The sequence below is a fragment of the Salmo salar genome, chromosome 01 (assembly GCF_965601325.2).
Source record: "Salmo salar chromosome 01, fSalSal1, whole genome shotgun sequence".
Taxonomy (NCBI): domain Eukaryota; kingdom Metazoa; phylum Chordata; class Actinopteri; order Salmoniformes; family Salmonidae; genus Salmo; species Salmo salar.
This window is the reverse complement of record NC_138291.1, coordinates 55,717,170-55,789,258: the sequence shown is the minus strand read 5'-3', so window position 1 is coordinate 55,789,258 and position 72,089 is coordinate 55,717,170. Positions and strand designations below refer to the sequence as shown.

The following is a 72,089-nucleotide window of genomic DNA, read 5'->3' as shown; positions in this document are numbered from 1 at the left end:
TTCTTAATAGGTGCATGCTCATCAATGTCTTGAAGAAACAATATCATAAATGCATCAAGATGCTCCTCATTACACACATCAGACCAACAAATGTTTTTTTACATCTTCAACATAGGAATCATAACAAAACTTTTGAATGATCTCTTATACAGTATTTTAGTCCTTTGGAACGTTGGCTTTTTAGGATATACAGTACGGTAGGTATGGATACAGCTTTAGAACAAAGTTCTGCAGCACTGGTAAAAATGTGATCAATACACGTGGATGATGTAGTTCCTGGACTATTTGTAAACCCTCTGGTATGTTGATTGATAACCTGAGCCAGATTACAGGCACTGGTTACAATAAGAAGCTTCCGCTTGAGCGGACAGCTTGATGAAAATCAGTCTATATTCGGGTCACTGAGAAAATAGACCTCTATGTTGGCATCACACACACTATCAAGGATTGCAAATATGTGACCCAGCACCTCTCTGCAAGCGTATGTAGCAACATTTGAAATTGTGTTTTTTACATTGGATAAAAGTACAGACTCAGAGGTATAAAATGGTATATCATACACTACAGTTGAGGAACAATGGGAAAGTAATTTTGCTTTGAAGGTTGATAAACTTGTAACTCCACTTTAGAGAAAATGGCCCTTGAATGTTTTGGATACACCTACTGGAGAGCTCTATTTTGTCTACCTTTTCACATTTTCACATTACCGTCTCTGGTAAACACACTATATCAAATAAAATCCTAAGTTTATGTGTCACATGCACATGTGTAAGTAAACAGAACAGTGAAATGGTTACTTGTATATTTGCATAGTAGGAGCATAAAAATAGAAAGTGTCCAGATAGAAATATTGTATGAATATTTTATAGTTATTAGATGATGCTTACTCAGACAAACTTGTCTAAATTGATGGGTCATGTGAAAGAAATGCTATAACCCCCAGCCGCATCTAGCTAAGTGGATGGGTCACTATTGTCTAGACATGTACACATGTTGATGAAATACAATAGATGGCCGTAATCACCCCCAGATACACCTGGCTAACTTGATGGGTCATGTGAAAGAGATGCTATCTACCCCACAGTCACGTCTAGCTAAGTGGATGGGTCTCTAAGGAAGGTGGAAACGGTACAGTGAAATGGTTACTTGCATATTTGTATAGTAGCAATATAAAAAATAGAAAGTGTCAGTATAAAAAAAAAGAAGAACAAAAAGTGTCAATGAAAGAACAAAGTAATATACAGTATGTACCAAGAACAATATCAAAAATGATATCAGCGATACAGGTGATAGATGAGGTAGTTATATGCATACAATCAGGGGTAAAGTGGCTGAGCAGCAGGAAACATTTTTTTTATAGTAGCAGCAACATATGGTGAGTGTGTGTATGTGTGTGTTAGGATAGAGTCATGTGAATGTGCATAGAGGCACTGCAGATAGTCCGGATGACTGGGAACTCGCCCCCAGTGATGAACTGGTACGTCCGCAGCACGCATGAACATGGGAATCTATATTCGGAAAGCCTGTTTATGTCCTGCCCTTGACTTTGGTGCAGGGCATGTGATGTCCGTGCCCTCTTCATCGCAAAACTCCCTGATTTTCTCATATAAATAGAAGTTTCTCCAGGTGGTGCATGTACAGGCAGGCCATCTAAGCACGTCAGCATTCTGTAGCAGGTGAAACCTGGTCCCAACTGAGTCCAAACACTCCTTGGCAAGAACAACACCAGGTTCCAGAGCATCGAAGCTGTAAAACAGGAAAATAGACAAAAACAATTTGAAGATTACAACCTGGTATAACGTCAATTCATAATTCATAATAACCTCATACAATGCAATGAAAATGATATTCACCTGAAGTGCTGGTACTGCTTGCTCTGTGGCAGTGGCCTGAAGTACGGAGTCAGGTGTTGTTATCAGTCATTTCTTTCCACCAGCACCGTACCATCCTCCAGTCCAGCCAGCTGTGGGATGTTGACCCCTGTCACAGTGCTGTCCTTCCCCACACCAGCCATCTCTGACAAAGCATCATTTGGGAGCAAACTTGGTGTGGCCTGTGATCAGGTCCAGACTGTGGGGGAGCTTGTGCATGGTATAGTACTAGCAATACACACATCAATATCAATACAAAATGCAAGCACAAAGACCAACACGGTCATAAAAACAAACATTCATCAGTAAGGTCCTCAATCAGTATAAAGGAGGAAATGTTGCTTACCTGTTGAGCAAAATCAAAGCTGTAATGTATCCTGATGTCTTTGCTTGCTGGTTCAGTAGGGGCCCCCAGAGACATCTGCAGGTCTTGACAGGTGGTCTTGCAGTCAGCAACCAACTTCTGGTACACAGAACGCTCACTCTGAACAAGCAGGAGACGCTGCTCTTGCTTCTTCAGCTTGGCTGACTTAACAGCTTCTGGCAGATTTGCAGATCTTTAGAGCTGATAGTTGTTCCTCTGGCACTGCCAGCACAGGTCTGTCCTGGGTTTAGTGCTCGAGATGTGGGGCAGCAATTTTATCTACAGATTCCTGAAGGAAGACAGCCCGACTGCATGTTCCTTGGGAAAATACACAAATAATGTAAGATCAATAAACGTAGTGCCAATCAAAACATGGGTTGTTTATGCTTTACATACCAATTGTTGCCATCGATTCCTTGTGGAGACACCACACCGCTGCTTTTGTCACATTGGATGGCAGCAGCTTTCCACCAAAGTGTTTGTGTCCTGGGTGGCATTTGCATTATCCTCTGCGTAGTTGTTGAGGAAGTTCACCACTCGCTGCAAGTCCTCATGCTTTTCCTTATTTGATACCACGTTTATAACTTTTTTTGCATAAAGTTATTGCCAGTAATAATTGTAGGGGATTTAGTTGATGAAAAGAGAAGTGCTGGAAGAGAGGGGTTGTGTATATCTTGTTCAATAGTGAACCATGGAGGGGTGGAGGGATCTACCACGCCAGGATATGCATCCTACCAATAAACCAATGCTGAACATTTGGTAGGCTCACGCCCCCTAATTTTTTGGGCTTGATTATCTTTTTCTGTTGTTGATATGGTGTACTTTGTATCCCCACACAAAAGGCAAGATGATAGAATCCAAGAATCTGAAAAAAGCTTTAGTTAAAAAATATAGGCAGATTCTGAAAGAGATAAAGGAATCTGGGGAGGGTAACCATTTTAATAGCGTTAACACAGCCTATCATAGATAGAGGCAACACTCTACAGATCTCAATGTTGCGCATCAACTTCTCCATGCCGAGAGTTCAATTTATAAAATAAATTGAGGGTCCTTGGGGATGACAACACCTACATATTACATTTTGTCTCTTGTGATTTTGAAAGGTATATTTTTAAGAAAGTCTGGGTTTAAGTCGCATTTAAGAGGCAAGAATTCACTTTTATCCCAGTTTATGGTGTACCCAGAAAGTTCTCCAAATGATTCGATGAGCTCCCCCAAAATTACGTAATCCGCATGGAGTGAGATGCGGAGATCAACCTTGCCCATGTTTAGCGGAGTAATGTCAGGATGACTCCTGATACTAATAGCTAGGGGTTCCATAGCAATGGCGAATAGCAACGGATTCAAGGGCCACCCATGGCGACAGGAACGTTCAAGTGAAAACGAAGGTGATTTCTTTTAAATAGTGAGAACTGAAGCCGTCAGTCAGCATATAGCATTTCAACCCAAGAGACAAAACTCTCGCCCAAACAAAACAAACGTATTACTGTCAGAATGTAGTTCCATTCCACTTGGTCAAAAGCTTTTAGAGCGTCAAGTGCAAGAATGGCAACTTTAGAACCTTTCTCATATTTGGAATACATGATATTCATCAATCGCCTAACATGAGAATCTGTCTGGGATAAAACCTGTTTGGTCATGATGAATTATAGTCGACATGCATTTATTTAGTCTGTTTGCAAGGATTTTAGTAAACACCTTAAGGTCACATCCGAGGAGGGCAATAGGACGATATGAAGATGGATCTGTTTCATCTTTATCTTTCTTTAATATTAGGGAGATATTGGCAGAGTATAAAGACTCCGGGAGTCTGCGAGTTTCAATACAATGTTTAAACATCCTCAACATAAGAGAAGTAACATTTTCTGAACATGCTTTGTAAAAGTATACCAAATCCATCAGGGCCAGTCGCTTTTCCGTTAGGGAAGGAACGTACTGCAGAGACAAATATCTTCTAAAGTTACACTATATATACACTTGGTGGTTCCAAACGTCTTCTGTTAAATAATTAAGGAGGCCACTGTGTTCTTGGGGACCTTCAATGCTGCAGAAATGTTTTGGTACCCTTCCCCAGATCTGTGCCTCAACATAATCCTGTCTTGGAGCTCTATGGACAATTCCTTCAACCTCATGGCTTGGTTTTTTTATTTGACATGCACTGTCAACTTTCGGTAATTAAAAAGACAGGTGTGTGCCTTTCCAATCATGTCCAATCAATTGAATTTACCAAGTTGTAGAAACATGTCAAGGATGATCAATAGAAACAGGATGCATTTGAGCTCAATTTCGAGTCTCATACCAAATACTATGTAAATAAGGTATATCGTTTTTATTTTTTATACATTTGCAAAAATGTCTAAAAGCCTGTTTTCGCTTTTGTCATTATGGGGTATTGTGTGTAGATTGATGAGGATTTTTTATTTATTTAATCCATTTTAGAATAAGGCTGTAACATAACAACATTTCGAAAAAGGGAAGGGCTCTGAATACTTTCCGAATGGTTAACTGTAAGTGTTGTTATTGTGAAGTGGAAACGTCTAGGAGCACCAACAGCTCAGCCGCGAGGTAGTAGGCCACACAAGCTCACAGAACGGGACCGCCGAGTGTTGAAGCGCGTAGCACGTTAAAATCGTCCAACTCCATGTTAATGCCCATGATTTTGGAATGAGATTTTCGAACAGCAGGTGTCCACATACTTTTGTATATACAGTATGTACATATAACTAGGAATGCAGTGACAAGGCAGCGGGATAGATAATTAACAGCAGCAGCAGCGTAGTGATGAGTCAAAAAAATGTTGTGCAAAAAGGGTCAATGCAGATAGTCCGGGTTGCTATTTGGTTAACTATTGAACTAACTATTTAGTAGTCTTATAGTTTGTGGGTAGAAGCTGTGGTAACAGAGAGAACAGTCTATGACTTGCGGTCGGATGCCAAGCAGTTGCTATACCAAGCGGTGATGCATCCAGTCAAGATGCTCTCAATGGTGCAGCTGTAGAACTGTTGGATCTTTTGAGGATCTGAGAATGTCATGGCCGCTAGCATTTCTTAATGACCAAGCTTCAAAACGAGGCCATATCAGGAAGTTCAGTCCCCCTTTAAAGTCTCCAGGCTAACAGCTGGGGCTGCCCTGATTTTCTGGAATCTGTCTCCCCTTTCCCCCTCCTATTCCCTCTGTGACATCGCTTGTGTTGAATCTCAAGTTGTGTTTTCTACATAGTTTGTCAACTGAATGCATTTTAGAATAACTTTCAGTTTCTGAAGTTGAATGGTACACAACGCAGCATCAATATGTATCAGAAGTTAAAAGATGTCATAAAGTAGAAGCTTATGATGCGTTTGCTGCTATTCAAAGTCAGAGGGAAAGTACAATAATACAAATTTCTGTGGATTGTGTCCTCAGTAGCACAAACAGGTCACACACACACACACACACACACACACACACACACACACACACACACACACACACACACACACACACACACACACACACACACACACACACACACACACACACACACACACACACACACACACACCCTCTTTCAGGGAAATGGTTGTGGGCTGTATATGCATCCGAGGACATACGGCTGTGTTTCCAGCAGCGATGAAGGTCCCCACAGACAGCCATCTGCTCCTCAGCCTCACCCAAGGCCATTCTCATTTACCAACAATTAGAGCTGACCCAGACGGCTCCCAACCAAAAATAAGGCCATAATGAAACGACAGACAGAACTTCAAACTCTATACTGACACTTCTGCATCCTCAATGGGATTGTGATGGGTCACCTAGACCCAGGCACGTGCACAGACAGACCCCGGATGCTGGAGCACCTGCCCTTTTGCCATCCAATGAAAAAAGTGCCCTTTTGATTGTTGGTGTTTTTTTTTAAACAAATTACTTTTTCTTAAATGTTTTGTCTCTTTTCTCTCTTGTAACTTTAAATGCAACTAATTGCCAATCAAAGTAGAACATTTCTCATAAACTTATGAATCTTGAAAAAAGTCCCCTTTCCCGCTTTTCGCATGCACGAGCAACCCACCGGCGCCAGGCCGGGAGGAGAGTTTGAAATGAATATCGCCAGTGGGTTACTTTGGAGTTGCTAGCACCTGTTGTCTCACAGTCAGGGACAGGGAATGAGGCAACTGCAGTTCAACTGTCAGTAACAGAATAAATTCAAATCAAGTAAAGACTAGTTAGCTTGTTTTGACAGAATGGCCTCGCTAACTAGCTGATTCATTTAGCCTATATTAGCAATGACAATAGCCCAATAGCCCACCCTAGTAGTGGTTTTAGTAAAGATACCTAACTCCCATTCAACTCCCCTTCAGGCCTATGTTTAAAAAAAGTAGGGATAATATGGCTACAGGAACAGTAGAAAAGTATGAATGGAATTATGGTCTTTTTTTCTTCTCATTTTGAACACCTGTCCTACCAAAGGGCTGTACATGGCCCATGGCTCTGACTAGATCCGGGATCTAGGTCACCTAGATTACAAGATCATTTTCTCCAGAATATTTACCTGTCAATCGGAGCTCTTTCTTTACCCTTATTTTACCAGGTAAGTGAGTGAGAACATACTCTCTTTTTGAGCAACTCTCACAAACTCCAAAAAGTTAAACTAACCAGTGGTGGAAAAAGTACTAAATTATCATACTTGAGTAAAAGTAAAGATACCTTAATAGAAAATGACTCAAGTAAAAGTGAAAGTCACCCAGTAAAATACTACTTGAGTAAAAGTCCAGAAGTATCTGGTTGTAAGTGAACTTAAGTGAAGTGGTGCAAAAATAACATTTTTATTATAAAAACTTTAAAGTAAATGCTATACATCTACTTCCTTATATTAAGCAAACCAGAAGGCAAAATCTTTTTATTATTTTTTACAGACAACCAGGGGCATCATTTACAAAATGCAGTTTATGTGTTTAGTGAGTTCGCCAGATAAGAGTCAGTAGGGATGACAATGCGTTATATGGATAGGTGCGTGAATTGGATTATATTGCTGTCTTGCCTGAGCATTCAAAATGTAATGAGTACTTTTGGGTGTCAGGGATAATGTATGAGAGTAAAAAGTACAAATTTTATTTAGGAATGTAGTGGAGTAAAAGTAAAAGGTGCAAGATGAAATAGTAAAGTACAGATACCAATAAACTACTTAAGTAGTACTTCAAAGTATTTCTACAAGTTACTTTACACTACTGCAACTAACACCGACAAAAAGTTCAGTAAAGGCGCAAGATTAAACCAAGTCTGCAACAATGTATGATATAAAACTCATTTCCGAAATGCAATGAAATAGATGGTAGAGATGAATAAGTTACTTTCTTCCTCAAAAGGAACCGGGGCGACATTTGCTGCGGTGCAAGCAGCACAGAGCTCTTTGGAAAGGTTAAGCCACTGCGGATGTCAGAGCTGCATTCCCATGAGAAAGGCTGTGGGATTGACATTTTATACCAAATGAACAGTTTAACACCGAAGGATCCATTCCAGCATGATCATTAAAGGTTACAATAAATGAACAGTTTAACACCAATGCTCCAGTCCAGTGTGCTCATAAAGGTTACTACAGCTTCTATGGGATGTTTGCATGTTATCAGTATGTCAAGGCATGTAGAGTTTTATGTGATTACAAAGAAGTAATTAGCATACATATAGGCCATGTACAATGCCTTCAAAAAGTATTCACACCCCTTGACCTTTTCCACACTTTGTTGTGTTACAGCCTGAATTCAAAATAGTTTAAATGAGTTTTGTTTGTCATTGGACTACACACAATATCACATAATGTCAAAGTGGAATAATGTTTTTAGACATTTTTACTAATTAATTAAAAGTTCAAAGTTGAAATGTCTTGAGTCAATAAGTACTCAACCCCTTTGTTATGGCAAGCCTAAATAAGTTCAGGAGTAAATATGTGCTTAACAAGTCACATAATAAGTTGCACTCTGTGCGCAATAATAGTGTTTTATTTTTTTTATGACTACAGCCTCTCTGTACCCCACACATACAGATAATTGTAAGGTCCCTCAGTCGAGCAGTGCATTTCAAACACAGATTCAACCACAAAGGCCAGGGAAGTTTTCCATGTTATGGGTAGCTAAGAGCTAAGCATAGGTAAAATCCTAAGAAAAACCTGGTTCAGTCTTCTTTACACCAAACAATGGGAGATAAATTCACCTTTCAGCAGGACAATAACCTAAAACACAAGGCCAAATCTACGCTGGAGTGGCCGAGTTACAGTTTTGACTTGAAAAAACCTGAAAATGGTTGTGTAGCAATGATCAACAACCAATTTTGAAAATAATAAATGGGAAAATACTGCACAATCCAGGTGTGGAAAGCTCTTAGAGACTTACCCAAAAAGACTCACAGCTGTAATCGCTGCCAAAGGGTATTGTAACATGTTTTGACTTAGGGCTGTGAATACTTATGTAAATTAGACATTTCTGTATTTCTCATTTAAAATACATTTGCACAAATTTGTAAAATCATGTTTTCACTTTGTCATAATAAGGTGTGTGTAGATGAGTGAGGAAAAAGCATCAATCTAATCAATTTTGAATTCAGGCTGTAACAACAAAATGAGGAATAAGTAAAGGGGTATGAATACTTTCTGAAGGCACTGTATAGGATGGAATACAATTCAGATGAGTTCCATTGAAACACAATCTTTACTAGATAGTGTGAAGACAGACCTATGCTTATTTCTGGCCAGGGTGACTCATGGGGTGTGTCACAATTATCTCTTATTTTTCCTGAAGTGTGCACTTGTTCACTTCCATTCATTGATTTAAAAGAAAATGACTAGTACTGTATATTGAAACTTCCTTTAGCACATGCCAACACAAATTCAAATGTTTTAAAATTTGAGGAGAGAAGTGAACGAGTGCACACTTCAGAAGAAATGAGAGATTATTGGGACGCAGCCAAGAAAGCATCTAATTATCATCCATTTTGTCCATGATCTCTCATTTGAAAAAAAATCGCAAATGTTAGGGAGCATTATAAGATACATGGATAAATAGGAAGTAATGGCAGGGAATGTTTTTTTCCTACTTTCCTGCTTTTGTGACTTTTCCAATCATATTCGTGAAATAGTTTACAATGTAAAAATGAAAGGATAATGGTGCACTCTTGTAGTCTCCAGTAATGGTACCATCAGAGGGTTTTGTTACTATTCTATTACCACCCAGGCCCTGATTCTGCTTCCTTCTCTGGCACTACCATTAAACAAATGCCAGTCCATTTCCCTTCCTGTGCTTCCTTGAAAGATGTTGCTGATGATTATCTCTATCTCACGATGGGGGGAGGTGGGGGGGTAGTCTGGGCAGACAACTAATGTGGCAGATAACAAAAATGCAAATAAGCTGAACAAGCATCTGCTGCCCAGAGAAAGGGAGATGTTTAATGCCAACCAGAGCTAGGCATAAAAAGGTTCTGGGATGAGTATCAACCAAACAACTTACACAAACGTTATCCCCCAATGCCACACACACACGGGCACACGTGCACACACACACACCAGTGGCGGCAGGTGAGAGGAGCTATAGGAGGACGGGTTCATTGTAAAGGCTGGAATGGAATAAATAGAACGGTATCAAACACATCATACATATGGTAACCACATGTTTGACTCGGTTCCATTGAATCCATTCCAGGCATTACAATGAGCGTGTCCTCTTATAGCGCCTCCCACCAGCCTCCAGTGACACAAACACACACACACGAGGGAACGCACATGCACACACACACCCACACCCTCCCCCAGGCGGTATGATTTTCAAAGGTCCACAGAGCAGGAGAAAATTTGCTAGGGTTGGAGGTGGAGGGAGGACGTTGATGTTCTGTCATAGGTCATCTCTCTGTTACACACCTGAAGGATGGAAGTCAACAGGCATTTATTCAAAAGAGGACAGTTAGACTGCTTTGCCTCAGCACAAACTCAATTCCAAATCCAATTTTACTAATGCACCAAGCATAAACAGAGAGAAACCATTTCAGTTTGTTAAACAACATGTAAGAAGAAAGTCTAAATTGACGTCAACTCTATCTGGGTTAAAGGCCCATTGAGATGACTGCAGTCGGTATGATGAGAAACAAAGAGATGCACACAAAGGAGCCCCCCCCCACACACACACACACACACACACACACACACACACACACACACACACACACACACACACACACACACACACACACGCGCGCGCGCACGCACCTACGCAGGCAGACATGCACGCCAGACTCACACACGCTTTTCATGTTCAAAAATTCCTACGGCTACATTTATTATCGTGTCAGCAACCCCTGAGCCCCAGATATGAAATTAAGATGCGGTCAGGATGTACAACTCTATTTAATTTATTGGGCCAAGACAAACTCGTGTGGCTCAGTTGGTAGAGTACGGCGCTTACAATGCCAGGGTTGTGGTGGGTTTCGATTACCATGGGGACCAGTACGAAAATATATGCACTCACTACTGTAAGTTGCTCTTGATAAGAGCATCTGCTAAATGACAAAAAACCGAAACAAATGAATAGCAATGTGAGAATTCCAGGATACTCCGTTCTACGCTTTATCAGTTTTCTTCATGTTCTGTGCACGTTTTGTCCATTATTCTTTTCCAGTGCTGTATCCATGTTATCGGTGACTTGCCATCTATTTAATGTAAATGATGTTGTAGTTTCCTCTTACCACAGATGGGTGCTGAATAGGCCATACATCACCACCATTGGTGTCAGCAGCATAACACCCTGCATCCCATTGCTGGCTTGCCTCTGAAGCAGAGCACAGTTGGTCCTGGTTGGTCCTTGAATGTGATTGCTCTGTGTAGGGTGCTGTCTTTCAGATGGGACGTTAAATGGGTGTCCTGACTCTCTGTGGTCGCTAAAGATCCCATGGCACTCATAGGGGTGGGGGTGTTAACCCCGTTGTCCTGGCTAAATTCCCAATCTGGCCCTGATACCATCATGGCCACCTAGTCATCCCCAGCTTCCAATTGGCTCATTAATGCCCCCTCCTCTCCCCTGTAATTATTCCCCAAGTCGTTGCTGTAAATGAGAATGTATTCTCAGTCAACTTACCTGGTGAAATAAGGATGAAATAAAATGTGTCTGTCTGTACAGTAGACTCCACTTTTTTTGTCATGGGACGAGGCCAGTTTTCGGCTGGCTTTTTTGGCCTATGACCTTTTAATCAGTGCTCTTGTCTTCTTGCCATGAACCTACAGAATTTTATTGCTTCAATAATACCAACAGGCAACAGATATCTGTTTAAAGTACAGACGCTCAACAAAACATTTGTGAATTACTACTGACAAATTGTTTTGTTGGAGAAAAATAGACCCGAAGGCATCAGACCCAAGTATCTATCTAACCATGACACTTTCCTTTTCTAGCAGCGTAGATATTTCTGAATGAGTAAATTAATTTGCAGTTTCATGTACATAAAATGGCCATGCTGTCTAGCACAATTTTATTCACAAAAATCTTTTAAGATTAAGAATTTGCTAGTTATGTTCTCACTCCATGATAGCGACGATGCTGCAGCCTCATAAGACAGGTTCAAGTAACAGCTGCTGATGGACCAATGGATCCTCACGTACTGAACATGAATGAATCGGTAAAAACGAATCTCAAAATCTATTATGACAGTACTCTGTAATAAAAATTATTTCTGACTGACCTCTTTTCCATCACTTGGGTGTTTACTGAATCATAATGTTGTTTTTGCAAATGTCCTTTGAGTTAGATATGCTTCCCAAGGATCTTTTCTAATAATAGCACAATCCTGGGGAAATTATGGAACCCTGCCCCTCTTTCCAAAAAAAACGAAGAAATCACCTTTTGGACTCAATCACTATGCTGTGTAAAGAAAACAGATATTGCTGGAAGACTCTGTTGAAGGGCGTAGACCAGATTCAAACCCACGCCAGTACTGGCATACATGTGTGCTCAGAAGGCAGCGGCAGTAACCACTGTAACCTCGATGCCAAACACCCGTTTCTTTTCAGAAACATATACGGTACTAAGTCGTGAGGAACCTGAAATGGAGTCAGGATGGGTAGGAATATCATAGTGTTTGGATTCAAATACAAACTCCAACAGTGTCTCCAAGGAGGTTTAAGGTTAAGCTTACCTTGCAAAAATACACACTGATAGTCTTTAAATTGTTGCCCATAACACCATCACCACCTCTTGACATTTACGTCATTTAGCAGACGCTCTTATCCAGAGTGACTTACAGTAGTGAATGCATACATTTCATACAATTTCATACATTTTTTTTAATTTTTTTTTTCTGTGCTGGCCCCCCGTGGGAATCGAACCCACAACCCTGGTGTTGCAAACACCATGCTCTACCAACTGAGCTACAGGGAAGGCTATCTTGACCATCTTTTCCTTTTCTGAAGAGGTCTCAAAATCACAAGCCAGTGTAATTGCATGGTTGTCATGCCAGTAAAAGAATCTCAATGTAATATTAACAGCGAGAGAGGAAATCAGTGAGTATGTAAGGGAGTGCGGAACTGGCGGCAGGGAAGTCAGGCGCAGGAGAGCAAAACTTGGTAATCAACGGAGCAGTTTTATTCATAAAACCACTGGTAACCAGAACCACAAGCAAATGGGTACAAAACTCGTCGCGCACCAGAGAAAACGTGCACATGCACTTACAATAAACAATTCCGCACAAAGACATGGGGGGAACAGAGGGTTAAATACACAACATGTAATGAGGGAAATTGAGACCAGGTGTGTGAGAAGACAAGACAAAACAAATAGAAAATGAACAGTGGATTGATGATGGCTAGAAGACCGGCGACGCCGACCGCCGAGCGCCACCCGAACAAGGAGAGGAACCGACTTCGGCGGAAGTCGTGACAGTAAGTGTGCGTGTGTGAGGATTTGTGTGCGTCTGTCTCCGTGTGTGTCTGCTCCTGCGTGTGTGTGGTGTCGGAAGATAAGGTTTGACTTGTTTTGATGACACTCCTCCAAGGACCTTTTTTATGCCCGCCTCTGGCATAAAAAAAACATCTCCCTCTCCCTGGGCAGAAGATGCTTGATCAACTCTTGCATTTATCTTATCTGACACATAGTGATAGTGGTCACAAATATAACTAGGAGACCAAACCTATCAAATACCTCAGAGGCAGTTGTACTTCAGTGTGTTATCATATACACTATATCTACAAAAGCATGTGGACACCCCTTCAAATTAGTGGATTCGGCTATTTCAGCCACAGCCGTTGCTGACAGGTGTATAGAATTGAGCACACAGCCATGCAATCTCCATAGACAAACATTGGCAAGAGCTCAGTGACTGTCAATGTGGCACCATCATAGGATGCCACCTTTCCAACAACTCAGTTCTTCAAATTTCTGCCCCGGTCAACTGTAAATGCTGTTATTGTGAAGTGGAAACATCTAGGAGCAACCACGGCTCAGCCGCGAAATGGTAGGCCACACAAGCTCACAGAACGGGACCGTTGACTGCTGAAGTGCGTAGTGTGTAAAAATTGTCTGGTGTAAAGTTCGCCCCCATTGGACTCAGGAGCAGTGGAAACACGTTCTCTGGAGTGATGAATCACGCTTCACCATCTAGCAGTTTGACGGACGAATCTGGGTTTGGCGGGTGCAAGGAGAACACTAGCTGCCCCAATGCATAGTGTCAACTGTTTGGTGGAGGAGGAATAATTGTCTGGGGCTGTTCTTCATGGTTAGGGCTAAGCCCTTTAGTTCCAATGAAGGGAAATCTTAACACTACAGCATACAAGAACATTCTTGACAATTCTGTGCTTCCAACTTTGTGGCAACAGTTTGGGGAAGGCCCTTTCCTGTTTCAGCATGACAATGCCCCGTGCACAAAGCGAGGTCCATACAGAAAAGGTTTGTCAAGATCGGTGTGGAAGAACTTGACTGTTGTGCACAGAGCCCTGACCTCAAACCCATTGAACACCTTTGGGATGAAATGGAACACCCACTGCGTGCCAGGCCTAATCGCCCAACATCAGTGCCCGACCTCACTGATGCTCGTGGCTGTATGGAAGCTAGTCCAACATCTAGTGGAAAGCCTTTCCAGAAGAGTGGAGGCTGTTATAGCAGCAAAGGGGGGACCAACTCCATATTAATGCCCATGATTTTGGAATGAGATGTTCGACGAGAAGGTGTCCACATACTTTTGGTCATGTAGTGTATATCTACAGTTAGAATTTTAATTAATGTCTAACAATGCATGGCATATGAAGATGGAGCTGCAGTGGATAGCAGCCGTTTTACGGGTTACTGACCAATTATTATTATTTTTTTTTATGTGGATCGTAACTTTTATTTTACATATGTCTCTGCCATCATTTCCCATGAACGAAAAATGACCGAAAACAGCTTCTGAACATTAGAACAGCGATCACTAACCTCAATTTGGACGAAAATGTGTACTTAATTTAGTCGGCAGCTCTGGACGTTCCGGTTACTCCGGACCAGGCCATAATCCCCGGGACTTGAAAGAGGAAACAGCGGCAAAATAGTGGCAGGCGAGATGGAAACCTGACGAGACTGTGTCGGCGAGCAAATAGACCGCCATTGCCCTCTGTTCTATTGTCGAACATGCAATCAATGGAGAACAAACTGAATGAGCATCGTCAAGACTGGACGGCAGACTTGGGTAAGACGAAGGGAGGAGAGATGTTTCTCTTTGTTAATAAGAGCTGGTGTGCAATCTCTAATGCTAAGGAAGTCTTACGTTTCTGCTCGCCTAAGTTATGATAAGCTGCAGACCAGAGTATTTACCAAGAGCGTTTTCATCTATATTTTTCATATCTGTCTATTTAAAGTGCATTCAGAAAATATTCAGACCCGTTGAATTTGTAACATTAAAGCCTTATTCTAAAATTGATAAACTAATAATAATGACAAAGTGAAAACATAAATACCTTATTTACAGAAGCATTCAGACCCTTTGCTATGAGACTCGAAACTGAGCTCAGGTGCATCCTGTTTCCATTGATCATCCTTGAGATGTTTCTACAACTTGATTGGAGTCCACCTGTCGTAAATTAAATTGATTGGACATGATTTGGAAAGGCACACACCTGTCTATATAAGGTCCCACAGTTGACAGTGCATGTCAGAGCAAAAACCAAGCTATGTGGTCAAAGGAATTGTCCATAGATTTCCGAGACAGGATTGTGTTGAGGCACAGATCTGGGGAAGGGTACCAAAACATTTCTGCAACATTGAAGGTCCCCAAGAACATGGTGGCCTCCATCATTCTTAAATGGAAGGAGTTTGGAACCGCCAAGACTCTTCCTAGAGATGGCCGCCAGGGCAAACTGAGCAATCAGGGAAGAAGGGCCTTGGTCAGGGAGGTGACCAAGAACCCGATGGTCACTCTGACAGAGCTCCAGAGTTTCTCTGTGGAGATGGGAGAACCTTCCAGAAGTACAACCATCTCTGCAGCACTCCACCAATCAGGCCTCTATGGTAGAGTGGCCAGATGGAAGCCACTCCTCAATAAAAAGCACATGGCAGCCCGCTTGGAGTTTGCCGAAAGGCACCTAAAGACTCTCAGACCATGATAAACAAGATTCTCTTGTCGGATGAAACCAAGATTGAGATCTTTGTCCTGAATGCCAAGCGTCACGTCTGGAGGAAACCTGGCACCATCACTGCGGTGAACCATGGTGGTGGCAGCATCATGCTGTGGGGATGTTTTTCAGTTGCAGGGACTGGGAGACTAGTCAGGATCGAGGCAAAGATGAACGAAGCAAAGTACAGTGAGAGCCTTGATGAAAACCATGTAGGGGAATCAGCTGGGCAGGACCTTGATGCAGCTGCAGTTAAGGACTGTTTTCACCACTTTTGGCCCGTTTGGGGATGCAAACAGCAGGTTGATGCCCACAGCGGGTTGATGCCCGCAGCATCTTTGAGGGCTTCGCATGGAAGGCCCTGGTGCCAGCAAATTTCCCTTGCCCTGCCACGAAGCCATGTAGAGGGGTAGGCCGGGTAGCCACGGTTCCCGGGTCTATGGGGCAGGCAGAAGTTAAAGGCTTCGTCCTTCTTCTTTCAAAGTTTGCACTTTTTCCGCATGGCGGCGACAGCCGGCCCAAACAGTTCCTTTCGGCTCAACTGGAGAGTCAAGGAAATCTGCTTTCTCAGAGCCACAAGGCTCTCTCCTCCACCACTGTAAGGCTCATGGCACAGCCACAGCCTTGAATGGCGCCTATGGAGGCTCGGAGGTTGAGGTTTGTGACGACAGACATCAGAGATGCCGATAGCTTGGAGATTATGCATCTCCAGCATCAAATCGGCCTGGTAGGCCAGCAGTATGGATGTACCGTTCAAGGCCCGTACAGAATGTACGGCGGACACGTAGACCTTTTGGTAGACACGGAAATGCAGTGCGTCTTACCAGGGAGGGAAGTGCCTTTCAGCAATGAGGCACTGGCATTGAGGTGGTTGGTAGCTTGCTGAGGCCCAGCTCCTCCATGTCCTTGACATTCATGTTGGCAAAATTCCGGTATTGACTTTGCTGATCAGGGGTTTGTTCCAGTTACGTTTTGCTTCTGCCATGCAAGCTGGGACGGCTGAGAGGAGTTGCTTGCCTGGGAAGGTGCGAGAGGAGAGCATCCTCCCATCATACCAGTCCCTCTCTGAGCTGCCACCCCCTCCAATTCTGGTCACTCAATGCTGAGTCTGGCCAATGCCTGTTTGCAGACATATCTGTCATCTGTCATCGATGCCCCGCTAAGAGCGGAAGAGGGCCTAGATGTTAGAGTTTGCAACTCCTCATCCTCCTCCGCTCCCTGAAGGAGGTTGATCATGCCCTTGCCATCGGCGATGACAAGGTCCCCCTCCTCCTGGGCCAAGCTCTGAAAGAGTGAGTGAAGGTCCTCAGGGTAGCCATCCAAGACGTCGGCCAGTGAGGGTTGGGTCTGTGACAAGTCTACCTACTCGAAGGCAGTGCCGGAAACAAACCACGCTGGACTTGCTCTGCGCACTCCCTACAATGGGTGCATAACTGTCCTTGCCTGATATGGTTGTCCAGCATGGACACGGATCCAGTGCTGGGGAAGGGGCCAGGGCCTTGCTTCGTGCCACTTGGGCCAAACTAGCAGGCTCCACGGCTCCAAAAAAACAGTTAATCGGAGAACAAAATGAAACCTCATGCCCAAATCTCTATTTGAATACCAAGGAATATTTCACTTTCTCTGGTCATAGGAACAAAATGAATTTGGGCATGAGGCAGATGCTGTGCGACTCGAGTTTCGCCATCAGGTGGAAGAAGGTGTCCACTCTTTCTGGCCAGGCTCACCGGAGGAAAGAAAGGAGAGAGCAGGGACCGTGAGACGTGGACCCTCTACCACTATTTCCCTCCCGCCGCTGAGGCTAATGCCTTGTTCAAAACAACTGGAAACTCTGAAATTTCGGACTACTGACTTCAGTGAGTTCAAGACAACTGGGAACTTGGGAAAAAATGAGATCCGACTGGGAAAAATCTTTTGAACGGTCATCCAACTAGGGCATCTTTCCAGCGCTACAATTTTCCGACCTGAAGATCACTGACGTTATGAATTAACATTTTTTTTTCAGAGTTCCCAGTTGTCTTAAAAGCACCATGACCATCATATGCAGGTTTCATCAGTCCAGTAAAATAAAAAAGCAAATTATTAGCAAATGATTTAAATGCATGCTCAGCTGTGCTGCCTGGCAAGTGCTACACCAAATGATCTATTTTGTTATCAAAGCTTTTTTAAGTCATTTTTAAAAGATTCTGAGCGGTAGATCTCGGCTTGCTTTTTGACTACGAAAGTGATCTTGACTCAGAAAAGGTTGGTGACCACTGGCATAATGGGTCAATTTGAGGCTCAACTTCTGCTGCTTTGGTGCCCTGGCTACCATGCTGTGAACAGCGAACCCGTGCACATGTGCAGATACTGTTTGTGACTGTGTGAGAGTCTTGCATCTTGCTCATCTCAATGCACATATTCAAGAGGATCAAAACTGTAATGTATCATAGGTAAATGTATCTACAAATAATAAGGAATTGTTATTTATGATGAAAGGTTCTTTGTAGATCAGTCAGTTGGCAGTCGCTTGCACCATAGGCTGCAATGTTGAACAAGCCCAATAACTGCGGTGCTGCCCGTGGCAATGTCATTTTGCTGAGTCTACCTTTAAGCATTCAACAATTGTCAAAGGTTTGAACTCCTCATTAAATAGGCCTACTAATATAAAACGTTATATAGCTTATCCTAATAATGTTAGCCTAGAGTTTTAAAAGTCCGATATGAAACGCTACATAGGCTAACTGCATATTGTTAAATAATCAATACATGTAGCCTTCACTGAGAGGTTTTGATTAATGTTATATCATCATATATTTATATATACACTGAACAAAAATATAAACGCAACAATTTCAAAGATTTTACTGAATTACAGTTCATATAAGGAAATCAGTCATTACAGTTGAAGTTGGAAGTTTACATACACTTAGGTTGGAGTCATTAAAACTCGCTTTTCAACCACTCCACAAATTTCTTGTTAACAAACTATAGTTTTGGCAAGTCGGTTAGGACATCTACTTTGTGCATGACACAAGTAATTTTTCCAACAATTGTTTACAGACAGATTATTTCACTTATAATTCACTGTATCACAATTCCAGTGGGTCAGAAGTTTACATACACTAAGTTGACTGTGCCTTTAAACAGCTTGGAAAATTCCAGAAAATTATGTCATGGCTTTAGAAGCTTCTGATAGGCTAATTGACATACTTTGAGTCAATTGGAGGTGTACCTGTGGATGTATTTCAAGGCCTACCTTCAAACTCAGTGCCTCTTTGCTTGACATCATGTGAAAATCAAAAGAAATCAGCCAAGACCTCAGAAAACAATTGTAGACCTCCACAAGTCTGGTTCATCATTGGGAGCAATTTCCAAATGCCTCAAGGTACCACGTTCATCTGTACAAACAATAGTATGCAAGTATAAACACCATGGGACCATGCAGCCGTCATACCGCTCAGGAAGGAGACGCATTCTGTCTCCTAGAGATGAATGTACTTTGGTGTGAAAAGTGCAAATCAATCCCAGAACAACAGCAAAGGACCTTGTGAAGTTGCTGGAGGAAACCGGTACAAAAATATTTATATCCACAGTAAAACGAGTCCTATATCAAAGTAAATTGAAAGGCCGCTCAGCAAGGAAGAAGCCACTGCTCCAAAACCACGATAAAAAAGCCAGACTACGGTTTGCAACTGCACATGGGGACAAATATCGTACTTTTTAGAGAAATGTCCTAGAAAGAACTGTTTGGCCATAATGACCAATAATGACAATCCCACATGCACCAGCTGTTCCAGAAGACTGTGATCACGCTCTCTGCAGCCGATGTGAGTAAGACCTTAAAACAGGTCAACATTCACAAGGCGGCAGGGCCAGACGGATTACCAGGATGTGTACTGCGAGCATGCGCTGACCAACTGGCAAGTGTCTTCACTGACATTTTCAACCTCTCCATGTCCGAGTCTGTAAGACCACCATAGTGCCTGTGCCCAAGAACGCTAAGGTAACCTGCCAAAATGACTACTGACCCATAGCATTCACGTCTGTAGCCATGAAGTGCTTTGAAAGGCTGGTCATGGCTCACATCAACACCATTATCCAGAAACCCTAGACCCACTTCAATTTCAATACCGCCCCAACAGATCCACAGATGATGCAATCTCTATTGCACTCCACACTGCCCTTTTCCACCTGGACAAAATGAACACCTATGTGAGAATGCTATTCATCGACTACAGCTCAGCGTTCAACACCATAGTGCCCTCAAAGCTCATCAATAAGCTAAGGACCCTGGGACTAAACACCTCTCTCTGCAACTGGATCCTGGACTTTCTGACGGGCCGCCCCCATCTGCCACGCTGATCCTCATCTCAGGGGCCCATCAGGGATGCGTGCTCAGTCCCCTCCTGTACTCCCTCTTCACTCATGACTGCACGGCCAGGCACAACTCCAACACCATCAAGTTTGCCGATGACACAACAGTGGTAGGCCTGATCACCGACAACAACGAGACAGCCTATAGGGAGGAGGTCAGAGACCTGGCTGTGTGGTGTCAGGACAACAACCTCTCCCTCAACATGATCAAGACAATGGAGATAATTGTGGACTACAGGAAAAAGAGGACCGAGCATGCACCCATTCTCATCGACGGGGCTGCAGTGGAGCAGGTTGAGAGCTTCAAGTTCCTTCGTGTCCACATCACCAACAAACTAACATGGTCCAAGCACACCTAGACAGCTGTGAAGAGGGCACGACAAAACCCATTCCCCCTCAGGAGACTGAAAAGATTTGGCATGGGTCCTCAGATCCTCAAACGGTTCTACAACTGCACAATCGAGAGCATCCTGACTGGTTGCATCACTGCCTGGTATGGTAACTGCTCGGCCTCCGACCGCAAGGCACTACAGAGGGTAGTACGAACGGCCCAGTACATCACTGAGGCCAAGCTTCCTGACATTCAAGACCTCTATACCAGGCGGTGTCAGAGGAAGGCCATAAAAATGGTCAAAGACTCCAGCAGCTCTAGTCATAGACTGTTCTCTGTGATACCAAGAGGCTTTTAAACAGCTTCTACCCCCAAGCCATATGATTCCTGAATACTTAATCAAATGGCTACCCAGACAATTTGCATTGCCCCCCCCCCCCTTTACACTGCTGATACTCTTGGAATTTTTTTAAAAGTGAAAGTGAAAAACATTATGAAATATAGCTAGCTTCTCCTTCATTTTTTAATAAATGTTTATGTTCCAAACTGTTCAACTATTGTCTTTCTTTTTGAGCCACCTACTCACCACATTATATGCACTGCAGTGCTAGCTAGCTGTAGCTTATGATTTCAGTACTATTTTATTTTAATTTGCTTAGCATTTAGCCACTCTAGCATGGTGGTGGATAGTGGTGTTTCAAAAACAAAGTAGGCATATTTTCATCGTTTTTTTTCACCTTCTCTCCATTAAATAGAGTTGAGGAAATCAAAACCTATGCAGTCTGAATGGAGAATGTTGTAGGTACGAACCGGTCCACGAGGGATACGAGTGTATTGCCGGCTGCATACAATGCATTTGGATGGTAAGATGACACGACTCAATATCGCCATCTACCGGCCTTTGGGGCTACATTTCCTCCAGGTCATGAGTGACGCTCGAATTGTTGCGAGCGAGTCGACTACAGGCAACATAAGTCACCTACTAATTCAGTTGCTGGTAAGCCTTCTCAAGGCTCAGATTCGGTCCGCACATATTCATTAAGAAAGAGTTTGTTTATTTGCAGCAGTGCTTTTGCGGTTTTGTGTACCGTTGCTGTTTTTCCAGACACAGACTCACTCTTTAACACAGCCTTGAATTCTGAATAACTGTGGATTCGTCGCTTTGGTCCAAAATATGTGCTTTCATGTAAAATGCGGATATCAAGAAAAGTATGCAAAAGAATACAAGGAATGGCTGTTGATTCAGTAATTCTTTCAAACGAATGCTCTTTACGCGCGACTCTGGGCATGCTGCAGCTTCGAGGAGGAGAGTCCAAATTAAGTTGTGAAAATGAGTAATGGACCACAATTTCTCTGACCCTTTACACAACCCACGAGTGCAATAGGAATTTTACTCTATAGTCAAGTGCAATTATTTTGACATGGACAATGGATAATATAAGAATTGCAGTAAATGGTGTTTCTTATAACGAGGCAGCCGAGATCTACAAACCACACGCTGATCCGTTCACTGGTCCAATAACACATCTTGCACCTTGGAATTTCGCAGTTTTGGCTACGTTGATGTTTGTTGTAACATCTCTGTCTCTCTTTGAAAATTTTACTGTTATGTTGGCCACTTACAAGTTCAAACAGCTGAGACAGCCCTTAAATTATATCATAGTTAATTTATCTGTCGCTGATTTCCTTGTGTCACTCACCGGTGGAACAATAAGTTTTCTAACAAATGCCAAAGGGTATTTTTTTCTTGGAAATTGGGCTTGCGTATTGGAAGGTTTTGCTGTCACCTATTTCGGTAAGTTCAGCATGGATCATGGTAATGTTTTTGGAATAAGTAACCTGGGATGATGGTGTAACCGCACAGTTTCTGCAGGTGTCAGTGTTGGAGCTGTTTAGATTTCCGCAATGTAGCAAAATAATAGCGTTTGAAAGTCAGACTGATTGATTGTTTGATTCATTTGGTATCTTAGACAGTTTTTTTTTAAAGACAGATAATACATACAGAAAGGAATCCATCCATCTTTTGTAGTGCATTTGGCAGTTCTTTGAAAGCATTTTGTGGTGCTGAAAAATGGACATAAAACTGATGACAAAATTACACTGACAAATAGATATGATCGTCATTTTTTAAAATTCTAATAACTGATCTAATTTAGGAAACCCAAATGTTTTTTTTGCACACGAGGGTGTCGACATTTTTACAAATTAATTGAAAATGAAAAGCTGAAATGCCCTTTATGGCCTAAATAAGTTCAGGAATAAAAAATGTGCTTAACAAGTCACAAGTTGCAAGGACTCACTGTGTGCAATAATGACTATCTCACTTCTGTACCCCACACATACAGTTATCTGTAAGGTCCCTCAGTCGAGCACTGAATTTCAAACACAGATTAAACCGCAAAAACCATGAAGGTTTTCCAACGCCTCGCAAAGAAGGGCACCTATTGGTAGACGGTTAAATTAAAAAGCAGACATTGATTATCCCTTTGAGCATGGTGAGGTTATTAATTACATTTTGGATGGTGTATTAATACACCTTGTCACTACAAAGATACTGGCTTCCTTCCTAACTGAGTTGCGGTAGATTTCACCATGAGGTCAATGGTGACTTTAAAACAGTTACAGAATTTAATGGCTGTGATAGGAGAAAACTGAGGATGGATCAACATTGTAGTTACTCCACAATACTAACCTAATTGACAGAGTGAAAAGAAGGAAGCCTGTACAGAATAAATATATTCCAAAACATGCATCCTGTTTGCAACAAGGCAATAAAATAATTCCGCCAAAAAATGTGGCAAAGCAATTTAACTTGTTGTTCTGAAAACAAAATGCAATACAACACATTACTGAGCACCACTCCATATTTTCAAGCATAGTGGTGGCTGCATCATGTTATGAGTATCTTGTAATTGTTTAAGGAATATGGAGTTCTTTAGGATAAAATATAAACTGAATGGAGCTAAGCACAGCCAAAATCCTAAAAGAAAACCTGGTTCAGTCTGCTTTCCTCCAGACACAGAGATTAATTCACCTTTCAGCAGGACAATATCCTGAAACAAAAATCTACACTGGAGTTGCCTACCAAAAAGACAGTGAATGTTCCTGAGTGGCCGAGTTACAGTTTTGACTTAAACCGACTTAAAAATCTCTGGCAAGACCTGAAATGGTTGTCTAGCAATGATCAACAACCAATTTGACAGAGCTTGAAGAATCTTGAAAAGAAGAATGGGCACATGTTGCACAATCCAGGTGGGGAAAGCTCTTGGAGACTTACCCAAAGACTTACAGGTGTAATCGCTGCCAAAGGTTGAATACTTACTTTTTTTTTTTTACAAATGTCAGAATTTTTCTCCCTCTTTGACAGAGTATTTTTGGTTTGTTTTACAATTTAATCAATTTTAATCCCACTAACACTACAAAATGTGGAAAAAGTCAAGTGGTGTGAATACTTTCTGAAGGCACTGTACATACTCTTAGAAAAAAAGGTCTACCAAGAACAAAGTGTTGTTCCGCTGTCCTTGTAGTAAAACCAAACCCTTTTTGGTTCCAGGTAGAACCTTTTCACCAACGGGTGCTTTGAGTGTTCTACCTGGAACCTGACAGGGACAGCCAAATATAATTTTATGGTTGTAAAATCGAAGGACCATTAAAATAGAACTCAGGTGCTAATTTCCAGGCCGGTAGTAGCCACTACAGCAATGTCCATCCAGAACAACGAGACAGGATTTCTAGTTAAGGGGGTTTTAATGGACAGAAAGGATCCACACACACGCCACTCTTGAAACTGACAGATTCTGGTTCTGTAAGGGAGATAATATAAATGTAGGCATATTTTCCTTCTGCAGGGCTAGTTTCTATCTGCCCACTAAACAGGCTAGTGGACCAGTACATCAACAACAGGAATGTCTACATAATATAAACACCAGAGCATGAGCGATTTACATATTACAAAGGAAATAGCCTATCACCTCAAATGACAAATGCTAACAAACGGATAAAGCTACTAGGCATGCTAACATACACTACTAATGCATTCTTTGTGTAAATGCTAGCCAACAAGCTCAACATACATGGAAAAATACAACAACAGACAATACTTAGCAACAAAACCAACGGTACATAAAGATCTTAAAACACTTATGTTTTAGATGCACGCACAGTAAAATGTCAGACACCAAGGTAGCAGGAGGGGAAAAAGTAGAGCTCGTCAGGATGAAAAGCAATGTTATCTGATTTCTGCCCTGCCAGGGTAGGGGTCCTACATGAATGAACCTGAAGTCTCGGGAATATAGGCTGCTGATTGGCTAATATAAGAACGTCTGGCATAACCTTGGCCAACACTAAATGTGGTTTATGGTCTGAAGAATAGGAGACTAAAACACCGTTTCCACTGGGATTTAAAATTAGGGGCAAATTTGAGCTAGTCCACCAAGGCCAGTCCATTTTAGGTTGACTTCAAAGTGCCATTGGAAACGGGGCTTCAGCTGCCTGACTAAACTAACCAGAAGGGAGTGCTAGAAAGCTGGCAGTTTTTACAATGGTTCTAGGTAGCCATTTTAGGTAGAGTGAAGTGTAGAATGGTAGTGTTTAGCACATTTTATGAAACGGGTTGTTTTGATCATAGATGCTGATTGGACGAGCAACATTCCAAGCCGTGCTGTATTCACCAACAGGCACACCTATGCCTGCTAACAGGTCCATCTGAATTATTTCTCACCCTCCATAAGAATATAATCATATTCAGGTTGCTGTCCGAATCATCATATTTATCTGAATTTATACACTATTTCCCTTTGCTTCTAGCCTTGTATTTAGTTTGGTAAAGCGGGGTTAATATAAGCGTAACTGAGTTAGTTGAAGTTGTCTAGCTAGCTAGCGACAACAACTTTAGTCAGCCTGCATAGCAACCATTTTTGTTAACGGACTACCAGTCCCTTTACCTAGCAACTATGCAAACATAATTTACGTCTGGAGCGTGTCTGTAGAAACATGACCAAAATAACTAACACACAGATTTTTGTCCGGACTATATCTTCTGGTGGAAGAATGAAATTGTATTTATTTACATATCAAGATAATGTTTTTAATGAAAATATGTAATTCATTGTTATTTTAATGAATATAGTCAGCCAAATGGATAGATATGTTTCTTCTGGGCCCTACAGACTGTCTGTGCCTCCTCTTAGGGATTGTGGCTCTGTGGTCCCTGGCAGTCTTGTCCTTCGAGCGTTTCTTTGTGATCTGCCGGCCTCTGGGGAATGTTCGTCTTAGGGGGAAGCATGCGGCGCTGGGCCTGCTGTTTGTCTGGACCTTCTCCTTCATCTGGACTATCCCTCCTGTGTTCGGCTGGTGCAGCTACACTGTCAGCAAGATCGGCACCACCTGCGAGCCAAACTGGTGAGAGGCAACTGAGAGAGCAGAGAGCACACGTAAACATAGATGTACAGCAACCTCGACCTCCTGTTTGTATCATAAACGCACGCAGGCACAAACGGGTCATTTTTGAATTGCAGTGGCATTTGGGCATGGCATTTTGTATTTATGTCAATGTATTTGGGTAAGTCTGCCCATTCTTAATCAACTAATATGGCAGCTTAATGACTTTAAATAATTTTCGCTACTATGATAACATTGTAACTTACCAACAGTAGCGGTAGGAACACCAATGATACATTTTAGGTAATTTTGGATTGTCTTAAATAGAGGTCATCAACCCATAAAAAATAATTGACAAACGTAATATCATAATCATTTTGCTCATAATGTAATTTCCCTTCATTTAAATCAAGTAACACCAATACAATTTTTTTAAATGTATACACACAAAATTATCAATGGAATCCTCAAATTCATGGCATACTAAAAGGGTGTGATTAGCAAATTATTTTCTTTAATGTAGAGCCCTCCCGATAAGAGTTTCACTGGAGGAAATGCTCAAGGTTCGTGTATTTCTTTGTAAGAAGTGATTTAAGGCGGAGCCACCAATGACATCAAGTGAAGGAATACACATGATTGTTTTGTATGGTGTTTATTCTATACAAGAGCAAGGTAATGTTGATTAGAAAGTCTTTACTTCAGCATCACTCTGTAGCCTGCATACAGCGCCATTCAATGCATAGGAAGTAATGCCAAACTTGGCTCAATAGTACTATATAGTATAACACTCAGATACACATAACAGCAGCGCCATCTATTTGGCTTGGTGACATCTCGTAACAATTACGTTTGTTAGATTTTTATTTTATTTGAATATCCTTCTTTGTTTTTATTGCTCTATCCAGTGGTTCCAAAACTTTTTATTGTCCCGTACCCCTTCAAACATTCAACCTCCAGCTGCGTACCCCCTCTAGCACCAGGGTCAGCGCACTCTCAAATGTTGTTTTTTGCCATCATTGAAAGCCTGCCACACACACACTATACGATACATTTATTAAACATAAGAATGAGTGTGAGTTTTTGTCACAACCCGACTCCTGGGAAGTGACAAAGAGCTCTTATAGGACCAGTGCACAAATAATAAATAATTTTGCTCTTTATTTATCCATCTTACATATAAAACCTTTATTTGTTAATCGAAAATTGTGAATAACTCACCACAGGTTAATGAGAAGGGTGTGCTTGAAAGGATGCACATAACTCTGCAATGTTCGGTTGTATTGGAGAGAGTCTCAGTCTTAAATCATTTTCCACACACAGTCTGTGCCTGTATTTAGTTTTCATGCTAGTGAGGGCCAAGAATTCACTCTCACATAGGTACGTGGTTGCAAAGGGCATCAGTGTCTTAACAGCGCGATTTGCCAAGGCAGGATACTCAGAGTGCAGCCCAAGCCAGAAATCTGGCAGTGGCTTTTGATTAAATTACATTTTCACAGAACCGCTTGTTGCAATTTCGATGAGGCTCTCTTGTTCAGATATCGGTAAGTGGACCGGAAGCAGGGCATGAAAAGGATAACGAATCCAGTTGTTTGTGTCATCCGTTTTGGGAAAGTACCTGCGTAATTGCACACCCAACTCACTCAGGTGCTTCGCTATATCACATATGACATTGTCTGTAAGCTTGAGTTCATTTGCACACAAGAAATCATACAATGATGGAAAGATCTGTGTGTTGTCCTTGTTAATGTAGAAAGAAAAGAGCTCCAACTTCTTAATACATTGAATATAGTTGCGGAGAGTCCCTGTAATCCTAGATTAAGATCATTCAGGGGAGAAAAAACATCACCCAGATAGGCCAGTCGTGTGAGAAACTCGTCATCATGCAAGCGGTCAGACAAGTGAAAATTATGGTCAGTAAAGAAAACTTTAAGCTCATCTCTCAATTAAAAAAATGTGTCAATACTTTGCCTCTTGATAAGCAGTGCACTTCTGTATGTTATAAAAGCGCTACATGGTGTCATAGGTGTCGTAAGGATTGGACCAAGGCGCAGCGAGTATAGTGCTCATCTTCTTCATTTATTTAAAGATAACACTTAAACAAAACAGTTCCATAAGGCACACAGGCTATACAGAAAATAACCACCCACAAAACACAAGTGAAACAAACACAACTAAATATGGCCTCCAATTAGAGACAACGACAACCAGCTGCCTCTAATTGGAGGTCATTGCCAAAAACCCAACATAGAAATAGAAAACTAGATATAAACATAGAGAACATAGAACCTAAACCCAAAAACACCGAAACACACAAAACAAACACCCCCTGCCACGCCCTGACCAAACTACAATGACAAATAACCCCTTTTACTGGTCAGGATGTGACACATGGTCGCTGCCCATATCATTCCCTAGTGCAGAAATTTAACGAGAGTTCAGGGGCCTTGCTTTAACAAAGTTAACAATTTCACTGTAGTGTCCAAAACGTCTTTCAAGCTGTCATGCATTCCCTTGGCAGCAAGAGCCTCTCGGTGGATGCTGCAGTGTACTCAAGTGGCGTCGGGAGCACCTGCTTGCACGCGCGTTACCACTACACTATGTCTCCCTGTCATGGCTTTTACGCCACCAGTACAGATACCAACATGAGCAGCAGCTACGTTTGGCTACATACGGACCATTAGTGGAATTCCCGCGAGAGAGTAACAGTTAATGTGATTGGATGTTCATTATTCGACTAGGCTACCTGAATTTGACATGTTATTTCGCTGAACACTAGATGGTTTAGTTTTATTTTTGGCAGTGAAACGAGGCCACTCAGGCGAGGAAAAAAACCTCACCCAAATGTATAGCCCCGTTGCAAAATATAAATCGACTGTTTGAAAATGTGAAGAGAAAAAAAAAGTTTAATAATATATATATATATTTTTAAATGGGAATCACATTTTCATTTGGCGTACCCCTGACGGCATTGCGGATGTACCCTAGTTTGGGAATACCTGCTCTATTCAATATATTACATACTTACATTGGAGTACTTTAAACAATGCCTTAAGGTAAAGTTTTGCAGTATGAAGGAGTTGCAATACTGTGTAAAATAAAACATGAATGATGTGTAACTATTTGTCATTTTAAAGTGTTTTTCATGGTTGCAAAGCCAAGGGATGCAAATGCCACCACAATTCAAAAATGACTATAATCCTCGCAAGGTGAGCTATTGAAAGGTATTGAAAACAGGGGTGTCAATAATTTTGATCCCTACCTTTTTTGAGAATTAAATCTATTTTTCAGTGCAACTGTATTAGTATAAAATAACATACTTTTCAAATGTTTTGGAGCACACAATAAAGCTCAATATTTAAAATAATTTATTTAATTTATTCATTTTCTCTCATATTTTTCAAGGTTGTCAATAATTTTGGACCCCACTGTATAGCGTTTTGCAAATGAAAAGATTGTCTCTCTGAAATGAAACCATCAAGTGCTATATTTTAAACAAACACGGATGTCATCGACAACCCCATGCCCTGATTAGACAGTGAAAAAAACAGACCAATCGCTTTCATAATTTCTTTAAATAATAAAAGATCATTTACCAACATTTCTGAAAGTGGATATATAGCATTTTGGAATTAAACTCTTCATATAACTACTAGCTAGAGGTTAAGACTAAGCCTTGTGTATGTAACTTAGTTCATGGCACCTTGCGAAATTATCTCACCTTTACAATGGAAAAACACTTTCAAGTCAAGGAGCCAAGCTAATTTGTCCCTACAGGGTACCCTCCTAGAGATCATGGTAATGGTGTTAAGCATTGCTAATCAAAGGGAGGCGGGTAAGGGGGCTGATGAGCACTGCCTCTGGTCCGTTGAAAGAGCCATCGCTAAGGCAGTGAAATACAGTCAACAATGCAATTATAAGCCACATTCAAGGATATACATAATATATCCGTGTCCTAACTTGTCCCTCTGCGAATACACAGCTTGTGTTCTGTCAAAAATCATTTAGGTCATGTTGACTTCCCAGCAGGGACTGAGGAAACACAGATGTAGGGGTCCACATGCATCCACATAATGCATTTTCAATGCCTCATTTATGTATTCAACCCAAGTAGCATTAGAATGCACACTATTCACATGATTCAGAATATTAAAAAGAGGTAAACTTTTCAATTCTAGGCATTGTGAAAGTTATGAATTTTATGAAAAATTATGCTGATTAGAGTGTACAGTATGTTATGCTGACCCGTGATAGAATTGCTGTCAGTGTTCCACCTTACAACGCAGTATTGCACTGACTTCCATTCAAATCCCCTCAAATCCTTAAATCCTATGAGCTGTGACAGGCCGATAAGGCATGCGTTATGCTGGGAATCTAAATCAGTAGGGCGCCTGGGGGACTGTGGGTGGGGACATTTTAGTTCGGTGCACCTCCCTAAACTCAACTTCTGATTTAGAGTCTGTCTCTGGTTCTGTGTGAATGAATCCCCAGCTTGCCGCCTTTGATAGCGGTAAGAGGTATTTATAATGGAAATAACACAATTAGTCTTCCATCAACTGGCCCCTGGGACTCCAATTTTGTCCCATAGATTGGCTTCAGCTGTAGAATTCCCACTTTAATTTAATCTCAAATGAGGTACAAAACAGAATGAGGTACAAAACAGAATAAGCCTATCTGAACGGCCCAATACGACCCTCCGCCTCTGTCAACATTATGTCACACACCTTTATGGTGTCCTTAAAGGCCGAATCTAAGGTTGAAACAATAATAAAGGGACACCCCGCCTATGTTTTGGTAAAAGGCTGAGGCATTGGTCTGGATAAATGTAGCCACTCTCAGATTAATACGCAGAGCTATGGATGCAAGGACTGACCATCCATGATATCAAAATGATTGTTTTAACCATGTTTCGAGGCTATACAGTGGTGGTTTACATTTACAATTTTTACAAACATTGGAGAAAAATAAGCTTATGTTTTGGGTTCTCATGGGGTGACAGTTGAGCTAAGCTCGTGAGGCATTTATAACTTAATAATGGGTATACACTGAGTGTACAAAACATTAAGAACTCTTTCTATGACATAGACTGGCCAGGTGCATCCAGGTGAAAGCTATGATCCCTTATTGATGTCAGGAAGGTGTCCTTAATGTTTTGTACACTCAGTTCAAAAATGGATGCAACAACTACAGATTGCCCCTTTTTTAAAATAGCAGTTAACTTGAAAAAAAAAAAGATTTTGTTTGTTTTTGACATTCCTGGGGTGTTTTTACAAACCATGTTCTACTTTCCTCAGGTACTCCAACAACATTTCAAATCACACCTACATAATCACCTTCTTTGTGACCTGCTTCATAATGCCCCTGGGGGTGATCATCTACTGCTATGGGAAGCTCCTACAGAAGCTGAGAAAGGTCAGTTCCCATTTATAAAATACTGGAACTATTGGGAGTGGATGCAACTGAACCAAAGTAGTAATTGGCCAATCCTTGGCTTGTAATGTCTAGTCTTTACGTCCTGGTGTATTCAAGCCTTTTAGTTAAGTTCTTAAAGTCTTTTAATAAACTCACACGGCAGACTTTCTAGCTCAATAACCGAAGGTGTCTGTTTTCACGTAACCCTCAGGTGTCCCATGGCAGGCTGGGTAACGCCAAGAAACCGGAGCGTCAGGTGACACGCATGGTGGTGGTGATGATTGTGGCTTTCATGGTGGGCTGGACGCCCTACGCAGCCTTCTCCATCATTGTCACAGCCTGCCCCACCATCTACCTGGACCCCAGACTGGCTGCTGCACCCGCTTTCTTCTCCAAGACTGCTGCAGTCTACAACCCAGTCATCTACGTCTTCATGAACAAACAGGTATCTCCCTCTTTTCCTCCTGAACGCATTGCTATCTGATGATATTCTCTGGTTTATTAATTTCACTGGAAGCTCAAAGATTGTGGATAGGCTATATTGCTGTTATTATTGTTGTCCAATGGTTTAAACAGCCATTCCCAGGTGTCCTGGGAATAAGGCCAGGATACAATCAGACCAGTAGTAACACGTGTTAGCCGACAAACACATCGTTTGTCATTTATTTTGTTTTGCCAGTGTCGGAGGTGTAACTGTGTTAGAGCTGTCAAATCCACAAGCGGTTCCTAGCGTTGCCTGCCGTTGGATGCACTTAATTGCAGCCACGTTACAATGGAGCCACGTTACAAGTTCGAATACTGGATTGTGTGATGTAATCTACACCTTGATTAGGCTGATATAAATCCCTATTATTTTGTTTATTGAAATTACATTTGAGTTTCATTATTTCTATATAGCCTACACGTTCTTGTTTGGAACTTCTAACACGGGTCAGATTTAAGGACGGGTGTGGTTTCATTACGATTTTATCACAAGAACAGCCGCTTACCGATTGGACAGCTCTAACGCAATTACATGGCTGACACCGCCCAAACAAAAGCAATGATAAGCTGTGCGTTTGTCGGCGAAGACGAAATACAATTTGGCAGTGTTCAACAAGAAAAATGCCCACCAGTTCTCTGACAAGTTGTGGGGAGTCTCACTCAACTGACACATAGCTGAGAGGCATCACATTTACATTTACATTTACGTCATTTAGCAGACGCTCTTATCCAGAGCGACTTACAAATTGGTGCATTCACCTTATGATATCCAGTGGAACAACCACTTTACAATAGTACATCTATATCTTTTTTGTTGTTGTTGGGGGGGGGGTTAGAAGGATTACTATATCCTATCCCAGGTATTCCTTAAAGAGGTGGGTTTTCAGGTGTCTACGGAAGGTGGTGATTGACTCCGCTGTCCTGGCGTCGTGAGGGAGCTTGTTCCACCATTGGGGTGCCAGAGCAGCGAACAGTTTTGACTGGGCTGAGTGGGAACTGTGCTTCCGCAGAGGTAGAGGGGCCAGCAGGCCAGAGGTGGATGAACGCAGTGCCCTTGTTTGGGTGTAGGGCCTGATCAGAGCCTGAAGGTACGGAGGTGCCGTTCCCCTCACAGCTCCGTAGGCAAGCACCATGGTCTTGTAGCAGATGCGAGCTTCAACTGGAAGCCAGTGGAGTGTGCGGAGGAGCGGGGTGACGTGAGAGAACTTGGGAAGATTGAACACCAGATGGGCTGTGGCGTTCTGGATGAGTTGTAGGGGTTTAATGGCACAGGCAGGGAGCCCCGCCAACAGGGAGTTGCAGTAATCCAGAGAGGAGATAACAAGTGCCTGGATTAGGACCTGCGCCGCTTCCTGTGTAAGGCAGGGTCGTACTCTGCGAATGTTGTATAGCATGAACCTACAGGATCGGGTCACCGCCTTGATGATAGCGGAGAACGACAGGGTGTTGTCCAGGGTCACGCCGAGGCTCTTAGCACTCTGGGAGGAGGACACAATGGAGTTGTCCACCGTGATGGCGAGATCATGGAAAGGGCAGTCCTTCCCCGGGAGGAAGAGCAGCTCCGTCTTGCCGAGGTTCAGCTTGAGGTGGTGATCCGCCATCCACACTGATATGTCTGCCAGACATGCAGAGATGCGATTCGCCACCTGGTTATCAGAAGGGGGAAAGGAGAAGATTAATTGTGTGTCGTCTGCGTAGCAATGATAGGAGAGACCATGTGAGGATATGACAGAGCCAAGTGACTTGGTGTATAGCGAGAATAGGAGAGGGCCTAGAACTGAGCCCTGGGGGACACCAGTGGTGAGAGCACGTGGTGCGGAGACGGATTCTCGCCACGCCACCTGGTAGGACGCAATCCAAGAGTGAGCCGCGCCGGAGATACCCAACTCGGAGAGGGTGGAGAGGAGGATCTGATGGTTCACAGTATCAAAGGCAGCAGATAGGTCTAGAAGGATGAGAGCAGAGGAGAGAGAGTTAGCTTTAGCAGTGCGGAGAGCCTCCGTGACACAGAGAAGAGCAGTCTCAGTTGAATGATCACGAAATCACATTGTATTTGTCACATCCGCCGAATACAACAGGTGTAGACTTTAACATCAAATGCTTGCTTATGAGCCCTTCCCAATGATGCAGAGTTAAAAAAAGGGGTACTGGATATTTGAGGTAGAAATGTACATAAAGGCAGGGTAAAGTGATTAGGCATTAGGATAGATAATAATAAGAGTAAAATAAAAAACAGAGTAGCAGCAGCATATGATGAGTGTGAAAGTGTGTGTGTAGCATCGGTACGCATGCAAGTGTTGTGTGTGTATGTAGTAGTTTTGAGGCTACATGTGAATGTGTGTGGGTTTGTGTGAGAGTATAAATGTAGTGTGTATGTGTGTGTGTGAGTGAATGTATATATATTGTAAATATAGTCTTGTAAGGGTGCATAGAGTCAGTGCAAGATAGTGTCAATGCAGATAGCTAATTAAATGGTTACCCAGACTATTTAGCAGTCTTATGGCTTGGGGGGAGAAGTTGTTCCGGAGCCTGTTGGTCCGAGAGCCGATGCTTTGGTACCATTTGCCGGACGGTAGCAGAGTGAATAGTCTATGGCTTCGGTGGCTGAAGTCTTTGGTAATTTTTCAGGCCTTCTTCATCTGACACCGCCTGATATAGAGGCCCTCGATGGCTGGGAGCTCAGCTTCAGTGATGTACTTGGCCATCCACACCAAACTCTGTAGCGTTTTGTGGTCAAGGGAGTGGTGCAATTACCATACCAAGCGGGGATGCAGCCAGTCAAGATGCGCTAGATGGTGCAGCGGTATAACTTTCTGAGGATCCGAGGACCCATGCCAAATCTTATCAGCCTCCTGAGGGGGATGAGGCACTGTCATTCTCTCTTCACGACTGTGCGGGTGGGTGGACCATGTTAATTCCTTAGTGATGTGAACACCAAGGAACTTTTAGCTCTCGACCCGCTCCACTACAGCCCCGTCAATTTGGATGGGGGCGTGCTCTCCTCCCTTTTTCCCGTAGTCCACAATCAGTTCCTTGGTCCTTGGCACCACACTGCCAGGTCTCTGACCTCCTCCCTGCAGTCTGTCTCACTGTCTGTGATCAGGCCTACTACCGTTGTGTCTTCAGCACACTTGATGATGGTTTTGGAGTTGTGTGTGGCCACGCAGTCGTGGGTGAACAGGGAGTACAGGAGGATGACTAAGCACACAGCCCCGTGTTGAGGGTCAGCGTGGCGGAGGTGTTGTTGCCTACCCTCACCACCTGGGGCCAGCCCGTCAGGAAGACCAGGATCCAGTTGCAGAGGGATGTGTTCAGTCCCAGGGACCTGAGCTTGTTGATGAGCTTGGAGGGGACTATGCCTATCCTTATATATTGTATGGTGTATGAATAAATGGCTGCTTTAAAAATGCATTAGCTCCTCGATACGCAGGCAAGTACCAGTTTGTTTTGCAATTATAAAAAGCTATCCTGCGCATTGATTGTGGGAAATGAGCTCTACAAATTAATGAATTACTATCACAGCGGTTCTTGATTTCTCTGGCACATCTGCTCATTGGAAGGGAGATATAAATGTAGTTTTACACCGGGGATTATTGGCAAGTCAAGTCAAGTCAGTAAAACAGACGTGAGTGAAGAAAACTGTGATTATGTGTGTAGCTTAGAAGAGTTCAATCAAATACTTTACTCATCAATTCTAATTGACTCCAAACGAAAATCTCAGGGCTTTAATCAATCAAAACCACTTCCAGTTTGAGTGATATGTTTAAAACAACGTTAACATGCTGTTTAATTTGGTTTCACACTGTAAGCGTTGGTTTGTCAACCATGAACATTGGTATTTTCTTTTAGCAAAATAATCATGATTGAGTTATTCTGCAAATGTGAATATGGCCCTCAGTTAAAGATAGGACTGGCAAAAACCTCTTGATATCTGTTAACTCACTGAATGACAGTGAGAATATAATACGTACCATTTCTGCCAAACTACAGGGTGTAATCAAGGTCAATTTACCCAGCTACAGTCAGTCACGGAAGATCAGAGCCTACTTTTGAAGTTTGAAAATTATATAGAAAAATATACTAGAGATGAATAATCACCTTAAAAGTCAGTGAGCCAGCCTTGAAGGAACACTGAAAGCAGAGGTAAACATGCACCAGATAAAATTATTATTACAGTTTGTCACTAAACTGTGTGATGAGGAAAATAACAAATTCACTTTCGGTGCATGCTAAAGTCATTTTTTTTGCTGGCACCCAAAGTTGCCAAGAGTAGCTAAGAATGGGAAACCAGATGCTTTTAGTGAAATTATCATTTCAAATAAGACTCACAGATAAAAAAAAAAACACTCACAGAAAGAAATGAGCAATTAAAAAAAACACAATTTCCAAGGTCTATGCATTTTCTTACTTGGTTTTTGCAAACAATGCTATCAGTCGAACTAACCCTGGTATGCATTTCTGTAGGCATATTGATTCAATTGGGTTTCTCCTTGAAAGCACCAACCTGTGTATGAAGGCAGTTACAAAGCCACCATTAATACATTTACACTGGTCATATTCAGCGGGTGTTGCGCGTTCCTATTATTATGCGCTCTGGCACGCTCAAACGAGAGTACTCTGAAATCGGAGTAGATAGCCAGAGTGAATTTACAAATGCAAGAGTTATGCTAAGTGGATAAGTTGTTCAAGTTCAGCATATCTAACTAGCTAGCTAGCAAAGCGATTAGATTTTTCTTTACACCTGCATCTAGCTGTAGCCACCAAAAAAACGATATGAGGGGAAAAAGTCAGTCACTCACCCATTCTTCTAATCACATGACATCTTCCCAGCAGCTAGCTAGCTAACATTAGGCTCCGGGTTTTTAGGTTGCTAAATAAAGAGCTACATAAAAAGATACGCTAGCCTATTAGCCACGTTATGACTGACTTGTGATCATTGGCCTTGCTAGTTTGATTGTATTGACATTCGCAGCCTTCGTCCGTTTTATGTCCAAAATATTGAGTCATCGAAACTGTAACAGTGCATCCCGAATGAGTGGAGGCAGCAAACAATGTACGAGGACAGCTGTGATTGACAACCTCATAGCAATATTTTTTGGACTCCCAAGAAATGTATTGGTGAATTATATTGATCATGCATCCATCTATTCTGCCAACAATGCCTTACTGTACGTCATGGAATTTTGAGCCAAGTTTAACCTATTTTTAAAACCTCTTATGAAGCTGGTTTTGCAGCATAAAATGGGAATTTTATATTTATGATTGTCTGTTTCTTTCATATCTGTAAAGTAGTTAAAACGCTGTCAGTTCCACTTTAAGTAGAATTTATGCACCAATTTTCAATAAGAATGAAGTTGGTTGAATTGACAAAATTCTGCATTTTAACATGTCCCTCCATGCACCCTCTGTGACTTCTATGAAGATTTTAACCCACTAACCCACAAAAATACTCCATTATTTCAACATTATTGTAAAGCCCTAGTTATTTTGTTGTTTTGACAAAGTTATTTCTGAACATTATTATTTATTGCATGTGATTTAGTATTTCATTTTCTCTTTCAAATGAAACATTGAACATTTAATAGTCAAATCATAGCGTAAAAGCAGGTGAGCTGGTTACATTTTTTTGGTGTTTTGTGGTGTAAAACTGAGTGGGACAAGCATAACACGTCAACCCTGTTATCCATAGATAGACAGGCTAGAAATGTTAACAATAAAAAAATATATATAATAATATGATTCTTGCATTAAATTGCCCCCCATGGCTGATTTAAAGACACACTCCTGTACTTTGGTGATTAGTATTTTTTTTAACTCTCTCTTAAGGCTGGATGTGTCAATGTGTAGTTCATACATACATCATTTATGAGCAGAATTACCTTAATTAGCCACAAAATCCCTAGTTTGAAAGCGACTGTTGCTGTGAGGTGCCATTTTCCCTATTTACCCCCCAGGTAGCAATTCGAGTTTCAGCCAATGAGCTTCAGCCCCTCGACATTTGAGTGACAGCTAGGAAGAAGCACTATGGGGGGAATTCCAACCCGAGTTAAGTGCACTTAAATGGAATGTAATTCAATTTTTATGCTATTTTCTACATTTTTATGCTCTATTCTCTCTGACCTTGAACTTAAGCATGAGAATAGCATGCTATTCACCCGCTATTCGTTCGGGATGGAGAGCTAAGAAAACAAGGTGTGGTGGTGTGTCTACAGATACACCGTATTCTGACCTTGACTTAATTCTCTCATAATTACACCACCTTTACGTGTGAGGAAACCATGAATAATGTTGATCGAACTTGCCGGTTCCAAGTGGAAAAATAATCGACTTTCTTTTTTCTGATAGAAATAACAGCATTCGCCATGCACTGTAATTTTGTCAGCCGGTGATTGTCAAACTAATAACTGTCGGTCTCACGGTAATAACCATTAATTAACATAAACACATTTAGCATCTCCTGGCTTCTACGCATAGACTACAAGCCACTGATGCAGACCTTTGGAACATCTATATTTTAAATAGTCTAATAAATCCATGTAATATAGCTTACACCTTCACAATAAATCCATTATTTATTTTCGATAAGTCTAAAGAAGCGTGACATGAAGAAAATGTAGTCTATTTCAGAATAACAGAATAGCATTCTTTGAGTTGTCTTTATGTTAGGTCCTGATTTGGCTGTGCCAAATGGCTGTGGGCTACACTAGTTCATTTAGCAGACAAGATTTGCTTAGAATTCCGTGGCATTGTTTAATAGTGTGAAGAATACAATTGAACAAAGCTGAATAAAATGGAAATATTTTCCTCAAACGATTTGAGGGAGTGTGCACATGCGGCTATTCTGTGTTGAGCGGTTAACAAAGAAATAGGTACTTCTTTCTCTATGCTTAATTTAGAGTTATTAATGTAACTTTAGTTGTTCTACAAACTTTGGGCTATATGTTTTGATATTTATACATTGTAAGGCTGCATGATGCGACTCCAATGATGATTTGAAAAAGGTTGCTTGAAAGGCATGAGCTCTGCTTTGTTTTTTGCGCAGGCTGTACACTCTTCATTACTCTCTCATTCACAATTTGACAAGCACTTGGTAATGCCTCGAATTTCACGGCGGCATCCCCTCTGTAGCCGTAATGCACCCCAAAAAATTCCATGCCTTTTGCGGCCTGTGGCCATTGTGCTCTTTGCCCGGAGTGATGACTTGTGCCCTTCTCCCTGAGTGCTGTGCGCTCCTAAGCACCTCTCACTCACATGGCTCTCCATCACGTGATCGGGTCTTTCTTACAGGCTACAAGTGAAGACAGACACATCGAGGTGCATATTCAAGATATTGGAAGAACTGTCCACATTTACTTGTCGTCAGCCAACAAGATGAGTAAATGAGCAAAAGCACTAGCCTATGTCAATCTACTATCCCCCATAGTACAAAAGTTGAACTATTCAATTCTGTGTGAGAAATAAATATTCCAAAACATAGTATTGGAGAGTTGTGGGATGCGATAGATCCCAAATGAATACAACCACTAGCAAAAAAATGTTACGCAATGTGGCTGACGCAACAGATCTGAACGTTTATTTTAAAATGTTGATAAACTATTAGGCTATTTCTTCACATTATAAGCGCAGCGATGTGCACATGGCAGTAAGTTTGAATGTTGCATTAGCGGGAAAACACCATTATCAGAAGTGAGGCAAATGCGATTATGCATGTAATGTTTTTATTATAAAGGTGCATTTTTGTGGTGAAAATTGTCTTCCCCAAACTTGAAACACATGCTGCTTATGTATGCCACTTAGGCTCTAAACCCCTTGTAAGGCGGATATATTGAGCTTAATTTAAAGAAGTAATTTGGCGACTTTAGTTGTGATAACAAACCTTATCAAAAAATAGAGGCCTATGGGCTAGGCTACATTTTTTACTTTTTTTATTAAGCCTTATTTAACTAGGCAAGTCGGTTAAGAACAAATTCTTATTTACAGTGATGGCCTAACCCGGCCAAACCCGGACGACATGAGGTGTGCGACACAAAAAAATTGCAGTTTCTTATGGGGGCATTATTCACAAGTGATAATATCATTCACAAGTGATAGGCTAATATTGTCATCCATCAGAATATTATTGATTTAATCTTGTCTTTACATATACTAAATAATATAGCTGTGAAATTTGTTTTGATTTAGAACGGACCATTATCATGCACCTGTCTCGAAACGGCAGCGGGAAAAAATAAATCTATGCACTTAAATAGCGAATGGAGGATGCTTTTCCTGTAGTTCATTTTCATGCCAACCAGGTAGGATATACTCTTGTTGTATAAGAGCGTCTGCTAAATGACTAAAATGTAAATGTAATGTAAATGTTGTAAAGATAAACAATGTGCTTAATATTAGGATAGTTGAGAAATAAATATACTAGGCCAAACTGATGGGATCCTCCTCTTTTTAGTAGCGATGTCGAGGAAATTCAGTACTGAGAGAGACTTGGTCATTTCTTCAAACAATCAACTTTATTTAATATCAATTCATTATTGCAATAATGAAACCGTCAGCCCAACAGTCTTGACTGTCGGACTGAGTGCTTAACTTTTACAGAAATGCAGAGTTTTTGCATATATTGTAGACCTAAACATGCTGTCATGGCTGGCTCCACCCTTCCCATGCAGACTAAGGGCCATCATAATGCACTCTGGGTTCATCTCCTAGTTATCTGCCTCTGGTGTTATTTTTAACCCCACCTTGTCTTAGTTTCCCAGATGCCAGGATAATTAGGAATACTGAGGCCTTTGTTCTGCTCCTCCAGGATATCTCTATCCTGGCTAAACATACACCATATCTTGTCTATGGAATGCAGGCGCAATCAGACCAGAGACATATGTCTCACATGCACAATCATAGAATGGAATGTGGCTGTTGGTTTTTATCACTAAGATATCCATCAGTTGTCAGCTCAAGCTATCTCTAGTAAAACCCATGTCCTCGACGCCCAGACTAGCTGCAGGAAGCTAGAGTGGAGTCAATAAAAACACAGCATTAATAGAACAGAAATGTCTTAACTATTCATTTAAAAAATAAGGTGAATATGTAACTTTTCCCTCACGGAGGCCATCACTCTGTTTTCAAGGCGCAATTGCATATTCAAAGGCATTTGCATTAATGTCAGAGTGATTAGAGGGACAATAGAGTGCTGAGTACCAGGCAGTTAGCAAGTTTGGTAGGCTACTAATAACCAGCAGCATCAGAGCTTTGAGAAGCCTAATTACCGTGACTAAATGGTCAGGTGGAATTTGACTGCCTTCATGACTCATGACCGCCGGTGTGGCGGCAATAAGGTCACCGCAACAGCCCTATATATGAGTAATCCGTTTGGAGAAGGGGATTGTAAATCCACATAGCAATTTATTTTAGATAATTTTTTCCTTATGATCGCTGGAGACGAATGTGAAACCAGTCATATGGAAGCAAACTGTAAATCATATCAACATGGCATGTATTGTGGACCCTTTTCACACAGTGAAGTAGGCTATAAATAACTGTGCCGTTATTCCACATTTTTATTGTATTTGCGTGGATGAAATTTAGAGACCCAAGCTATAGGTTTTTGTACGGCTGTACATGCCCAGTTCATGTATGTACTTTAGAATGTTTTAAATATATGCCAGGCTTTTCTCTGTTTTATTTATCATTTGGATAATTTTAAATGTTAGTTACATTCAGGAGCCACCATTGGTGATACCCACATACATTTGTACAGTAACTGTCACTTTAGTGTTTGTTTCCTTCAATTTGTAGCCTGTTTTACATCATTCCATTCCGTTTACCAGGTTAAACCTGGAGCCTGGAGCATGGTTCACGACAACTGGACCGTTGTCATACAGTTGCATGATTAGTGAGGATTAGGCTACATTTATAGGACTATTGTTCTATACACTTTTTTCCATCTTCCAATATTTCATGGATTGAACTTGAATATGACAACTTGCAGGATGAATTAAACCACCCCATTTTTGATTCATCAATATATTTAGTGTGTAAAGGCTCTCCAAACTAGTGTTTTTTATGATTCAAGATCAGAGTATTTTTAAATCTACCAGTTGGTCCTGAAACGGAGACGAATATGCATATATGTAGATGGAATTCTTTCATTGATATCTATATTCGGAACCCGTTCTCTATGTATTCTAGTGAGTCTGTCGAGAAAATTCTAATTAAAGGTACCCCCTATTTAAAGGGATGGCTTAAGATAAATGTACGGAAAACCCTACTGAATGAATTCCATGACAAAATCTGTTGGCCAGCAAGTGGGATGGTGTTCAGAGGTTGAATTAAATGTATTCAGCGCGTGCAAGGGAACCACGCCTGCAAAGCCCGTTACCCATCTGCATAAGGTAAGTCTGAAAACCAACTACTGAGAAATGCGTAGGAAATGCTTACATTGCATGAGTCTGAATCTGGCCAGTACAGTTAGTCGGGGACCACATTTGGCTCGTGGTCACTACTTTCAGAGCTACTTGCAAAAACGATATAGTAATTATGCAGCTGGAGAAGATGGCTGATGTGTTTTACATGCTCCTAACCAACTGTGTTTTTTGTTCGTTTTTTTTACGTTGTTGTTAACTTATATACTGGGCTGTACGCACTACCCTCTGTATTGCCTTGCTGTCAGAGGCCGAGCAGTTGCCATACCAGGCAGTGACGCAACCAGTCCAGATGCTCTCGATGGTGCAGCTGTAGAACCTTTTGAGGATCTGAGGACCCATGCCAAATCTTTTCAGTCTTCTGAGTGGAGCTATGGCAGTGTTGCAGTACGTGCTGGGCATCTCTTGATAAGTATGATAAATATCTCCGACCTGCACAGCCAGGTAACAATGTCTGCCGCGTATCTGCTTCTTTTTAAGAGGAGCTAAGGTATCCTGACAGTTCAGATATCCACTTATTGCCTGGCAGTGTGATATCACCTGGGTCCTGTTCAAAAGGCACCAAACAGAAGACTACTCATTAAGAAACAAAGAATGTGCTTTTTGAGCGTGGCCAAAAATAAAGTTTATTTCATTGCCAATGCCTTCACTGCCTGTCTTGTATTTTCTTTTTCGATTGGCTGTTCTAATGCCCTTTGACCTTTTTGCAGTTCAGGAAGTGCCTGATTCAGCTCTTTACCGGCAAGCCTGCGCCAGAGAACATGAATGCAACGTCGGAGCGACTGGGAATGACGGGGGAGAGCTGCACGGGGGGCGAGATGTCAGCCATAGCAGCACGCATCCCAGTCTGCGGCAACACCCAGCCTAAGAATGAGGAGGCATCCCCCAGCAAGTGCAGCTCCTTCGTCCAGCTGCCAATCCCAGAGAACAAAGTCTGTCCCATGTAGGCCAACAGAAGACTATCCCACCCCTGAACTCTCCTCCAGTCCTAACTGCCTTTTCATCCTCCCCTTCCATTGCTATGCAGATGCATCTTCTCTTACCCACCAACTTCTTGTGGTATGTGTTAGTTTAAAGATGCCAGGTGTAACCACAAGGGTTCCCTGGTTGACTTTTTATGCATTAGTAGACATGGAGGGAAACCGTAGCACAAAAGAGGGACATAATGCTTTCATGTATGGCAAGCAGCCAGATCACCCTGACTGCCTCTATCTGCTGATTTTCATCTGAGGCTAAGCAGGGTCAGGCCTGGTTGATCTCTGGGGTAGGAGACCAGATGCTGTTGGAAATTGTGTTAGTGCCAGCAGGAAGCATTCTTCCCTCCTCAATATCTTAGTCCACCCTTTCTGTGGACACTGCTCCACAAAGGATTCCCTTATCCCTCATACCACCAATATATTTTACAGACATGGATTACCAACTGGGGTAATTTTGACCCCAAGAAGAAGCTATTGGAAAAAGCAACAATCATAGCAAAATATCAAATGAATTATTATCAAAACATCATTAGATATGTAAATAATGTTATCTAAATTAAATAAATACTTATTTTCGCAAAATTATAGGTCATTTGCATATTCTAGAAAACAACAGTAGACATTTCACTTAAATAATGTGCAGTTTTTTTCCAAAGTACAATCCACAGAAGTACTATTAAGCCGATTTAACATCATTTGATTGTGTTATCATTTCGTTTTTAGAATGTTGATGTAAATATACATTTTGTCTTATGTGGTAAAAATGACTGGCAATTTTAAAGGGGCAGTACACCAACATTTGAAATATACTTAATTTTTAAAAAGTGATTCATCCATTGAACCTGTGAGACAATGACCAACAATATGGCTTCGTTTTCTTTATTTACTTACCCCAAAGCCAGCATGAGCATCGTTGCTAGTGAAACAATGGCAGTGGTAGGGCCTAGGTCCGTAGGCTTCAGGAAGCATGCCCAAATCTTCAGTCACTTCAAACCAAATGTTATAGCAACCCAAATACCATAACAAGTTGCACATCTAGAATATTGGAGGATTTTCTAGGAATTCATGTATTTATATAACACTTCCCGTAGAATGACTATTTTTCGAAGAATACACACCAATACAACACTATATGTACATTTAGAGGGAAGCTGGTTCCTTTATTACAGTTCTACCAAGTATTCATACTGACATACTTTTAATGAGCTGTTTTGACTGCAACTAAGCATATATGTAAGTTAATGTTGATTTTGTACATGGTCATACCTAGTTATAACCACTTATAACCATAGGCTAGTACATAAGGTGCTCCATCTCTGCAGGTGATCTGTCTATCTGGTCAAAACCACTGATACAGGTCCCCCTCCACCTAACTTAAAACTAGGTCTCCAGAGAAACCCGTATTCAAATAAATACTTCTTTTTTTTGATTTGCCTGAGAATAACTACTTTTCTGAGAATACAGACAAATACAGCTCTCTGTGTAGATCCAGAGTGTATCTGAGTTCTGTTTTGTTGTTATATCAAGTATTTATATCAATGGCAGATGTTGTATACCATTGGCAGATTTTTTTATGCACAAAAATAAGGTAATTTTGGTTTTGTACACAGTCATACAATTCGTAGTATTGAAAAGTACAATCTTAGGTCAGCACATGGGGAGCTGTATTTCTGCAGAAGATCTGTCTATCTGGTCAAAATCTCAATTAGAGGTCCCCCTGCACCCTCTGGTGGTATGGATAACTTGTTATTATGTCTTCAGAGAAACCTAGATTCAAATAAAAGTCCTTTCTATCAAATTACACTACAGTCGTGGCCAAAAGTTTTGAGAATGACACAAATAATAATTTTCACAAAGTCTGCTGCCTCAGTTTGTATGATGTCAATTTGCATATACTCCGGGAATCTTATGAAGAGTGATCAGATGAATTGCAATTAATTGCAAAGTCCCTCTTTGCCATGCAAATGAACTGAATCCCCCAAAAACATTTCCACTGCATTTCAGCCCTGCCACAAAAGGACCAGCTGACATCATGTCAGAGATTCTCTCGTTAACACAGGTGTGAGTGTTGACAAGGCTGGAGATCACTCTGTCATCCTGATTGAGTTCGAATAACAGACTGGAAGCTTCAAAAGGAGGGTGGTGCTTGGAATCATTGTTCTTCCTCTGTCAATCATGGTTACCTGCAAGGAAACACGTGCCGTCATCGTTGCTTTGCACAAAAAGGGCTTCACAGGCAAGGATATTGCTGCCAGTAAGATTGCACCTAAATCAACCATTTATTGAATTATCAAGAACTTCAAGGAGAGTGGTTAAATTGTTGTGAAGAAGGATTCAGGGCGCCCAAGAAAGTCCAGCAAGCGCTAGGACCGTCTCCTTAAGTTGATTCAGCTGCGGGATCGGGGCACCACCAGTACAGAGCTTGCTCAGGAATGGCAGCAGGCAGGTGTGAGTGCATCTGCACGCACAGTGAGGCGAAGACTTTTGGAGGATGGCCTGGTGTCAAGAAGGGCAGCAAAGAAGCCACTTCTCTCCAGGAACAACATCAGGGACAGACTGATATTCTGCAAAAGGTACAGAGATTGGACTGCTGAGTACTGGGGTAAAGTCATTTTCTCTGAATCCCCTTTCCAATTGTTTGGGGCATCCGGAAAAAAGCTTGTCCGGAAAAGACAAGGTGAGCGCTACCATCAGTCCTGTGTCATGCCAACAGTGAAGCATCCTGAGACCATTCATGTGTGGGGTTGCTTCTCAGCCAAGGGAGTGGGCTCACTCACAATGTTGCCTAAGAACACAGCCATGAATAAAGAATGGTACCAACACATCCTCCGAAAGCAACTTCTCCCAACCATCCAGGAACAGTTTGGTGACGAACAATGCCTTTTCCAGCATAATGGAGCACCTTGCCATAAGGCAAAAGTGATAACTAAGTGGCTCGGGAACAAAACATCGATATTTTGGGTCCATGGCCAGGAAACTCCCCAGACCTTAATCCCATTGAGAACTTGTGGTCAATCCTCAAGAGGCGGGTGGACAAACAAAAACCCACAAATTCTGACAAACTCCAAGCATTGATTATGCAAGAATGGGCTGCCATCAGTCAGGATTTGGCCCAGACGTTAATTGACAGCATGCCAGGGCGGATTGCAGAGGTCTTGAAAAAGAAGGGTCAACAATGCAAATATTGACTCTTTGCATCAACTTCATGTAATTGTCAATAAAAGCCTTTGACACTTATGAAATGCTTGTAATTATACTTCAGCATTACATAGTAACATCTGTCAAAAATATCTAAAGACACTGAAGCAGCAAACTTTGTGGAAATTAATATTTGTGTCATTCTCAAAACTTTTGGCCACCACTGTATAGGCGAATTAGGGGATTTTGGATCATTAGGTGATTTTGGCTTTATTACATTCCATTCCGTTTACCTTTCTTTCCTCTGTCTCGTCCGCATTAGTGGATCATATTAGGCTAACATTGTGCAATAATTGGGGACATGTATTTATGTCATTATGGGACTCAGACCATATGTAACAGGTTAAACTTGGAGCCTGGCGCACGGTTCACGACGACTGGACCATTGTCATACAGTTCCATGCTTAGTGTAGATATTTAGGACTATTGTTCAAACCTTATTGTACACTTTTTTCCACCTTCCAATATTTCATGGATTGAACTTGAATATGACAACTTGCAGTATGAATCAAACCACTCCATTTTTGATTCATCAATATATTTAGTGCGTAAAGGCTGTCCAAACCAGTTTTTTTTAATGAATCATACATATTTTCCTAACCCAAAAATGTGCCGAAATAATCTACAAGATCAGAGTATTTTTAAATCTACCAGTTGGTCCTGAAACGGAGCCGAATATGCATATATGTAGATAGCTTTCTTTCATTGATATCCATATTCGGACCTTATGAAAATTCTAATTAAAGGTACCCCCTATTTAAAGGGATGGCTTAAGATAAATGTACTGAAACCCTACTGAATCAAAACTCCATGAGTAAATCTGTTAGCCAGCAAGTGGGACGGTGTTCAGAGGTTGAATTAAATATATTCAGCGTGCGCAAGGGAACCACGCCTGCAAAGTCCATTACGCACCTGCATAAGGTAAGTCTGAAAACCAACTACTGAGAAGTGTGTAGGAAAGGCGTGCATAGGAAAGGCGTACATTTGACAAAGTCATGAAACATTTGAAGAACTGAATAAACCACATTTGGACTATGATCAAAAATATGCCTCTAGGGTCAAAATGACAACAGTCAGTAGGATGAGGGTTAAACCAAGGTCCTGATTCTGTAATCCCTAGATTCCATGGCCTCTCATACAATCATGGCCACCTAATCCTCCCTTGTTAGCCCCTTCACACTACAATACAAGATTATTTCAGCACCTCGAAAAGTGCTATACTTTAAAGGTTCAATGCAGCAGTTTTGATCTCAATATCAAATAATTTCTGCAGAAAAAATACAAATAGCTTCTTTGCAAAGAGCAATTTCTCAAGCAATAATTATTTTAGGACTGTTTGGGAGTGGTCTGAGTGGGGATTGGAAAACTAATAAATACCTGTTATTGGAATCCCTCTTTTTTTATTGGTCTATAGACTAATTTACCACCTGGAGTTGTCACCAGGCAGGCCAAAACCCCATCGCACCAAAACAGGTTGAAAGTTCAGGCTGTCTTTTCAAACAGCTCTAGTACTAAAAGTAAATTATCATAATTTTCTACATTTCACAGTATTATTCCAACCTTAGTGTGGAAATAAGTATTAAACACAGAAAAATCACACTTTTGACTGCACTGGGCCTTTAAATCCCCTCCATCATTACTTAGCATTATTATGACAAGGACATTAAATGTTTGTTGACAGTGATTAAATATGAGCAATTCAATAAGATAGAAATTACGGTTGTAAATAGACAATTTACTTGTCTGATTCCATCCCCTTTACTTGAGTTGTGAGTTCTTTGAGTTCTGGTAGGCCTATTGTCATTAACTACCTAACAGTTTTAACTACCTAACAGCCCCGTACATACTCAGCTTGTACAACTGATGTACTCTCGGTTGCGCCAAATGCATTGTACATCAGTTGTACAACTTGAGTGTGTACGGGGCCTGTGACTCCACCACCTGCATCATCAAGGTTGTCGGAGCATGTGTTGAGTCTTACTCTAATCCAGACAAGCCAGACTCAGTTGTTGAGCTGGCCAGCATTTCCGACCATCAGAATGCCTTCATCTTTAGCTCTTTTCCCATTTGAAGCCCCTGTGATGGCAACTGCTGAGAGATTATTATTTTTCTATGCTGTTTCAGTACCTTTTTTTTGTTCTCTTATTGAGCAGACTCGAAGGGAAAGCTTTCATTCCAAACAAAGACAGTCAACGAGACTTGGTACAGTTGGCCCCATGCTGGCTCTGCTGGGAAATAGAGGGACTGTATGTATATCATGATTCCACAAAGAATACTTTCTTCACTCTGTTACTGTACATTGTCAAGAAATACTGTATATGGGCACTGTGACTGGGTCCAGTGAATCCAAGTAGCTCGGCTCATCATTAGCGTAGATAACTGCTGTAGCAATGTACACAAAACCATTGTACAATGAGGATCACATCACAAAGCATGGGTCTACAGTCAGCAATAGTGTATTTCAGATGTATTTGAACTTGTGTTAATTTCTCTTTCACTATATCCTGTACACATGACAGCGTCTCTTGTTTACCATTCTGTGCTGCACCATCATTGCATGTAACAATTAAGTGATAATGCCTGACAAGCCGGTGTTTGGAGGATATATTGGCGACAAACCGTGCCAATATATCCTCAACACCGGCTTCGAGGGCATTGTCACTTTAATACAACGGGTTACCAACATATTCAAACAATGATTGACATATTTTCATTTACGTTATTTAGATTAATTTATTCATGTTATTTCATCCTTCCACAAGATATAATCCCGACACAAATCTAAGTTTCCTACCCAAGCCGGCTGGTCGTTCGCTCGGTTCTGTTGCCGGAGACATGACCCAGTCGTTCAGTCTTTTTGTTCTGTATATATGGACACGACCTGGTCATTCGTTCTAAATGTTCCATTGCCATAACGGCTAGCAACGTTCTTATCCCTTGATTGCTAGCTAGCCAGCTACGGAACAACAGCCAGAATAACAGCAAAGTGGATGCATTTGTTTAAGCTGTTTTCTAGTGACATTTATTTGGCTACATCCAAAACAATGAGCTAATGAGGCGCAATTTTGCCTCACATAGAACATGTGCTCCCTCGTCAGGACACTGAAGCCTCACAAGTCCTCAACTGGCAGCTTCGTTAAAAAGTACTCGCAAAACACCAGTCTCAACGTCGACAGTGAAGAGGCGACTCCAGGATGCTGGCCTTCTAGGCAGAGTTGCAAAGAAAAAGCCGTATCTCAGACTGGCCAATAAAAAGAAAAGATTAAGATGGGCAAAAGAACACAGACACTGGACAGAGGGACTCTGCCTAGAAGGCCAGCATCCTGGAATCGCCTCTTCGCTGTTGATGACTTGTGAGGCGTCTGTTTATCAAACTAGAGACTCTAATGTACTTGTCCTCTTGCTCAGTTGTGCACCTGGGCCTCCTACTCCTCTTTATATTCTGGTTAGAGCCAGTTTGCGCTGTTCTGTGAAGGGAGTAGTACACAGCATTATACGAGATCTTTAGTTTCTTGGCAATTTCTCGCAAGGAATAGCCTTATTTTCTCAGAACAAGAATAGACTGACGAGTTTCAGAAGAAAGGTCTTTGTTTCTGGACATTTTGAGCCTGTAATCGAACCCACAAATGCTGATGCTCCAGATACTCAACTAGTCTCAAGAAGCCCAGTTTTATTGTTTCTTTAATCAGCACGACAGTTTTCAGCTTCGCTAACATAATTGCAAAATGTTTTTTTAATGATCAATTAGCCTTTTAAAATTATAAACTTGGATTAGCTAACACAACGTGCCATTGGAACACAGGAGTGATGGTTGCTGACAATGGGCCTCTACACCTATGTAGATATTCCATAATAAAATCTACCATTTCCAGCTACAATAGTCATTTACAACATTAACAATGTCTACACTGTATTTCTGATCATTTTGATGTTATTTTAATGGAGAAAAAAATTTGCTTTTCTATCAAAAACAAGGACATTTCTAAGTGACCACAAACTATAGAACGGTAGTGTATGTTGACCATAAGATGCTTAAAGGCACAATCTGTAAGATTTCCTGCTGTTCATACTCATTGATTATTGAGATATATAACTTATGCACTGTCAAATCTAATGTATTACTACATTGTTCATGTTTTTGTTGTCATTGAGTCTTTGTACACAAACAGTGTATAGCTTCAAAATATGTTTAGAACTACCACATCAATCTCATGGACTACAGTATTTGCATCTATAGCCCCATCTCAGTGGAGGCTGCTGAGGAGAACGGCTCATAATAATGGCCGGAACGGAGCAAATGGAATGGCATCACAAACACCTGGAAACCATGTGTTTTGGTACTGTATATTTGATACCATTCCACTTTTCCCACCCCAGTCATTACCACGAGCCCATTCTCCCCAATTAGAATGATTTCACTCTTGCCCTGACTATCATGCTCCTGCAACAGTGTGTGTTGTATTGTACTTACCATGGCATGTTGAGAGTTGTTCTGCTGTTTTTAATGTAACTATTTTGTCTTCAGTTATTTACAAGAGTTAAAGGTCATGAACAGTAGTTCATGTCTGTATTGGATTCAAATATATTTTTAAAAGCAATGATTAGTTGTGTTGCTGTCTAGGTTTATGAATCATTGTACACAATCCCATTGAAGAACAGAAACAACTCAACAAGCATCATCCTTTGTAAAATGACATATAACATAGTACATACACAGACAATAACAAGGAAAACATTTACAATTGTACTTATTAAGGTGTACAACATTTCTACCAAAGTCTAGAGTCTTCCTTCTTAATTCTGTCTCTATTCTTTCTTATTGCATACACGTTAAAAAAGAAAATGTCCTTTGTTGTGTGTGTTGATATGTGTGAGTACATTTCTCCATGCATGACGTCTCTGTGAGCCGATCCCATCTCCATTAACCCGGGTTACATTGAACTAGCTATTATGGACAATATGGGATCACGCATGGTCCCATTACCTCCTTCATTATGACGATATTACAGAGCGTGTCCCCTATGCCATATTGCATTTATGCTTTAACTTGACACTTTGGACAAATCGCTGTGGATTAAAGTGGCCTGAATAGCTATCAGGGACACCTGGGTCACACTAGACCTTGATGAATTAGATTCACTGAAAGGGTGAGAGAGAGAGAGAGAGCAGCGAGAGAGACAACCCTCCCCTCTCCCCCCTCCACTCCTGCACCATATCTCGCTCTTTCCCTCTCGGCTCTCACTTCTCCCAAGTTACTGTGAACCAGAGGGGAGGGGAGCCAGACTGTCATGGTCAACATGTCACTTTCAATCTCTGCACCAGTTCAATGGGACATGGTCTCGCTCAGCTCTCCACTGCTGTTCACCAGAGACACAGCAACAAGTGTGGGATCAAGTGGAGTGTAAACTCCTCACGAAATACTGCAAACAGTTTAACTACAACTGGCCCCCAGGCCACAACAACTATTATTGATTTAGATTGAGACTGAATGCTAGCCTTGTTTAGTAGTGACTCATTCAAGACAACTGCTTGAACAAATGTTGCTTTCAGGAAGACATTAACATTAGGTCACTGTTCTGGGTCACATGATAGAAGCTGTGTAGTGGGAGGAGGTGACATACACTGATACAGTAGATCAATAAGGAATGTTAGGGAACAATACCAACATCCATACATGTTGAGGAATAATAGACCACACCATTACATTAGACACTGACTTTATTCTGTTCTTACTACTATAGTCCTTTACACCTTGCACTGAGACAAATGGGGATAGCAATAGTTACAACATGATCCAGACAGACAGAGGCGGGTTTGACAACAATGCTGATTATATCTACAGTACCAGTCAAAAGTTTGGTAACACCATCTCATTCCAGGGTTTTTCTTTATTTTTACTATTTTCTACATTGTAGAATAATAGTGAAGATATCAAAACTCTGAAATAACACATATGGAATCATGTAGTAAACAAAAAAGTGTTAAACAAATCAAAATATATTTTATATTTGAGATTCTTCAAAGTAGCCACCCTTTGCCTTGATGACATCTTTGCAAACTCTTCTCATTATCTCAACCAGCTTCATGAGGTAGTCACCTGGAATGCATTTCAATTAACAGGTGTGCCTTGCTAAAAGTTAAATAGTGGACTTTCATTCCTTAATGCATTTAAGCCAATCAGTTGTGTTGTGACAAGGTAGGGGTGGTATACAGAAGATAGCCCTATTTGGTAAAAGACCAAGTCCATATTATTGCAAGAACAGCTCAAATAAGCAAAGAGAAACGACAGTCCATCATTACTTTAAGACATGAAGGTCAGTCAATATGCAAAAACCATCAAGCGCTACGATGAAACTGGCTCTCATGAGTACTGCCAAGGAAGACCCAGAGTTACCTCTGCTGCAGAGAATGAGTTCATTAGAGTTAACTGCATCTCAGAAATTGCAGCCCAAATAAATGCTTCAGAGTTCAAGGAACAGATGCATCTCAACATCAACTGTTCAGAGGAGACTGCGTGAATCAGGCCTTCATGGTCAAATTTATTTTTATTTAACCTTTATTTAACAATGCAAGTCAGTTAAGAACAAATTCTTATTTACAATGACGGCCTACCAAAAGGCAAAAGGTATTCTGTGGGGACGGGGGCCTGGGATAAAAATAAAATAAAATACAATATAAATATAGGACAAAACACACATCACAACAAGAGAGACAACACAACACTACATAAAGAGAGACCTAAGACAACATAGCAAGGCAGCAACACATTGCTGCAAAGAAACCACTATTAAAGGACACCAATAAGAATAAGAGACTTGCTTGCGCCAAGAAACATGAGCAACGGACATTAGACCGGTGGAAATCTGTCGTTTGGTCTGATGAGTCCAAATTTGAGATTTTTGGTTCAAACCACTGTGTATTTGTGAGATGCAGAGTAGGTGAACGGATGATCTCCGCATGTGTGGTTCCCACCGTGAAGCATGGAGGAGGAGGTGTGATGGTGTGGGGGTGCTTTGCTGGTGACACTGATTCATTTAGAATTCAAGACACACTTAACCAGCATGGCTACCACAGCATTCTGCAGCAATACGCCATCCCATCTGGTTTGCGCTTAGTGGGACTTTCATTTGTTTTTCCATAGGACAATGACCCAACACACCTCCGGACTGTGTAAGAGCTATTTGACCAAGAAGGAGAGTGCTGGAGTGCTGCATCAGATGACCTGGCCTCCACAATCACCCGACCCAATTGAGATGGTTTGGGCTGAGTTGGACCGCAGAGTGAAGGAAAAGCAGCAAACAAGTGCTCAGCATATGTGGGAACTCCTTCAAGGCTGTTGGGAAAACATTCCAAGTGAATCTGGTTGAGAGAATGCCAGAGTGTGCAAAGCTGTCATCAAGGCAAAGGGTGGCTACTTTGAAGAATCTCAAATATAAAATATATTTTGATTTGTTTAACACTTTTTCGGTACTACATGATTCCATATGTATTATTTCATAGTTTCGATGTCTTCACTATTATTCTACAATGTAGAAAATAAAAACCTTTGAATGTGTAGGTGTGTTAAAACCTTTGACTGGTACTGTATGTGTGTTTCTTTTGTAAGCCCTGTACATACGGTCAATGATGCAGCAAAACAAAACAGCCCCCCTGTTCGACTCTCATTTAATAATTAACTGAGGGATCTTTATTGACCTCCCATAAATCATCAGAGGGGTCCGTACTCTTATTTAGTCCAAACACTGACAGGTACTCTCCATCACCCGTTCAGTTTATTCTGTCTAGGTGCAGTAAGGCTGAGGGTGAGGGACAAACAACACTGATTCAGATGGACCGGGTGAATCTCAGTGTGGATGTGGACATCAGTCATCTTTAGAAAATAAGGCTGATCACACAAACACCATGTTCACACTACACAAAGAATAGAGAATACAGGTCACCTTCTCCCAATCATGACCTGACCTCATCCTTTTGAGTATGTTACAGTTGCAATATCTATATATAGGGTGAGTGGAGAATAGACTGGCTAACAAGCTGTTAGCTCAGAACTTTTTTGTCAGAAAAGTGGCCGAGTTTTCACTGTCTTATGTGCTCACCTTAGATGAACCACTGAACCATAGTACTCGAGTATTCTCACAAGCTACAAGCATGTCTGTCCTCTGAGCTACAAGTCTGTCTGTCCTCTGAGCTACAAGTCTGTCTGTCCTCTGAGCAGCCATGATATTTCACTCTACATTCTATATTTCGCTCTGCTGTACATGGAGACAGCAGAGCGCCTGTGTGAAGAGCTGTTGGTAGGTAGTGTTGTTGGTTGACACCATCTTTACAACATGAAGTGCTATTTTCTGTGGCTCTGTTTGTTGGTCTCTTCTCTTTACCTGGTCACATCAGACTTCTGAACATAAACATCTGTTTCAGCAGAATCACATATGACCAGATGAAATACAATCGAGTTTAATTGTTGGAAAATAGATCAGACTACAGTTAGTTCAGACTAAGACTATGGCCAATTTATCTTTTGCCCTTTGTGTAAACCCAATCCCATAGGCAGACAATAATTCCATGTCACCTGTCTGTATCTGTCTGTGTTAAAATCTCGGTGTTAAGGTAAAAAGTGTTGTGTCATATCTGAGTGTTGATTCAAGTGGAGATAACACCAGTAGGTTTGAAATTGACACCACATGCAGTGAATAAATGAAGTGTTATTTGAATCACAGTGGAATCAACACTGCGTGGTGTTGTTGTTGTTACTTGACTGTGTTGAGTTCATTTAACTCTCTGAGTGAAAATGATGTGGGAGGAGCGTCATTATCATTCTTCCCAAAATGCTTTGTTGCAGGTTGATTTTTAGAATGGTTTGTTTTAATATCAAAATTTTTGCGTGCACATTGATTGATTCATTTAATTTATACTATACAAAACATAAAAAATATCATTTGTATAAACATTTCCAATCTGATTGGATTTATTGCCCCGGTTACTGAGATAGTTGTTCCAGTTTAGGTAGTCTTATTTGTCAAGTCCTCCACCATAGAAGTCATTCTGAATGCAGGTTGTGGGTGAATAAAATATTTAAATTGTTGGATATCCTCCCTCTGGCTGGATTCCAATAGGAATTACTAATCACTTCACAAACCTGTTTATTGTTAGTGATGGAAAAGCAAGGCTTTCTAAAGGTTTCAGCGCTTTCACCAAATTGTGCTGAAAAATTATGAATTACTCAGAGCTTTATTATCTTTACATAATGCACATTAGGGGCATCTGCTAGTCAGAAATACATAGCAGCGTGTGATTAAGGCCTTGTTATCCTCAACATTGTGGTCTGAAAATCTTGGCTACATCAGACCTGCAAGTCAGCTCCGAGGCATACGTCGAAATCGCTAAGCAGCTAACTTCGAAGCAGTGTGCCGATGCGTATCACTTTATCAGAAATATCTCATCAATGATTTCTGAAGCTTCGTTTCATCACAAGCTTTTTCAAACCGTGTGCTGCAAAAAAAGCGAGATCCCACTGATTTCGCCGTGGTTCCGGTGCTTTCTTATGAAATGTATAATGCATGGTCATGAAGGGTTTACTTAAAGTGATAATGCCAGAGAAGCCGGTGTTTGGAGGATATATTGGCATTGGATTTGCAAACCGTGTCAATATATCCTCCAAACACCGGCTTCGAGGGCATTATCACTTTTATACAATGGGTTACCTATGTCATGACGTTGCCCTCTCTCTGGGTACAGAGAACACAGTTGAACCCCCTCCCTCTGCACCAGGCCTTTTCTATACACCATCCCCCTACCTACCTCCCCCTACCCAGGCTGCTGTGGTGAGAGGGGTCGTAAAAACTCCAAAGGAGAATGTCCTGCCTCATGGCCCAGTTTTGAGACAGAGAGTGGTTTCATAGAAGAGACCAAAGGATTCTTCCACCTCACAGGACGGGGTAACCGAACGACATTTATGTTCTGGAGAAGGTATAAAAGATCGGTGAAGAATCCAGCTACGAACTGGTCCGTTGGGTACAATTTTATGAAACGCACGAGAGACAATATTGCCATATTACCATACTAAGGTTTATATACTAGCCTCAGCGATGAGACTTACATCTAATGGTTGTATAAAATGTATGAATAAGGATAAAGCTATTTGGAATATGTTGATGCTATGTACTGATGTTAATGTGATAGAATTGTATTTCTGTTCAAAGCTTAACTCAGTCATCGGCACGCCCCCAGGGACACAGACAGGACAAGGCGTCATGTGACAGCTTTGCTATGTCCAGTATAAAACCCCCACCCAGAATTTCTATCAGCAGACCAGGCCTCCACTCCATTACGAGTTGGCCAGTAGGTTTGACCCTGCATCCCTCTACTTAACTTTAACCATACCACGTGGTTAAACTTTTAAACTATCGATACCGACAGAATAATAACAAGTCTTTGATATTAATTAATAGTCTGCAGCTAGAAATTATATCATTGAACGCGAAGACCGACGAAACATCCATTCTATAACGACATTAATGAATGTCGCTTTGAAACTTCCATTCTAACCAGGAGAGAGAGAGAACGCGGACAAAAACTCTTCAACAGGACAAAAACTCTCCAACAAGGATCCCGACGACACACTGAGCGTAAATATATATTGATTGCAATTGTTCCCGAATGAGTGAGCGTTCATGTGCAAAGGATTAGCATATCAATTGTTAATATTTATCAACTCTGTAGTGTCTTCTCAGCTGCCCTTTATGACCCTTTGTTTTAACAAGACACCAGCCATGCCGGTTTAGCCCACTAGGGCACATTACTCCACCAATGCTTTGTAACGATAACCAACTGTTTGTATGCTTTCTGTGAATTACTTAGTTTAGTAAATAAATGATTTTAAGACAATTGATGTATGGATGACTCTTAGTAAAGGCTGGGTTCGTGCAGATACAACAATTTACGACGTTTGGAATGAGACTGGACGCGAGGTAAAATACACCATTTAAACCAGAAGATAATCGGCCTATACTATAATATAATATATAATGTTATAATATAGGAAAGTTATATTAGGAAAATTATAACTTTGTAATCTGAATATTTTCCTTGGTGCCCCGATCTCCTAGTTAATTATAGTTAAACGATTAATCAGTTTAATCGCGTAATAATAATTACAGGGAGTTAATTGATAAACATGTCTTCAAGTTAATGGTGCCCAAAGACACAACGCTAACATATTCAAACAATGATTTACATATTTCATTACAAACATTATTTTGATGAATTTATTTAAACTATTCCCTCAAGGTTGCTCTGATGTCCAAAAGATTTCAAATCAAAATTTTGTGATATGTCAAAGGGTAACTTGGGTGTATTTGAAACAACTTTTTAATTCTGTCATGGAAATAAATATATTTCCTGTTACCAAGTCCTTTACGGTTTCTATTCCTTTAGTTTTCCATGTGGACCAATTTATCGGGGAATTCTGAAACATTATCCGAGGATTGTTCCATAAGGTTTTGTTTTAAGGAAATATTGGTTCTTGAAAAATACATTTCATTTTCTTCCATATTGTTATAGTGTTCTTAACTATGAAGTTCTTCATGTTCTTAGCTTTATCTTTTGAAAACAGACACGTAAAAAAAGATTCTGGGGATGAGCATGCGCATCTTAAATATGTACATATTGTTCCTCTTTAGTGCATTTAACTATATGTCGGAAGTACTGTAAAAGTTAAAACCATCCTTCAACAAAGGAAGATGTAAAACGTTCCTTTGTATTCTATGAATTGTATTTGCCCAAATAAAGTCTATTATGACAGAGTATACTTTTAAAGAATGAACTTTAGCAGCCATGCCAGTCTAAATAGGTTGATTCTACCTGTAAGATTTATGGGATTGATTATACCATTTAATTAGATCTGTTTTCATGTTGTTGAGTATTGGAATAAAGTTATATTTATATATTTTTTGTTTGTTGTCATTTAGTAAAACCTGTTGAGGACAGACGTTCCGCTAGCCGAACCCCGTTCCGCCAGCGGGACACCTAGCCAACAGCCAATGGGATAGCAGGGCGCGAAATACAAAACATCAAAACATCAAAAATCTCATAATTCAATTTTCTCAAGCATACAACTATTTTACACCATTTTAAAGATACACTTTTCCTTAATGCAACCACATTGTCTGATTTCAAAAAGGCTTTACAGCGAAAGCAAAACATTAGATTATGTTAGTACACCACCTAAAGAAGAAAAGCCACACAGCCATTTTCCTAGCAAGGAGAGGCATCACAAAAACCAGAAATACAGCTAAAATTAAGCACTAACCTTTGACGATCTTCATCAGATGACACTCATAGGACATCATGTTACACAATACATGTATGTTTTGTTCGATCAAGTTCATATTTATATCTAAAAACAGCATTTTACATTGGCGCGTGATGTTCAGAAAATGTTTGCCTCCCAAAACTTCCGGTGAATGTGCACATTAATTTACAGAAATACTTATCATAAACGTTGACAAAATATTTAACAATTATTTAAAGAATTATAGATATACTACTCCTTAATGCAACCGCTGTGTCAGATTTTAAAATAGCTTTTCGGCGAAAGCACATTGTTCAATATTCTGAGTACAGAACTCAGCCATCAATGCAAGCTATACAGCTACCCGCCAAGTCATGGCATCAATAAAACTCTAAATTAGTGTTATAAATCTTTCCTTACCTTTGCTGATCTTCGGCGGAATGCACTCGCAGGACTCCCACTTCCACAAGAAATGTTCATTTGTTCGATAAAGTCCATCATCTATGTCCAAATACCTCCGTTTTGTTGGTGCGTCCAGAACACTATTCCAAAGGCACGATGCGGGAGCGCAAATCAATAGACGAAAAGCTCAAAAGTTCCATTACCGTTTGTAGAAACATGTCAAACGATGTTTACAATCAACCCTTAGGGTGCTTTTAACATAAATAATCAATAATATTCCAACCGGACAATAGCGTATTTATTACAGAAGAAAAATAAAAAATGGTAGCCATGCGTGAACGCACATGAAGTAACTACATGACCTCAGACAGTCCACTGCTTGAACCGGCTGTTATTCCCTCAAAATTCACCATAGAAGCCTCAAACCACTTTCTAAAGACTGTTGACATCTAGTGGAAGCCTTAGGAAGTGCACAATGACCCCACAGACACTGTTGTTTCAATAGGCAATGGTTTGAAAGACTACAAGTGTCAGATCTCCCACTTCCTGGTTGGATTTCTCTCAGGTTTTTGCCTGCCATATGAGTTCTGTTATACTCACAGACATCATTCTAACAGTTTTAGAAACTTCAGAGTGTTTTCTACCCAAATCTACTAATAATATGCAAATATTTGACTCTGGGCCCGAGTATTATGCAGTTTACTCTGGGTACACTTTTCATCCAAAAGGCGAAAATACTGCCCCCTATACCTTAACAGGTTTTAAGCATCCTAAGTATTTAATATTTTGTTGTGGTCCACTTAAAGTATTTCTGTAGATCGTGTGATATTTTTCTATTTCGTATTTTCCACGTTCATTTTGAGTATTCTGAAAATATTTTTAGCAAAGGGGCATTGAGTTTTCAATATTGGTCAGGTATATCAGGAGATCATCTTCAAATAAGTTTATTTTATATTAATGTTTACCAATACTGATACCCGTTACATTTGGGTCCTGTCTAATTATTTGTGCAAGCGGTTCAATCGGCAGTGCAAACAGGAGGAGGGAGAGGAGACATCCCTGTCTTGTGCCCCTTTCTAAAGCAATTTCATCAGATCATGTATTATTTGTGTATATTATTGCTGTAGGACATTAATACTTAAAAAAAAAAAATATGTATTATTTCAGCTGGATAGTTGAAGGCTTCCAAAGTTTTGAATAGAACAGGTCATTTAAGATGGTTGAAAGCCTTTTTGGCATCGACAGTAATTATTGATTAATATATATCTTGTTTTTTGCATTTTGTATTAAACTAAAACATGTTTTTGTATTTGTTTGTGTCTATTTTTAATAAACCCTGTTTGATTGATATGTATCAAATCTGATAAGACTTTTACCATTCTATTGCATTTAAGCGTTGTTATTATATTATATTACATTGTACCTACAGTGTACATACATTTGAAGAAAGACTGCCACTGTGGTTGGTTTGTAAATTACATTAAAGTATAGTGGCTGGTGGAGGTCTACTTGGAGTGTGCGGGTCCTCCAAGAGACTGAAATGGGATGAGTGGAGGCCCCACGCACACCTCAGAGAAGTGTCTGATGCCCTCCCAGTCACCCCATCCAAATCCCTTGGATATAGTCCCTCTCCGTTCTCACCAATAACCCCCATTAAATCATAAACTCAGCAAAAAAAGAAACGTCCCTTTTTCAGGACCGTGTCTTTCAAAGATAATTTGTAAAAATTCAAATAACTTCACAAATCTTCAATGTAAAGGATTTAAACACTGTCTCCCATGCTTGTTCAATGAACCATAAACAATTCATGAACATGCACCTGTGGAACAGTTGTTAAGACACTAACAGCGTACAGACGGTAGGCAATTAAGGTCACAGTTATGAAAACGTAGGACACTAAATAGGCCTTTCTACTGACTCTGAAAAACACCAAAAGAAAGATGCCCAGGGTCCCTGCTCATCTGTGTGAACGTGACTTAGGCATGCTGCAAGGAGGCATGAGGACTGCAGATGTGGCAAGGGCAATAAATTGCAATGTCCGTACTGTGTGATGCCTAAGACAGCGCTACAGGGAGACAGGATGGACAGCTGATTGTCCTCGCAGTGGCAGACCATGTGTAACAACACCTGCACAGGATTGGTAGATCCGACCATCACACCTGCGGGACAGGTACAGGATGGCAACAATAACTGCCCGAGTTACACCAGGAATGCACAATCCCTCCATCAGTGCTCATACTGTCCGCAATAGGCTGAGAGAGGCTGGACTGAGGGCTTGTAGGCCTGTTGTAAGGCAGGTCCTCACCAGACATCACCGGCAACAACGGTCCACCGTCGCTGGACCGGACAGGACTGGCAGAAAGGGATCTTCACTGACGAGTCGCGGTTTTGTCTCACCAGGGGTGGTGGTCGGATTCGCGTTTATCGTCGAAGGAATGAGCGTTACACCAAGGCCTGTACTCTGGAGCGGGATCAATTTGGATGTGGAGGGTCCGTCATGGTCTGGGGCGTTGTGTCACAGCATCATCAAACTGAGCTTGTTGTCATTGCAGGCAATCTCAACACTGTGCGTTACAGGGAAGACATCCTCCTCCCTCATGTGGTACCCTTCCTGCAGGCTCATCCTGGCATAACCCTCCAGCATGACAATGCCATCAGCCATACTGCTCGTTCTGTACGTGATTTCCTGCAAGACAGGAATGCCAGTATTCTGCCATGGCCAGCGAAGAGCCCGGATCTCAATCCCATTGAGCACGTCTGGGACCTGTTGGATCGGAGGGTGAGGGCTAGGGCCATTCCCCCCAGAAATGTCCGGGAACTCGCAGGTGCCTTGGTGGAAGAGTGGGGTAACATCTCACAGCAAGAACGGGCAAATCTGGTGCAGTCCGTGAGGAGGAGATGCACTGCAGTACTTAATGCAGCTGGTGGCCACACCAGATACTGACTGTTACTTTTGATTTTGACTCCCCCTTTGTTCAGGGAGACATTATTCCATTTCTGTTAGTCACATGTCTGTGGAACTTGTTAAGTGTATGTCTCAGTTGTTGAATCTTGTTATGTTCATACAAATATTTACACATGTTAAGTTTGCTGAAAATGAACGCGGTTGACAGTGAGAGGACGTTTCTTTTTTTGCTGAGTTTAGTTGTAATGATAAAGAAGGAATGATAATGATTCGACATCCTTTCCTAATCTGTCTAGAACTCTTATTCATTTTACAATGTGGCAAGTCATAAAAAATGAAATGCAATTGCACTGCAGTATAATTAAGTCCTTCCTTATTTCTCTCCACCACCCCCACCCTGTTCTCCACCCTTTACAATGCCCAAGCCAAGCTTATCAACACCTCCCCTCCTTGCCCTCCCTTACTCACCCAGGCCAAGTTTATCCCAACCTTTGTCTTTTCCCCCCTCCCTTTCTCTCAAACACATTTACACCCCTCTATGCATCTACTTACTCATCCATTCTCCTTCATTCACACTCAACATATACCCTACGCCTCCGTGAACCCATTCACTCCTGCTTTCCTACAGATATTCATATTCACTCTCCCATTCATATGTACAGACACATACCCACACATTGACCCACTCACACATACTGTACACAGGACAATTATTGACTTTTATATGGTCTTTTCAGTGTTCATGTATCTCATTGGCATGGGCTAATTCTATCGTTACTTCCTAGAGAAGGACAGTTACATGGGGGACAACAGAGTCTAGATTGTATCGGGGTAGGGTTATGGAATATTGTCTCAGTTTATGATAAGCTGGCCTTGTGCATCACTGTATGTAGCCTAGTGTGCTTATCTGTTTTTCCGCTTCTGCCTCTGCTTGGGGCACTGGGCTCTCTTTCACCTGGAAAGGTTTCCTGCGGCCTGTTCAGGGCTTCATCGTCGCTTGTGAACTCCATTCTCTGTGTTCCCTTCCATATCCACAGTACTGCCGGGAGTCGGAGTTGAGACACTATTTCCTTCTTTAGTAGGTATTTGTAGATAGAAGGTGCTCTTTTGTAAAAGGCGTTAATTGGTCATCAAAAAGAAAGCAGGACCAAGGCACTCTTCATATGATTAATTAAAATGCTTTTATGTGTATGGCATGTTTAATGGAACCAAGATTTAAAAACTGTTACGCGTTTCGGCTGCATGGCCTTCATCAGGGAGTACACAGATACGGTGTTTATATGGTGGCGGCACTATATTATATTATATATGGGGAATACAACAATCTCAGCTCTGTAGATTTAGTTGTGAAGAGACAGAATAAATAGATCACTTATTCTGGTATTGCCCCTATGTAGCTTGAATCTTGTGACAGGTTCAGGAATGGTTAAAAAAATCACAACATGCGCTTCAAATTAACCTTACAAATAGCAGTGTTGGGCGATCTGGAAAGACATGGCCAATCAATAAATAATATACTAATACTTGTAGGAAAGGTTTTCATCTTTAGCTCACAATCTGTGAATAATATACGATTAGAAAGATTCAAAAATGTTGTAAAACATCACAGCACAATTGAAAAATATATGGCACATGGAAACCAAAGAAGGGCGGTCCATGGTGATAGGTGGGATGGGTTGAGTGTGGCTGGGGGTTGGGATTAAAAAGTTTGTTTGGCAATGTATTGTTGTTATATATAAAAGTACCATGTATGTAAAATGTATATGTCAAATAAATGTGTATGTAAAATGTATGTATATGTATCAAAAAAGCTGTAAAAAAAATTAGGATATTTGTCCTCCGAAGAGGGGTGGTGGTGGAGTGGGTTAAAAAGAAAAAAAGAAAAAGATATACTTGGCTAGAACACAAACCCAGGGGCTCTTTCAAATGCAACCAGTGCAATCATTGCAGAAATATTGCACAGAAAAAGTCTTTTGTTGACACAGCTTCTAACACAGAGTATGAAGTCAAGCATTTCATTAACTGTAAAACCAACCATGTCATCTACAGATTGGCATGTCCACAGTGCAGGGTATTTTACATTGGACAGACAAAGAGACGCCTTTAGGACAGCTTAGCGAACACAAGTATGCAATATGGGCAATGACGACTACCCCATGACAAGGAACTACAAGTCCTTACATGCCATCCCTGAATCCCTAAATGCTATGGGTCTTGACCATGTTCCAGCCTCAATTAGAAAAGTGGACCGCCTTAAACAGCTAAACCAAAGGGAAAGTTTTGGAATTTACAAACTACAGGCCACTAAGTACCCTGGTTTAAATGAAGATATGGATTTCTCACCATTCCTGTGGGGTCTTAGTGGTTCCTTTGCTGTCATCTAGTGGACATATTGCCCTCTGCTATTTTTTTGACTACTGTGGTTCATGTTTGCTGCCATAGTACACTAGACTACTCTCGCCATTTTGGCCACTCCTATTCAAGGCTAAAACGACTTTGTATTTTCTAATAGTTCTAATACTTCTAACTTTAATATGCATTTTGATAACATACACTATATTTACAAAAGTATGTGGACACCCCTTCACAATAGTGGATTCGGTTATTTCAGCAACACCAGTTGCTGACAGGTGTATCAAGAACACAGCCATGCAATCTCCATAGACAAACATTGGCAGTAAAACGGCCTGACTGATGAGCTCAGTGACTTTCAACGTGGCACCGTCATAGGATGTCACCTTTCCACCTTTCCGGTCAACTGTAAGTGCTGTTATTGTGAAGTGGAAATGTTCAGCCGCAAAGTGATAGGCCACACAAGCTCACAGAACGGGACCGGCGAGTGCTGAAGCGTGTAGCACATAATAATCGTCTGTCCTAGGTTGCAACACTCACTACTGAGTTTCAAACTGCCTCTGGAAACAACGTCAGCACAATAACTGTCGGGAGCATCATGAAAGGAGTTTCCATGGCAAAATAGCCGCACACAAGCCTATGTTTACCATGTGCAATGCCAAGCGTCGGCTTGAGTGGTGTAAAGCTCGCCGCCATTGGACTCTGTATTTATTTTTATCCTCAACAACTCTTCTTTCAAAATATTTAGAGCGAGAGAGAGAGAGCGAGAGAGAGCGAGAGAGAGAGAGAGAGACAGAGAGAGAGAGAGAGAGAGAGACAGAGAGACAGAGAGAGAGAGAGCGACAGACAGAGAGAGAGAGAGAGAGAGAGAGACAGAGAGACAGAGAGACAGAGAGAGACAGAGAGAGAGAGAGAGAGAGAGAGAGAGAAAAAACTAGGCCAGCTGTGACTAAAGACGGTTACTTAATGGCAGTCTGCACACAGCCCACTTCAATCAAATGTGGCCTATGTACTTTAAACTCTAGTTAGAAACACAACATTTACGCTGTATCTGCTCCCTGCCACACACACACAGGTTGCTCAGAAGAAAATTGCTCAGGAGAGTGTTGTTCAAGTGCTCAATTAAAGTACTGTTCCATTGACAATGATAATGATACCTGTTAAACTCAATCCAAAGTACCCTGCAATTAACTGTTTACACTCGTGGAAATTGGCTAGGGCTAAGTTGAATTTTTTCTTACATATGAAATATGAAAAGCATATGCGTAACCATGGTAGCAATTGAAAGGGAACAGTTTCGATATTATGATAATTTATTAGACCAAAGGTGAGGACACAACAGTTCACCTGGCACAAGACTGAAGGGTTTGAGTGAGAGGTCTAACTGGTGTCTCTAAGCGGCCACTCACCTCTCCAAACTGTGCACAGTTCCATTATAAATCGCAATCTGGGTCAGTTGGGCATCATTGGAAAGCCTGTTCTATTGCCAACATGACTAGCTAAGTTATAAAATATGATATTACGGTGTTAGGCTTTCACAATACCATTCAATGAAATAGATCATAATATTGGTGCGTATAGAAAGGAGTCATAAGTGCATTCAGGTGCGTGTGCCGAGGTAACTTTTCTTCACAATAGACAAACACAGGCTCATTCTGTTCAGAACAACCAGGTCGCCATGTCATCTTGTAACTGTACCTCAGCCATAGTGATCATAAATGTTGACACTATATGCCATGAGTTTTATGATATGGAAATGTAATGTGCACATTTGGACCTGCGGGTATTTGGCTTGCTTGTATGACATCAAAGCAGTATTTATTACAATCCTCAATGTCTTATTACAATCCTCAAAAGTTGCCCAATTAGCGGGAGGGATGGGGGCAACTTCTTGTCACTCGAGGTGCTCAAGTTCAGAACGGCTGTCAGTCTAAACCCATACAGCACTGTGAAGCGCAGAGCCAGAGCTCTGATGTCATGTCATTGCACCTACACTCTCAAAAAGGTTCTTGAGGGTTTCTTTGTCAGGGGTGAGGGTGATATGTGTAACAATTTTTTAGGCTGGGTTCTTTACTGCTCAGGAGTTTTTTTTACTCCTGTAATGGTTGTGAAGAACAATCATGTTCTTTCCCTCTCCAAACTTTACAGTTGCCACTATGCATTGGGGCAGGTAGCATTCTCCTTGCATCCGCCAAACCCAGATTTGTCCGTCGGACTGCCAGATGGTAAAGCACGATTCATCACTCCATAGAACACATTTCCACTGCTACAATGTCCAATGGCGGTGAGCTTTACACCACTCCAGCCGACGCTTGGCATTGCACAATGCCAAGGCTTGTGTGCGGCTGCTCGGCCATGGAAACCCATTACACGAAGCTCCCGACGAACAGTTATTGTGCTGACTTTTCCAGAGGCAGTTTGACTCAGTAGTGAATGTTGCAACCGAGGACTGATGATTTTTTAGCACTACACACTTCAGCACTCGGCGGTCCCGTTCTATGAGCTTGTGTGGCCTATCACTTTGCAGCTGAGCTGTTGTTGCTCTTAGGCATTTCCACTTCACAAAAACAGCGCTTACAGTTGACCATGGCAGCACTAGCAGGGCAGAAATTTCACGAACTGACTTATTGGAAAGGTGGCATCTTATGACGGTGCCACCTTGAAAGTCACTGAGCTTTTTTATTTATTTAACCTTTATTTAACCAAGAAGGGCTCATTGAGATTTGACGTCTTTTTTTCAAGAGCGTCCTGGCCAAGATAGGCAGCACCAAGTCATTACACAATTACAGACAGACAACGTGAAAAACTACAGGTAACCTAGTAAAAAAAACATAGAATTCACAAGAATATAACAAAATCATAAAATAGCTAATTAAAAACATTGACATGTCAGGGAATTAGCCTCAAAATCCTTCATCAATGATTTAAAAACACCAATCGGGACAAGTTCTTCCAGTTTAAAAGTATTTTTTTAAGGCATTCCAAGCCGATGGCGCAGAGTACATAAAAGCCCTTTTACCAAATTCAGTTCAGACATTTGCAACAGTTAGCAGTATAAAGTCCTGCAAACGAAGAGAGTACCCACCACATTTCTGAACATTAAAAATGCCCAAATAAAATGGTAGTAAACCCAAAATGTCTATGTAAATAAAAGTATACCAGTGACTGAGCCTACGATTGACTAGAGAAGGCCAGCCAACCCTTATATATAAAGTGCAGTGGTGCATAAGGGTTTTGCAGTTTAAAATAAATCTCAACGCTCCGTGTTAAAGGGTGTCATTTGATTTCAAACACTGTGTCGAAGCATTCATATATAAAATATCCCCATAGTCTAGTAAAGGCATAAATGTAGCTGATACTAGACTCCTTCTGGCTTCAAAAGAAAAGCAGGCCTTATTCCTAAAATAAAATCATTACATTCCAGGGTTAGATTGAACAGATATATAAGTGGTTCTGCTATGAAATTAACTGCCAGATTTAAAAAGCAGGGATCAAGAAGAACAGGACCTGCAGGCTTTCTCTGATCTAGGATTTCAGGGCTTTATGTACCTCCTGCGCTGAGAATGGCAAAAAGCTTTGACCAGCTCTCACTGGTTCATCCACACAGGGTTGTACAGAGACAGAGGATACTGAATCAAACAGCCTACCAGATTATACAAAATGCTCATTGAAACAATTCAGCATTTCAGTTGTCATATACAGCAACAGAATCCTTCAATACACATGACGGTAATTCATTAACATTACTGTTACCAGACATACTGTAGACTTAATAACCTTCCAAAACGTTCTAGGGTCATTCAGGTTACCAGTGGTAACAGATATAACATATTCAGACTTGGCCTTCTTGAGAAGAAAATAACACTTATTTCGTAGATGCCTAAAAAGAAGCCAATCAGCATCTGTGGGGATCGACGCTGGAGACATGAAGCAGGCACAGGGAGAACATTTCATAAATAACGGACATGAAACAGGACAGGAACAGCGTCTGGACAGGGGACAAAATAACGACATCAATGCTGACACAGGGATGAAACAGAGGGAACAGACAGATAAAGGGGAGGCAATCAAATAATGATGGAGTTCAGGTGTGCGTAACGAAGGTGACAGGTGTGCGTAATGATAGGCAGTCCGGCGTCCTTGAGCGCCAGAGAGGGAGAGCGGGAGCAGGCGTGACAGCATCAGAACATGATTTCCTCGCTTTAGCCCAGGCTAGATTGCGTTTATGAATAATACAAGACAGCTCAGAAGAAAACCATGGATTATCCTGCCCTTTAAATCTGAACCTGTGGAGTGGGGCATGTTTGATTACTATTTGGAAAAAAACTCCATGAAAGAATTTCCAGGCAGTTTCCACATCAGGAATAAGCTCAATCTTGCTCCAGTCAAAATAAAACAAATCATGAAAGAAAGCCTGCTCATTAAAACTCTTAAAGTTTATTTTACGAATAAAGTGTAGGTTTGTCTTAGGAACCATAGCATTTCTAACAGCAACAGCACAATGGTCACTTAAATCATTACAAAAAACACCAACCGCAGAATATTTATGTGGAACATTTGTCAATATCAAATCAATCAGGGTAGATTTCTCTGGACATTTGAGATTTGGGTGAGTGGGTGAGTTAATCAACTGGGTAAGATTCATAGAATTACAATACATTTTAAAATCATCAGACACCAGCTTTAACCAACACCACTAAAGATCACCAATCAAGATAATCTCACTGTAAAGAAGTTTAGACATAAGGTGGACAATTGTGGTGGTTGTAGAGCAAAATGAAGAATCTCCCCTTTCTATAGTGGGGCCATATTAGTTTGTAGCCCAAACGGTTCGGAAGCCACAGACAAACGTTGACACGTCGACAGTAGCGTGAGACTCTTCGTAGTCGCGAGAGGTAGGGGTGCTGAGGATACTGCGGTACCCCCTGATAAATCCCAATTAAAAAAGTATTAATATGCACTAGGCCTTTTTTACTCCTTTATGAGCGGAGAAAAATACTTCAACACTTTTTGTTCCCTCAGCGCTTTATGTGTTTTGATTGACAGCCGTTCTGAACTTGAACACCTTGAGCTACAAGAAGTTGCCCCCCATCCCTCCCACTAATTGGCCAACTTTTGCACATTTTCTGTGTGAGGGAAATTCTGTAATTAAGAGGACTTTAAATATTTTGATGATGAGGATTATAATAAATACCGCTTTGATGTCATACAAGCAAGCCAAACACCCGTGAGTCCAAATATTCACTTTACATATCATAAAACTCATGTCATATAGTGTCAACATTAAAAATCACTATGGTTGAGGTATAGTTACAAGATGACATGGCGTCAGTGGTGGAAAAAGTACCTAATTGTCATGCTTGAGTAAAAGTATAGATACCTTAAAAGAAAGTTACTCATGTAAAAATGAAAGTCACCCAGTAAAATACTACTTGAGTAAAAGTCTAAAAGTATTTGGTTCTAAATATACTTAAGTATAAAAACAAAATGTAATAGCTAACATATACTTAGGTATCAATAGTAAAAGTAAAAGTATAAATCATCTCAAATTCCATATATTAAGCAAAGCAGATGGCACCATTTTCTTGTTTTTTTTATTTACGGATAGCCAGAGGTACACTCCAACATTCAGACATCATTTACAAACGATGCATTAGCGAGTCTGCCAGATCAGAGGTAGTAGGGATGGCCATGTGTTCTCTTGATAAGTGCATGAATTGGACCATTTTCCTGTCCTGCTAAGAATTGTAACGGGGACTTTTGCGTGTCAGGTTGGTTGAAAATGATGTGGTTGGTTCATTCTTCTGAGCTGGTCATTGATACATTTTGTAGAATAAGGTATGACCTACTACACTGAACAAAAATATAAATGCAACTTGCAAAAATGTCAAATATTCAAATAAAATGTCAAATGTCAAATATTTACTCAGTTATAGTTCATATAAGGATATCAGTCAATTGAAATACATTCATAAGGCCCTAGTCTATGGTTTTCAAATGACTGGTAATACAGATATGCATCTGTTGGTCACCAATACCTTAAAAAAAGGTAGGGGTGTGGATCAGAAAACAAGTCTGTATCTGGTGTGACCACCATTTGTCTCATGTAGCGCGACACATCTCCTTCACATAGAGTTTATCAGGCTGTTGATTGTGGCCTGTGGAATGTTGTCCCACTCCTCTTCAATGGCTGTGGGAATTTGCTGGACATTGGCTGGAACTGGAACACACTGTCATACACATCAATCAAGAGCATCCCAAACATGCTCAATGGGTGACATGTCTGGTGAGTATGCAGGCCCCGGAAGAACTGGGACATTTTAAGCTTCCAGGAATTGTATGGGGATGTGCATTATTATGCTGAAACATGAGGTGATGGTAGCAGATGAATGGCACGACAATGGGCCTCAGGATTTCGTCATGGTCTCTTTGTGCATTCAAATTGTCGTTTATAAAATGCAATTGTGTTTGTTGTCCGTAGCTTACGCCTGCCCATACAATAACCCCACCACCACCATGGGGCACTCTGTTCACAACGTTGACATCAGCAAATCGCTCACCCACACAACGTCGTACTGCCTGGTACAGTTGAAACCATGAGTCATCTGTGAAGAGCACACTTCTCCAGCATGCTAGTGGCCATCGAAGGTGAGCATTTGCCCACTGAAGTTGGTTTTCGATGCCGAACTGCAGTCAGGTCAAGACCCTGGTGAGGACGAGGAGCACACAGATGAGCTTCCCTGAAACAATTTCTGACGGCTTGTGCAGAAATTCTTTGGTTATGCAAAACCACAGTTTCATCAGCTGTCTGGGTGGCTGGTCTCAGACGATCCCACAGGTGAAGAAGCCGGATGTTGAGATGGGCTGGCGTGGTTACACATGGTCTGTGGTTGTGAGGCCGGTTGGACGTACTGCCAAATTCTCTAAAACAGCTTATGTTAGAGAAATGAACGCTCAATTCTCTGTTAACAGCTCTGGTGGACATTCCTGCAGTCAGCATGCCAATTGCACGCTCCCTCTAAACTTGAGACATCTGTGGCACTGTGTTGTGTGTCAAAGCTGCACATTTTAGAGTGGCCTTTAATTGTCCCCAGCACAAGGTGCACCTGCGTAATAATAATCATGCTGTTTAATCAGCTTCTTGACATGCCACACCTGTCAGGTGGATGGATTATCTTGGCAAAGGAGAAATGCTCACTAACAGGGATGTAAAGACATTTGTGCAAAAATTTGAGAGAAATAAGCTTTTTCTGTGTTTGGAAAATGTCTGGGATCTTTTATTTCAGCTCATGAAACATGGGACCAACACTTTACATGTTGCCTTTATATTTATGTTCAGTATAATAACGTTCTTCAGTTATTAGTCTTTAGGGATTATGCTTGAATAGAATAATTGAACTGTAATAACAGGTACATTGCATAGGTAAAAAAAAGTTTCTCTCTCAACTACAGTGGATTTTTAGGACGCCAGGATGCCTAGCAGTTAGAGCATTGGGCCAGTTAAGAAAAACATACGGTGTCCTGGAAAAAGCTTTTATCTTGGGCAATGCAGACCCAGAGTAGACAAGGGAGGTGATAGGTGAGAATAAGGATGACTCATAGTTGTTGAAAAACAGTACTTGAATTTATGAAGGGGCTCAGAATACATGAAAAACAGTTGTCCATAGCAGCAAAGGGTTTGGTGCTATAGGTTCCAGCAGAAGGATAAGAATTATAAAAAGTATGAACAATTTCTAAATCTGTGCTTTCAGCAAGCATGCTTATGACATATTTAGC

At 41.2% G+C, this 72,089-nt stretch overlaps 1 protein-coding gene across 1 annotated transcript; it reads left to right on the top strand.

Moving 5' to 3' along the window:
• The first annotated feature begins 21,518 nt into the window (after positions 1–21,518).
• On the top strand, positions 21,519–44,949 carry valopa (vertebrate ancient long opsin a). Its single transcript, XM_014200189.3, has 5 exons — positions 21,519–22,299; positions 25,694–25,904; positions 31,175–31,292; positions 31,504–31,737; positions 42,901–44,949. Exons 1-5 carry the CDS (start codon positions 21,933–21,935, stop codon positions 43,135–43,137), a joined length of 1,167 nt encoding a protein of 388 aa, XP_014055664.1. The 5' UTR covers positions 21,519–21,932; the 3' UTR covers positions 43,138–44,949.
• Positions 44,950–72,089: the final 27,140 nt, after the last annotated feature.

What these genes read in the sequence shown, in the direction of transcription:
- valopa (XM_014200189.3), top strand. Translation starts at nt 21,933, where the DNA reads ATGGATAATATAAGAATTGCAGTAAATGGTGTTTCTTATAACGAGGCA. An exon ending in TTTTGCTGTCACCTATTTCG is followed by an intron (nt 22,300 to 25,693) that starts GTAAGTTCAGCA and finishes GCCTCCTCTTAG; the next exon opens with GGATTGTGGCTCTGTGGTCC. An exon ending in ACGTCTTCATGAACAAACAG is followed by an intron (nt 31,738 to 42,900) that starts GTATCTCCCTCT and finishes ACCTTTTTGCAG; the next exon opens with TTCAGGAAGTGCCTGATTCA.